The following is a 63,529-nucleotide window of genomic DNA, read 5'->3' on the forward strand; positions in this document are numbered from 1 at the left end:
CAGTTACTCCTCTGAGTAGCTCGGGCACCTCGACCGTAAATCCTCTCAGTGCTCCTGCTGAGTGGGGTTCACTTCTCACTACCCCCATATCCCCAATGCTTCACCCTCCACCTGCCCTGGAGGGAGAGCCCTCGAGGCAGCACCATCGTGTTACTTTTAACCCGGGGGTCCCAGTTAACCTCGTCAGTTCAGGATCCGAATCCGCTTCAGGAGAGGACCCCACAGCACCAGCAGAGAAGTAGATCTTCTGAGTATTCACAGTCGTCCGGATGGTGTACGGATATAGTTCTACGAGTCATGATGTCTTGTTTCCTGTATGAGAGTAGCTGAACCTGTCATGTTGATTATCTTTCATGTATGAGTCTATGTATAATTATGTTGGAACTCTATTTTATTCGCCGTATTTTCTTCGTTATTTCGGGTTCTCTCGGGATTTGTTGTTGGCTTTTCCCCAATTTACTTTTGGATGTTTCTCATCTCAGTTGTGTTGTCTTGGGAAAAATCCACAATAGGATGCCGCGGGGAGGCAGCAGTAGCAACATTCGTGAGGGTACTCATGTTCGTCGTTCCGCACGACAGGCAGGACACTCCCCCGAGCCATACATTCCACCACCGCCTCCACCGCCAAATCCGCCCTCCACCGAGCAAATTCTGCGTATGTTTGAGGAAAGGCAGAATAATGATCTGATTGAAATATTAAGAAGTGTGCAAGCTATGGTTGGACAGAATGGAAATCAGAACGGTCATCACTCCAAGCTGTTAGATTTTCAGAGGACCAAGCCTCCTAGTTTCAGTCAGTTTATTGACCCCTTGGATGCAGACGATTGGTTACGAACCACTGAGAGAAAGCTTGAGATTGCTCGTACTGAAGAAGATGATAAAGTTCCATTTGCAACTCATTATCTTGAAGGCGCTGCTGCCATATGGTGGGAAAATGCAAAAGCCATGTGGCCTACTGCTGAAGAAATCACCTGGTCAAAATTCAAGGATCAGTTCCGGAAATATCATATCCCTACCGGAATTATGAAGACTAAGCAGCATGAATTTCTCGCACTCCTCCAAGGAAATCAGTCTATGGGTGAATATTTGCAAAAATTCAATCATCTGGCCCTTTACTCCCTTCATGACGTGGCCATCGAGGAAAGAAAGATTGACAGATTTCTTGGTGGATTAAACCCGCAACTCCGGTGTATGCTCAGTATGTTTGATTTCCTAGATTTCCAAACTCTCGTAAACAAAGCTTTCATTGTCGAAAGGGAGCACAAGCTTGTGTCGGACAACAGGCCTGCTAACAACGACCACAATCGCAAGTTTGAGCCAAGGAAGGAAGGGCAACCCATGCAAAAGGCTCATACCTGGCAGCAGACTCAGGTGGAATACAAGCCCAATTGGGAACAGAATGTTAACAAGACCATCACCCAAGTCAAGAATGTCGTGACCAACCCAGTGCACGAGGAGCGCCAGCGCAACAATTCTTGCTTCAGTTGTGGGCAAACCGGACATTATGCTAGACAGTGTCCCAAGAACGGCAAGGCAAGTGCACTAATCAGGCCACAAGTCAACTTTATGGAGTCATGCCCGAATGAGCAAAACACTACTGGGCACGTACATCACCTCTCCACAGATGAAGCACAAGAGAACCCTAAAGTCGTCATTGGTATGTTTTTTGTTAATAACATACCTGCCGTAATTTTATTTGACTCTGGGGCTTCCCACTCTTTCATTTCTTGAAGTTTTGTTGCCCAAAACAAATTTCCTTGTTCGCTTTTGGGCAAGAATATGCTGGTACAAACCCCGGGATCCTTAATTAAGAGCAATCTGGTCTGCCGTAATCTGGAAATCAATATCAATGGAGTCTGTTTTCCAACTTCTTTGATAATCGTTGAGTCTGTTAAGTTGTATGTTATCTTGGGTATGAATTGGTTGACCCGATATCAAGTATGCATAAATTGCGCAACCCGAGAAGTCACTTTGACTAGTCAGAAGGGGCAGACTACCAAATTCTATGCTCGTAGAAGCATACCCAAGAAAGAAATGGTCTTCACCGCTGTGGCTGAGTTGGAATTAATTCTTGTGCTCAATGAGTTTCCTGATGTATTTCTAGAAGAACTGCCAGGCATGCCACCAGATCGAGAGCTTGAGTTTGCAATAGATCTTGTGCCCGAAACCGCACTGTTATACAAGAAGTATTACTGGATGCCCTCATCCGAATTAGTGGAGCTAAAGAAATAGCTTGATGAAATGCTCCAGAAAGGATACATCCGTCCCAGCTCTTCGCCATGGAGATCACCTGCTATATTCGTGGACAAGAAGGATGGCAGCCTTCGCATGTGTGTGGATTACCGTCAGCTGAATGATGTCACCATCAAAAATAAATATCCGTTGCTGAGGATTGATGACTTGTTTGATCAGCTCAGTGGGGCCAAGGTATTCTCCAAGATTGATTTACGGACAGGATATTGTCAAATTTTGGGTTCCGGCAGACTCTTAAGGTTCAAACTCTGGGGTGCGCACGGAGATCTTTCCCCTACCGACTCGCGCTTCTATGGCTCGCAAGAAATCTAGGCTAGAAAGAAGAACACACAAAGGACACGAGGTTTATACTGGTTCGGGCCACCGATGTGGTGTAATACCCTACTCCAGTGTGTGGTGTGGTGGATTGCCTCAGGGGCTGATGATGAACAATACAGGGGGAAGAACGGCCTCGCGAGAGGTGTTCTTGAGCTGGTGCAGTGTGTTCCACTTGGTCTGGATCTCTCTCTCTCTCTCTCTCTCTCTCTCTTTCTCTTCTCTCTTTCTCTCTCTTTCTTTCCCTCTTATTTTTTCCCTCTTCTGGGGCTACTCCTATTTATACAGGCCTTGGTCCTCTTCCCAAATAATGAGCAGGAAGAGCGCCAACAATTGGCCATTTTGAAGGGGAACATCTAGTACAAGTTATCCTGACCAAAGGTGGTCTTCAGCTGCCAAAAGCACTGGTGATGATGCCGTCTTGGGATCCACGGTAACCTCCGTCCTGCCACTCTGCTGGTCTTGGTCCCGTTGCACCAAAATGGTAACCTTTGCCTGATGCCTTGGCCTGGGCTTGCTCCCTTTGCACCAAAGGGGAAACAAGGACACTGTGCAGGCCGGCGCCCGCCTAATCTCGATCGTCATGGCTTGCGTCACGGGCTCCTCGCGAGGTGCCCCTGCCTTGATCTCTCCGCCTCCTCGCGAGCCTGCCTGATGAGGCTGCTCCTGAGGAAGCCTCCTGTCGTCCGCCCCACAAGGCTTGGCCCCTTGCGAGGGTCTTGAGCTTGAGCTGATGAAGCTGGGCTGCACTGGGCCCCCACTCGAGCCACGCCGTAGGCCACAGGCAGGAAAGTCTAGGGACCCACGTTCCCAGAACGCCGACAGTAGCCCCCGGGCCCAAGGCGCGCCTGGGCTTGGCTTAGCAGAGAAGCGAAGGGGCAAGCACGAAGCACCGCGGGCCCCAATAGCCTGCGACCTTGGGCGCCGTGTGGCGATTGATTGGACGTGGGTGTCTGCGCTTCCCCACAACGCCTCGGCAACCGTCCATCTGACAAAGAGGTGCCCGGGCCAGGCTTACTTGCTTTCTTCTCGTTCGCCTTGCCCCAGATCCCCTTTCTCGCTTTTCTCCTTCCTGCTCCTGAAATCCTCCAGATCTATCTCAATCCTTCCCATCCGGCATGCCATGGCGCCTCACAAGTCCCCAACCGAGGCCTGGTACTCGCCGACTCTGGATCCCCCGAACTTGTCAAAGAAGAACCTTGCCCTCACGCGCCTGATGACGGTCGCACAGGGCAGGAAGGGGCGACTGTGCTCAAGACGGGCTCCGACCAGCCTAAGGGCAAGGGGAGCACCTTCTATCCATTCTTTGTGAGCGCCATCATCGCCGGTCTGGTGCCTCCTTTCGCCGAGTTCTTCTTTGCTATTCTCCGCCAATACAACTTGCAAGCTCTGCATCTCCACCCCAACTCTGTTCTTCTCCTGGTGATTTTCGCTTACTATTGCGAGGCTCACGTTGGGGTGAAGCCCTCGGTGGCCTTGTTGCGCCACTATTTTTACCTTCGGGTTTCTCGTGCCCATGTCTCCGCATGCGCGAGCTTTATCGCATACTCCAACTCCAATGCTATCTCGAAGCCTGGGAAGAGAATCGAAGGCTTCCGAAGCAAGTGGGTCATGGTGGACGTCGGGCGCCTCCACCCCCGACTGGTGTTGCCTACGGGGCAGCCCAAGGCCATTGACATGTGGTCCCGTGTGGAGCTCGTCGACCCCTGTGCGAAGGCGGTGCTCAAGAGGATGAACGTGGACCTGAGGCCAGGCAACTTGGGGGTGGCGAAGCTGACCGGGGCTACACTCCTGAGGGAGTTCTTGGAGCACCAAGTGGCTCCACTCCAGGAGCACTCGCTCCCATTGTGGAGGCTTGGGGAAGCGGACGCCGCCCTGTGCCTAAGCTCTGAGGCCCTGACCGACGAGGATCTGGTCGTGGCCCTCCACTCCTTGGTTGGGGGAGACGTGGCGAGCCTGGTGGGCGCCCCCGTCCCCCTGTTCCTTCGTGACGACTGGGAGCAGGTGGTGAACTCCATTCCCACCTTCAATGGTGAGGGGCTGGTGCCTGCGGAAGCTCCCGAGGATCTGGCGGCGCTGGCGATGGTGGACGTGTCCTCCGGCAGCTCCAGCTGGAGTGAGAGGGAAGAAGAGGCGGAGGAGGAAGAGTCTGACTCTGAGGCGACTGGCGAGGAGTCGTGGGAGTCCTTCCCTCGGCGCAGGTCCCGGGCCCTCTGCTCCATGCCGGACGACGATGAGGCTGGCGCCAGGCGAGGAGGGGAGGACTCTTCCTTGGTCACAAGGAAGGGTAGGTCGGGGCCGGTTCTCCCAGGGTCTGCTCTGGTCCCCGGGTGATCTGAGGCCAGCTCCAGCCCTCCTGACGTGCCTTCTGCTTCCGGGCCTCCCAAGGCTGACCCCAGCTGCAGGCTCTTGGGCTTCAAGTTTGGCCGGAAGCTGCTTGAGTCCGTGAACGATGACCAGTAAGTGCTCAATCCATGCTTCGCTTGGTTTCTGCCGCCGAGGCTTGACGTCTGCATTCTTTTGCCAGGCCGGCACCTACAGCGAAGATGTTGAGAGGGGCTTCTGTGGCCCTGCTTGGGGCGAGTCCATCTGCCGGGGTGGCGCCTTCATCTGCTGGGGAAGGAGACGGCGAGGCTCGCGCCTCCCCTGCCCGATCGTCTTTGCGAGGCCAACTGGGACACTTCGGCAAGGAGTCATCCCCCGTGGCCCCGCTGACCCTGGAGGCGGCTGCGCTCAATGCTGCAGCCGGGGTAGCCAAGGCCCAAGGGGTTCCTTCCTGCCAAGCTGTGATCACGTTGCCGTCCTCTCGGCCCGCTCCACTGGTTCCAGTCTCTTCTGATCCCTCTGCCACCGTCCTGGACCAGGTCGCCAATGAACTGAGCCAGCTGCGGGAGGATCTTCTGAGCGCGGACCCTCGCCTAGTGGCCGGGCGCCTGGAGCTAGCTTCTGGCTGGGCCCGTTCTGCCGCCTCCGTCCGAGCAGCGCTGAGCCAAGCCATGTCGGCCTCCAATGGGGAGAAGCAGGCCGCCAGCCAAGCCAAGGCCGCTCGCGACGCTGCCCTGGGCGACACCGTAGCTGCCCATGGCCACTTCAAGGCGCTGGAGGTCGAGCTGCAAGGCCTGCACGACAAGCTCGCCAAGGAGGTCCGCGACCGCCAGGAGAAGGAGAAGGAGATGAAGGCTCGGGAGGCTGCCATCAAGGACCGGGGTGCCAAGCTTGATGACCGCTGCGGTCGGTTGGAGACGCTGGAGCGGTTGCTGAAGGCGGAGAGGACCAAGCTAGACGCCAAGGTGAAGGTGCTGGCCGAGGATCGGGTGGCCTTTGCGCAGCTGGAGAAGAAAGCTCACGCCGCGCTGAAGACGCTTTACGAGGGCGGCTTGGAGGAGCCGTTGGCTGGTGCGGAGGACGGCCCCGCCAAGCTGCTTCCCTTCCTGGTCCGTGCGCTTGAAGATGTCGCAGACGGCCTCGGCCCCACGGCCGAGGCCGAGGCGCGTGCCCTGTCTTCTGCAGCGCTGACGCATGTCCTCAACCACATCTACCTGCGCGACCCCAACGTCGACTTCGACAGCCTGCTGGAACCCGTGAGCGGCGACCTTGCCGCCGCTGCCGCTGAGGCCGTGAAAGGCCGAGCTGAGGCTTTGCTGGGGAGATTCCACGCCTTCAGTACCTTGCCCGGGCGCGGTGCCGCCAGCTCCGTGGCCTCAGGAGGCGGAGTCGCCCAGCGTGACTCCACCACAGGCGGCGGCGCCACTGGAGAGTGATCCCTTCATGGCTTCTGTCCTGTTGTTTACTCCTGCAACATGCACCATGCCTCGCGGAGGCGTTTAAACTTGTGTTTGGCATCATGAAACAATCTATGGATTGTAATATTTGCTTTAAATTCCCTGGAATTTGCATTTTTTTCCCTCCAATTTGCTTGCGCTCTACGTCGGCAGGGCCTGGCCCCGCGCATACCTCAACCGCCGTTAGCCCCGACCGGAAACCAGGACGGGACTAAGGAGTGAGGGGCTACGTGGCAAGTTAGGCTCCTGAGTCACCATGCTTAGGAGTCCCCGTTGACGTTCAAACGGGTTTTCATACCTTGGCTCCACTCGGGGAGGGGCACGCGACGACCAGGTCCGAGGGACCTGACTGGGTGGCGTGCGCTCGGGCATGGCCCGGGCGTAGCCCCTGTGTCCAGCCCCCTCGCGTGGCACTCCCGAGGGGAGGCGTTGCGATGGTGCCAGACACTAAGCTCCGGGCTCCCTGAGGTTGGTACGGTCGTGGGCTGCCCTCAGTTGTTTATCACCAGCGCGGAGCATAGCGCTTTCGTATGTGTACGGGCATAGCAGCTCCTCGGAGTGTCGTCAGCCAGCGCGGAGCATGGTGCTTCCACTGGTACGTGGGAGGGGGGCTCCCCTCTGGGAGGAGCCCCGGGGGCGTTTACAGCCCCTCCCTGACATATGGCCGGCACGGTAGGGCTAGGAGAGGTGTATCTGGGCACTCGTGAGCCAGCGCGTGACTCGCGAGGCCCTACCTCAAGGCGGGTTGCGCCTGGCTCTGGGCCTTTATCAAGGGTGTGTTCCCGCGGGGTGGTTAGAATGCAAATCCTCTACGTCCTCAGGTCCCGGCCCTCGAGCGAGCTCAGCCGCCGCTGGTATGACAGGCCGCGATGCCATGGGTCAAGGCCAGGGGGTGAGGGCTGGAGAGCCAGTAGGAGCCCATGAGTCGCGATGCTCAGGTACCCCCCCTTTTAACGTGCAAGCGCTTTGCATGAGAGCGGAGAAGTCCGTGATAAGCAGTAGATGACGATCATGGGAACCAGATTAAGCGCGGAGGAGCAAATTCATTTCAAGTAGATGCGGGAAAAGCAAACGCCGCTGGGCTAGGCCCGAGCAGCTTGGGGATGATGCAGCCCGAGGGGCGCCCCCAATAAGGTAGGTAAAGAGCGTAAGCAAAACGGATACATGCCGCAGGGGCGGACCCACGCGACCTGGGAACGACGCGGCCCTGTCGGCTCTCCCAGCTAAAAATAGAACTTGAAAGATGTCACCTGATGCTGTTGAAGATGAAGTGATGCCGAAGAAGTGGGCGACGCGCGGTGAAGACGTCGACGCTCATGAGCCCCCAGGCCCAGGAGCCTCGGGAGGCTCCGGGGGCACGGGTAGGTCTTCGAGGGCCATCTCCACCTCCGCCAGGACCGCACAATGCCCGACCTCCTGAGCCTCCAGACTGCTCCTCAGCAGGCGCTGATGAGCGGCGACCGCGTTCTGCAGGCCGAAAGGCATGCAAACGTAGCTGTGAGGTGGACCCTCGCAACACGCGAAGGCCAGAGGCGTTCCTGAGACGCGGCTCGGTTGAGCCCTGGCACGTCGATGCAAACGCGCAGCCCACCATCCTCACCTGGATGTGGGGCCATGGTGGGCAAGCGGCGGCTGCCGCACATGACTCTTGCCTCCTGTAGCTCCTGGGTGTTTCCTGCGATGAACTCCTGAGGGTTTGGTGTTCCTTGCCTCGTACCTTCCTGAGGGAAATGTGCCTGGAAACACCCCTCCAAGTGGTGCCCGAGTGCCTTCCTCATGACCTTGGCAAAGTCGGTGGCTCTCCAAGAAAGAGCCCCTGAGCCCTGCCCGAGGAGGGCGTCGGGTGCGCTTTCCTATGCGACAGAGGGTGGCGCTCCCTGAACGGGCGTGAATCCTAAAGCGACGCCTCCGGAGGCGCCTGCCTCCTTATGGCTTGGGCCAGGCGAAGCCTTCTTCTTCTTAAGGGTTGCCTCGGGAAGTCTTCCGCTCCTGTGATCTGGGTCTTCGATTGCTGCGGCTTGGAATGCACGCTCAAGTGAACACATCGCGTCCCTTTTGTCACAGGGTATGGTGATGACTCCACCGCTTCCTAGCATCTTGGGGACATTGTAGCCATGGTGAGTCACTGCCATGAACTTGGCTAGGGCTGGGTACCCGAGGATGGCATTGTATGGCAGGCGAATGTGGTCGACGTCGAAGTCAATGAGCTCGGTGCGGTAGTTGTTGCGCTGCCCGAAGGTGACTGGCAGGTGAACTTGCCCTATCGGAACGATGGAACAATCAGTGACTCCTGAGAAAGGCTTGGTAGGCTGGAGCTGATCATATGGCACTTGGAGATTGTCGAACGTCTCGACGGACAGGACGTTGAGTCCTGCTCCACCATCAACGAGGGTCCTGGTGACCTGCACATTGCTGATGACTGGGGAGCAAAGCATCAGGAGAACTCCGGCTGTTGCCGTGCACTTGAGCTGATCTGCTGAGCTGAACGTGATGGCGCACGAAGACCACCTGAGAGGGCGCGTGGCCTCAAGCTTGGGGAGGACTGCATTCACCTCGCGAGCAAACTGCTTGAAGATGCACTGTGATGCTGGGGCCTGGGCGCCACCCAAGATGCAAGCGATTGCGTGCGGCTCCTGGAAGCCCCAAGCCCCCTCGTCTTGATGTTGGTCTTCGTTCCTTCTTGGTGGTGGTGGTAGAGGAGGGAGGCCTGCGTTGCCGTGCGGGCACGGCGATCCTCACGAGGCTGATCCCTCCAGCCTCCCTCGTGGGGCTGGTCCTGCCAGCGATCCTTGCAAGGTCGGTCACGCCACCCTTGGCAAGGGCCACGGTCTTCCCATCGTCCTCCACCTCTTCCTCTTCCTCATCCATAGCCCTTGTCGTTACGCTCGGGGCGTCGGCCGATACGCCCATCTCGCACGGCCGTGAGCTCTTGGCATTCGTTGGTGTTGTGAGTGTGGAGGTCGTGGTACACGCAGTATCGGCTGCCCTTGGATGACTCAGGCTGATCCCTACCTCACTTGGTGTCTGGTTTCGCTGCGAGTACAGCAACTCCCTTACGCTTCACGTCCTTGGCCTTGGGCTTTTTCTCTTCTGGGTCGGCAGCCGGGAGCTCGAGGAGGGAGAGGCGCCCTTCCTCAGCCCTAGCGCACTTGGTCACCAAGTTGAACAACTCTAGGGATGTGCACAGGTCTTCATGGATTGCCAGCTCCTCCTTCATCTTGATGTCGCGCACGCCGTCGGAGAAGGCTGAGATAATGGATTCTCAGTCACCCTGGGGATCTTGAGGCGAGCTTTTTGAAGCGCTGGATGTATTTCTGCAGGGTTTCCCCTGGCTGTTGCTTGATGCGGCGCATGTCGCTTATGGCCGAGGGCCGGTCGCGAGTGCCCTGGAAGTTGGCGATGAAGCGAGTGCGCATCTCGTCCTAGGAGGAGATCGTGCTGGGAGCCAGGTTCAGGAGCCAGGTGCGGGCGCCGTCCTTGAGCGGCATGGGAAACCAGTTCGCCATGACTTCTCGTCTCCGTTGGCGGCTTCGATGCCTAGCTCGTAGAGCTACAGGAATTCCGCGGGGTCCGCCGTGCCATCGTAGCGAGGGGGCAGATCAGGCTTGAACTTGCCTGGCCATGTGACGCCGCGTAGCTCGGGGGTGAAGGCGCGGCAGCCTACTGTAGCCACCGGCGCCCTTTGCTGGTGCTGGGCCTGCTCCTGGTGATTACCACGCACCGCCGCTTGGAGCAGTGTGGGGTCTCGGCATGGAGGCGCAGGGATGCGATCTTGTCGCGCCGGTGCTGGGAGCGCACGAGCACCTTCTTGGGGACGAGGGATCTCTTGGCAGCTCCCTTCTTGCCGTGCAGGCACCGGACGTGGAGGGTCTCGCCCTGGGGCTGCGGCCTTGGAGCCAGGGCGCCTTCTTGGGGAGGAGGTGGCGGAGGCCCCCTGCACAGAATGGAGGGCGAGGTAGCGAGAGGGACGACAATGGAGAGCCCCCTGCGGCGCTGACGAGCTCGGTGATGCGGGCGAGCCAGTCCTCGTAGAGGTCGTCGACGGGGCGGTAGTGCAGGAGCTCTCTTGCCAGGAGCAGTGCGACGTGCGCGTCCGTGGGGGCGCGACGGGCGTGGGACGACGAACCGGCTGGAGGCAGTGACGGGGTTGCGCTGCGGCCCTCCCACCGCACCGAAGGATGCTGGGACGAGGCCTGCTGCTCGTTCCCCACCGGGCCGATGGCGGCGTTGGTGGCAGGCGATGGGGAACGACGAGGCCGTCCGCCGACGGGCGCCGTCTGGGCAACGCGGGTGGCGAGAGCAGCCCGGCGCTCGGTGCGAGCCCGATGAGCGTCAGCCATGGACACGACGGAAGATCACACGCGAACAGCAGAAGAAAGATTCCCGCGCACCCCTACCTGGCGCGCCAAATGTCGGATTTCGGGTTCCAGCAGACCCTTAAGGTTCGAACTCTGGGGTGCGCACGGAGATCTTTCCCCTACCGACTCGCACTTCTATGGCTCGCAAGAAATCTAGGCTAGAAAGAAGAACACACAAAGGACACGAGGTTTATACTGGTTCGGGCCACCGATGTGGTGTAATACCCTACTACAGGGGGAAGAACGGCCTCGCGAGAGGTGTTCTTGAGCTGGTGCAGTGTGTTCTACTTGGTCCGGATCTCTCTCTCTCTCTTTCTCTTCTCTCTTTCTTTCTCTTTCTTTCCCTCTTCTTTTTTCCCTCTTCTGGGGCTAGTCCTATTTATACAGGCCTTGGTCCTCTTCCCAAATAATGAGCGGGAAGGGCGCCAACAATTGGCCATTTTGAAGGGGAACATCTAGTGCAAGTTATCCTGACCAAAGGTGGTCTTCGGCTGCCAAAAGCACTCGTGATGACGCCGTCTTGGGCTCCATGGTGACCTCCGTCCTGCCGCTCTACTGGTCTTGGCCTTGTTGCACTGGAATGGTAACCTTTGCCCGATGCCTTGGCCTAGGCTTGCTCCCTTTGCACCGAAGGGGAAACAAGGACACTGCATAGGCCGGCGCCCGCCTGGTGCCCACCTAATCTCGATCGTCATGGCTTGCGTCACAGGCTCCTCACGAGGTGCCCCTACCTTGATCTCTCCGCCTCCTCGCAAGCCTGCCTGATGAGGCTGCTCCTGAGGAAGCCTCCTGTCATCCGCCCCACAAGGCTTGGCCCCTTGCGAGGGTCTTGAGCTTCAGCTGATGAAGCTGGGCCACACTGGGCTCCCACTCGAGCCACGCCACAGGCCGCAGGCAGGCAAGTCTGGGGACCCCCGTTCCCAGAACACCGACATATATCATCAACTCAAGATTAAAAAGGAAGATATTCCTAATACCGCATTCACCACTCGATACGGTCTTTATGAATATACAGTTATGTCCTTTGGTCTCCCCAATTCCCCTGCCTTCTTCATGCATATGATGAATAAAGTATTCATGGACTTCCTTGATAAGTTTGTAGTAGTCTTCATCGATGACATACTTATATACTCAAAAAGTGAATACGATCACAAAGAACACCTCCGAGCAGTGCTACAACGACTCCGCGACCATCAGCTATGCGCCAAATTCAGTAAATGCGAGTTTTGGCTCAAGCAAGTTGGATTTCTTGGACATGTGCTATCCGCCGAAGGTATAGCCGTGGACCCAAGCAAGGTAAAGGATGTGCTCGATTGGTTGCCGCCCACAACAGTATCACAGATCCGGAGTTTTCTTAGATTAGCCGGATATTACCGTCGTTTCATTGAAGGGTTTTCCAAGATTTCTAAACCCATGACGGAGCTGCTCAAAAAGGATAAGAAATTTGAATGGACTAAGGATTGTGAGAGAAAGTTTCAAGGAGCTAAAGATACGGCTGACGACCGCACCTGTGTTGACTCTCCAGATATCTACCGCAGTTTTGATGTGTACTGCGACGCCTCCAGACAAGTACTTGGATGCGTACTTATGCAAGACGACAAGGTAGTAGCATATGCATCACGATAGCTACGACCCAACGAGGGAAATTATCCTACTCATGATCTGGAATTGGCCACGGTGGTTCATGCTCTAAAAATTTGGAGACACTACCTCATCGGGAAGAGGTGCCAAATTTTTACCGATCACAAAAGTCTCAAGTATATATTTACTCAGCCAGATTTAAATCTCCGTCAACGAAGATGGCTTGAGTTAGTCAAGGATTATGATATTGGAATAAATTACCACCCGGGTAAGGCCGACATGGTTGCCGATGCACTCATTCGAAAGCCTGTCAACCTAAATGTCATATTGAAATCCTTGTCTCCTGAACTTCAAGGGGAGGTTGCTCAGCTCAACCTGGTCATAGTGGATGCTGACCTTGCTAATATTTTGGAAGTTGCCCCCACACTTGAGGAAGAGACCCGCAAGGCCCAGCCAGCTGATACCATCCTGCAGAAACGCGCCAAGAATATGGTAGCAGGACAGACCTCAGATTTCTCAAAGGACCAATTTGGTACCCTCCGATTCCGTGGAAGGATTTGTGTACCCAAACAGGCGGATTTAAAGCAGAAAATCCTATCAGAAGCACACGAATCTTCGTATTCCATTCACCCTGGAGGTACAAAAATGTATGAAGACCTTCGGCAAATATTCTGGTGGGATAGAATGAAGAAAGACATTGCCTATTTTGTGGCCTGTTGCGACATATGCAACAAGGTGAAGGCGGAGCATCAGAAGCCAACCGGACTTCTACAAGCGCTACCAGTTTCACAATGGAAATGGGATGATGTCTGCATGGATTTCATCACAGGACTACCTAAGACTCAGCGAGGCAATGATGCAATCTGGGTCATAGTGGACACCTTAACCAAGGTACCTCATTTTATCCCGATCAGAACTACATATCGAGCAGATCAACTTGCACAAATGTATGTATGCAGAATAGTCAGTCTGCATGGAGTACCCGGAACCATCACTTCTGACCGAGGTTCACTTTTTACCTCCGCTTTTTGGTCACGCCTCCATCAGGCCTTGGGGACAGCGCTAAAATACAGTATCGCTTATCACCCTTAGACTGATGGACAGACAGAGTGGGTAAACCAAATACTCGAAGATATGTTACAAGCATGTGCTTTGGCCCAAGGACCTAAATGGGAAGACTGCCTGCCGTATGTCGAGTTCTCTTACAACAATAATTTCCAGACCAGTCTAAAGATGTCATCGTATGAGGCTTTGTATGGCCGCAAGTGCTGCACTCCTTTAAATTGGTATCAAACTGGAGATAGCCGTATCTTCGAAACGGATCTCATGATGGAAGCCGGGAAGCAAGTCAAGGAAATCAGAGATAGATTACAGTTGTCCAAATCTCGACGGAAGAGTTATTATGATGCAAAGCACCAACAGATCAGTTTTGAACCCGGAGAACACGTATATCTCCGAGTCACTCCTATGAAAGGAGTCAAGAGATTCCAGACTCTTGGAAAGTTGGCACCCGGATTTATTGGTCCATTTTCAGTTATGTCCCGAGTGGGTACTGTTGCATATCAGTTGGAGCTACCCCCTGAATTGCCGGAAGCACACAATGTATTTCACGTCTCACGGTTGAGGCGCTGCATATCGCCGCCTGAGAAAAAGACTGCTATGACTGAAATAGAGTTGGCAAAGGATTTAACATATGAAGAGAGGCCGGTTAGAATTTTGGATCGGATGGAAAGGGTCACTCGTATTAAAGCAAGGAAATTCTACAAAGTTCAGTGGGAGCATCATACAGAGTCAGAATCAACTTGGGAACGGGAAGGATTTCTAAGGGCACATTATCCAGAATGGTTTTCCCAAGCAACCGAATCTCGAGGACGAGATTCATTCTAAGTGGGGGAGGTTTGTGACAGCCTGGTTTTGCCCTCTGCTCTTTGCCAGATTTTCAGTTGAATTGATTTTGAAATTTGGAGTTTTGAATCTTTTCATATGGACTTAAACACTTGGGTACCCCTTGGCTTTCACCCAAGTGCCTCATTTCCCTCTCTAACTATCATTTCCTCTCTGGTTCAACTAACAATAATATTTTGAATATTTTTGTTAAATGAAAAATATTCATTTCCTTCTCTTAAACCCTAGCCAGCTCAATGTGCTCCAAAGCAACCCCAATTTTTCTTGCCCACAAAAATCTGAGAAAATTCACAAATATTCTTTGAACCCTAGGGCACCTTCCTGAGCAAAAATATTTCACCACTTTTTGGAATATATTTGCTACAGAAAATATTTTCTGTTCTGGACAGAAATGGTAGTTTCTACAACAACTACCATTTTACTTGCTCCATTGTGGCTGATTTTTCTTGTGCATCATCGCCTTAGTAGATGATTGCTAACCTCCAAAGCCTAGCTCCGACCTCCCAGTAGTTTGACCACAGTAAGCTCTCAAGGTTATTGATCAGAAACTTACTAGGCGGTTGAAATCTATTCTACTGCGCCTGTGATCAAAACCAAGTGTGGTAAACTCTAAAACTACCACGAACAACATGCCAGACATGAAGTTTGGACTTAGGTCTGCTTGAGGGCAGAGTTCACGCGGTGACCACGCGTGTGCACGATGCCAACCTGCATGTCGATGCGCTCTGCGTCGCGCCCGAGCTTCTGTTACTGGCGTGCTCTCTTCCCCGTCTGCCTAGCCTTGCCAAAACGTGCCACAATCATCGTCCTGAACCTCTTAACTCCCTCCTGGCGCTCGCCGACGCCGTAGCTCGCTGCAGCGAGCACGTGCGCGGTCCAGCCAACGCAACAGTGTGCGGCGCATTGTGCTAATCGCCTTCCCCTCACCCCTGTGCTCGTCCCCGCTCGCCCACAGTTCCCGCGTGAGCTGCGTCGCCTTCTCCTCCTCTCACTAACATCGTTCATCACCGGGCGTCATGTCCAAGTGTCCACCGACGGAGCCCGAACCCCCCTCAACGCTCGGCTATAAATAGAGCCCTCCCTAGTCTCCTCGAGCATCACCCACTCCTCCCACACCCCACGATCTTGTAGAAGCCATAGCCCAGCCGGGCAGGCCGCAGGCCGCCGTCCCCGAGCTCGAGCTCGTCGGCGATCCCCTCGGGTCGTCTCCGTAGCTCCAGCCCCTCCCAGGCCTGGGCAAGCCTTCCAGGGCCTCCGCCGCTCTTCAGTGGTGTGGTTCCACCTGGTTGGAGCCCCTGGAGTCGCCTCTGTTTGCCATCGTCTTCGTCTCCGGTGACCTCCGCTCTCTGCCTCCGCTAGAGAGGCTGATTCCGATGCCGTCTGACCACCCCTAGCTACTCTAAAGGTATGGGCAGGTGCGTCTCCCTCTCCTCTCTCGATCCATCCCTCTCGTTTTGGCCAAGAAGCCCTCGTCCCCCGTGTGTGCTCTAGCGAAGCCGCGCCGTCCTCTGTTTCCTTCTCCACCTCCCCCTCCCCTGACTAGCGGGGCCCGCTAGTCAGCCACTCAGTACGCGCGTGAAGCGGTACGAGTGGTGGCGCCCATGAGGCTTTACGCCTTCGACGTCACCCCTCCCCCCAGTCTGTTTATGTAAATTCAAATTTCATATTTTTCTAGACCTTCAAACAGCCAAAACTCTTTAACCATAAGTCCAAATCAATTGATTCTTTTTGCATTGTGTTCTTTGCAAAGAAATCTAGCAGCTCACCAACAATCGGAGTGAAGATTTTCTTGAGGATCACCAGGAGGCTTGTGAACCTCATCTGCACTAAGGCAAGCCACAACAACATTTTCATGGTACCATTACAATATTTTTGATTTTCTTACTTGAATGAATGATTTAATCCATGCATTTAAATCACTATTATGCTATTTATATCCTGTTAGTTGCTTGTTTAAGTTGTCATGCTTAGTTTACAAAAAGGTTGAAGCTAACTAAGTTGGTTAAGTAACAAGAAATAAATTTTGTTATGAAGAAGTAATATAGTTATGAATATAAGTAATTATTTGGAGTTATTCTTCTTGCATGAGAAACATGATAAATTTTGATAGAAAAGATTCTGTTTAAAGTGATGTTTACTCCTAACCAGAGGAGTGCCATGAGTTGTTGATGTTTATAGTTAGTGTGGATATAGTTGACTCAGTCATTTCCGTTGATATGTGATGCATATGTTAGTGTTGCATTTCATGGCATACTATGACACCGGTTATTTTCATTTTAAGTTGAACCTGATAACAACTCAACTTGAATATATCGTTGACCGGGTCATGGTGCCACTGAATCGAGTTTTTCCCAGTGCAACCACATTTGCCTTTATGGGAAGGCCTTTATTCGGTCCGTTGACAAGCCTCTGGTTGGTACCTCCAACGAGGGAAGGTTATGGGCATGCGGTACCCTGGCCCGGTATGCAGAGATAACCTTGTGTGCTCGTTGTTGAGATTATGGTACTGTGTCCCCGTGTGGGACGTTTATGTTTTGGCCACGACGGTGGTCGTTGGTGTCTTTGGTAGACACGGGGCCACCCAGGAATAGCCTGATGGGGAATGAGTCGGAGTGGCCGGGAGAGTGTCATAGCAATGGAGGGATTTCGCCATACTGCCGTTGGTCCACCCCGAATAGGAGTGCGAGGCCATGGGTTCCGTGGTGTGGGTACAGTGCGCTACCTCTGCAGAGTGTATTAATCTATCGATAGCCGAGTCAACGATTACGGACACGCTCGAAAGTAGGCACACCATGGGTCAACGTTTAATAAATATTCCACACTAAGTTATGAACTTTGCACTGTTGATGATGGTGGGAAGGTCATCTTGTTGTTTGAGACCAAGTGTTGGTCGTGGTTGTGATCGCCGGAAGGATCACCGTTTGAGACCAAATGTTGGTCGTGGTTGTGGTCGCCGGAAAGCTCACGAGGTATCCGTAGTTAAGACCATGAGGTTGGTACGTTTGTGATCCAAGAGCGATCACCGTTGGTAAGCCAGTCCGAGGGACTTTTCTCACAAAAGCATGATCACAGCATGTTGGATGCATTGTTGTATTATTAATAATTGGTTAATTATCATGATATTGTTTATCATTATGTTTATGCTTGTTGTGAGCTTGCAAGTAAATTCAATGTACTGACCTGGCGTGTCATGCCAAATTTCAGGAAAGTCTCGTCGGAAAGGAGTGTTGTCTGAGTCTAGATCGTGTCCACATCGGTGTCCCTGTGCTATGGAGTTCCGCTACGACGTTGTTCCGCTGTCGTGTAGTTGTTATGATCGAGGCCCCTTTATGTTCACTAAATAATGTACATATTGTTCAGCTACACCGTGTGTGCCGCTTGGCCTCACCATCTGTTGTAATATAAATTTTGATCCGCTAGCGTCAATAAAGCGATTGTTTTCTGTACCAAGATGTTGTGTGTTGCCAGAAGACATGGTCTCTGGGCTGGCAATGCATGGTGAACCGGTTGCTCTGAGCCGGGGTGCCACAGTGGTGTGATCCTCGATACGGAGGGAGCGCTTCGTGTTTCCATTGACTGTTATGACACCGCGTGGTCCGGGCATCTTGAGCTTGAGATAAGCATAGTGTGGCACCGCATTGAATCGAGCAAACGCGGTTTGTCCGAGCAGTGCATGATAGCCACTTCGGAAGGGGACGATATCAAAGATTAACTCTTTGCTTCGTAAGTTGTCCGGAGATCCTAAGACGACCTCCAATGTGATTGAGCCCGTGCAACGGGCCTCTACAGCTGGTATAACTCCTTTAAAGGTAGTTTTGGTGGGCTTGATCCTTGATGGATCGATGCCCATTTTGCGCACTGTATCCTGATAGAGCAGGTTGAGGATGCTGCCACTATCCATGAGGACTCATGTGAGGTGGAATCCACCAATTATTGGGTCGAGAACTAGTGCGGCCGAACCGCCATGATGGATACTGGTCGGATGGTCCCTGCGATCAAAGGTGATCGAGCAGGACGACCATGGGTTGAATTTTGGGGCGACTGGCTCTATCGCGTAGACGTCCCTGAGCGCGCGCTTGCACTCCCCCTTGGGGATATGGGTAGCGTATATCATGTTCACCATTTTGACCCGAGGGGGAAACTTCTTCTGTCCCCCTGTGTTCAGTGGATGAGGCTCCTCGTCATCGTCCTTGCTTTGCAACCCCTTTTCCTTGTTCTCGTCATTTAACTTGCCGGCCTGCTTAAAGACCCAATAGCTTTTGTTGGTATGATTGGTTGGCTTATCGGGGGTGCCGTGTATCTGACACGGACGATCGAGCATGCGGTCCAAGCTGGATGAGCCCGGATTGTTCCTTTTAAATGGCTTCTTCCGCTGGCCGCACTTGGAGCCACTGAATTAGGCATTGACCGCAGTGTCATCGGTATTGTTATCGTTGCTTCGACGCTTGTGTCTGTTGCGTCGGGGCTTGCCGTTGCTATTTCTGGCTTCAGAGGTGCCATGTTCGCTTGCATTGTTATTGCTACGGTCTAGCCAGCTATCTTCGCCCGCGCAAAAGCGGGTCATGAGTGTCGTGAGGGCTGCCATGGACTTCGACTTTTCCTAGACGAGGTGTCGGGCGAGTCATTCATCGCGGGTGCTGTGTTTAAAGGCCGCTAGGGCTTCAACATCCTGACAATCAATGATCTGGTTCTTTTTAGTTAAGAACCTAGTCCAGAATTTCCTAGCTGACTCTCCAGGCTGTTGGACTATGTGACTTAGGTCATCGGCATCCGGAGGTCGGACGTATGTGCCTTGGAAGTTGTCGCGGAAGGCATCTTCCAGGTCCTCCCAGCTGCCAATGGAATTTTCGGGCAGGCTATTCAACCAGTGCCGAGCTGGCCCCTTGAGTTTTAGTGGGAGGTATTTGATGGCATGAAGATCATCACCGCGGGCCATATGAATATGGGGAAGAAAATCTTCAATCCATACCGGCGGGTTTGTTGTCCCATCAAATGATTCGATGTTCACGATTTTAAACCCTTCTGGGAATTCGTGCTCCATTACTTCATCAGTGAAGCAAAGGGGGTGTGCGGCACCTCTATATCAGGCCACATCGCGACATAGCTCGGATGGAGTTCGTCTACGGTTATCGGCCCGGGTGTGATTATGCTTGTCACATTCGGCTAGATGGTCGTCGTCATGTGTCGGGGCGTGCCCCCATGATCCGTAGATCGATCTGGTCTGTCTTGCTCTACTGTCCAGGTCCTGTCACATGTCATATGTATATTCCCGAGGTGTTTTATCTCTGCCTTTACGGTGAGGTGGGACAGGTTGGTGTTCGGCTTGAGTTGTCGCTTCATCCCGGCCACGTGGTGGTCAATCAGCCGCATTACGCGCTGATGGTACGGGCTCAAGTGCCTCGTCATTGAATTGAGGTAGCAATTTGTGCTTCGCGTAACTTTTGGTTGGGCGCTCGAGGCCATATTCCTCGGCTGCCAGGACATTAGTCCATCTATCGTTTAGCAGATCTTGATGAGCTTGAAGCTGCTGCTGCTTCTTTTTCAGGCTCCTTGCAGTGGCTATTAGCCGGCGCTTAAAGTGCTCCTACTCGAGAGGTTCCTCGGGCACGATAAAATCCTTGTTGCCGAGGCTCACCTCATCCTCGAAGAGCGAAAGATAGTTACTGTCCTTCGAGCTTCCTTTACAACCTGTTCATCGGGGCTGACTCTCTCATCTTCCCATTCGTCCTGTTCGGAGGTTGGCTCAACGGGTCTTCATTGTCCTCGGCATCGTCTAGAGTATTGTTTTCTCATGTGCCGGTATTGCTGTCTTTTCCGCAGCGTGATTTAGAGCGGCGCCGCAGTCGTCGGTGCTTTGGCTATATCTCAGGAGGTTTATCCTCGACAGGGTATTCTTTGTCATCGCCGTTAGCTTCTTTGGGTGTATCCACCATGTACACGTCATACGAAGAGGTGGTCGTCCAGCGTCTGGTAAACGGCGGGTTTTGGGCTTCCTCTTCTCCGGCATCGTCGTCCATACCATCGATGTTTTCAGAGTCGTAATCAAGCATGTCCGTTAAGTCCTCGATAGTGGCTATAAAGTGGTGGTGGGTGGGATGTTAAATTCCCTGCTCTCAGCCCCTAGTCCGGGCTGGGCATAGTTCGGACGTTGCTCCTCTATAATGACAAGGGATCGCATTAAATCCAAAGCCTCGCTTAAAGGAGAGGTTTGGCCCGAGAGAAGATAGACCGTGGAGTACGATGAGAGGGAGACTCCTTGGCCGAACTTACACAATGCTGACTCTGAGGATTCGGAGCCCGCGTCCGGAGAAGGGTCTGGCTCCATGATGGCTGCCAGCGACACTACTTCCTCCGGCTCTCCCACAATGGGCTTAGTGGCTGCAGATAGTCCGGCGAGCTCAGGGAGCCTGTCTTCGGGCCTGTCCATATGCTCCGGATCTAAGGCCAGAGCGGAGATTGAGGGCGCGAATCCTTGGAATATCAAGTCTCCTCGGATATCAGCGACATAGTCCAGATTTCCAAAACTAATCTGGTGACCTGGGGCGTAGCTGTCGATCTGCTCTAGATGACCAAGCGAGTTGGCCCGCAGTGCGAAGCCATCGAACACAAAGATCTGGCCGGGGAGGAAAACCTCCCCCAGGGCAGCTTTGTTGTAGATGATTGATGGAGCCATCGAACCTTCTAGTAACGACGCAGCGGAACTCTCAATGAAAGCACCAATGTCAGTGTCAAAACCGGCGGATCTCGGGTAGGGGGTCCCGAACTATGCGTCTAAGGTTGATGGTAACAGGAGGAAGGGGACATGATGTTTTACCCAGGTTTGGGCCCTCTTGATGGAGGTAATACACTACGTCCTGCTTGATTGATATTGATGAGTATGAGGATTACAACAGTTGATCTACCACGAGATCATAATGGCTAAAACCCTAGAAGTCTAGCCTGTATGATTATGATTGCCTCTATGGACTAAACCCTCTGGTTTATATAGACACCGGAGGGGCCTAGGGTTGTAAAAAATCGGTTACAGAGAAAGGAATCTTCATATCCGAACGCCAGGCTTGCCATCCACGCCAAGGAGAGTTCCATCCGGACACGAGAGAGAGTCTTCTATCTTGTATCTTCATAGCCCATTAGTCCGGCCCATGTCACACAGGCCGGACGCCCAAGGACCCCTTAATCCAGGACTCCCTCAATCCCCTCTTTCTTCTAATGACCATCGGTATTTTACTCGAAACTATATTTTTATTCGTCACATACTATGAGTTTTGCTTGGAGCATCTTGTATGATATGAGTCTTTTCTTTTTTGCTTTTTGTTTTAAGTCATGAATCCTTTGTGGACACACCTATTTTAGAGAGCCAAAATTATGCTATGACTTACTAGAATTGCTCTCTTTGCTTCACTTCAATCTTTATGAGCTGTGGAATTGCTCTAGTGCTTCACTTATATCTTTTTGAGCACAGTGTGCTTTAGTATTTTTAAGAAAGTCTCTCTTGCTTCACTTAAATTATTTTGAGAGAAAGAAATATGATGCTCATGATCTTCACTTATATTTGTTTGAGCTTATCAAAAGCAACATATGAAAACTAGTCCCAAAGTGGTAGGTATCCAAAGAGGATATAATAAAAACTTTCATGAAGATCATTGGACAAAATAAACTTGATTCTTTACAGTAGTTTTGAGATATGATGATGTGATATGTGAGTCATGTTGATGAGTAATTATGCTTTAGTAAGAATATTGGTGTTAAGGTTTGTGATTCTCTATGCAAGCACGAAAGTCAATAGTTGTGCAATGAAATTACATCCTACTTGTGGTGCATTATTCGGTGTTAATTATTCTTAATGCTCGCTTATGAGATTTTTCGTTTCTTGGTTGGTCGCTTCTCAATCTTTTGCTAGCCTTCATTTTGCACTAAGTATGATCACTACTTGTGCATCCAAAATCCTTTAAACCAGTTTTGCCACATGAGTCCACTATGCCTACCTATATGCAGTATTCTTTTGTCCTTCTAAGCAAATTTGTATGTGCCATCTCTAATTTTCAAAATAAATTTCTCTTTTGTGTGCTCGTACCGCTCATGAAACGGTAGGGGGTGGCTGATATATTTCCACGCTAGATATGTTATTCTCAAGATGAGTGTTTATTCACTTGTCATTGCACGAGAGTATGACAAAGGTATTAGGAATGCCCAGTCCTGAAATGAAAAATGAATTTACTTTATGTTGTCAAATAATAAATTCCTTGGAAAGTGTTGGTATGGAAGGCTCCCGTGGATACAGCTAGCCATGGAAAGTGAAAGTATGGTTGAAAAAGGAATAAGCTTCAATTTATGTTTGGGAACCACCTATGATATATCTAGCATGGAAAGTATTGGGAACTACTCGATCGATTTCGTTGACAGAAAAGCATGCCTCCCAAAATGTTTTTATCTCTATCTTTTTTGCTTTGAGCTCTAGCACCTCTACAAATCCCTACTTCCCTCTGCGAAGGGCGTTTCTTTTACTTTATGCAATCTTTATTTTTATTTGAGTCTCCATCTTCTCTTATAAAGCACCAACTAAGGGGCACTATGATCGTACTTGAGCATTGGATGTAGCTAATATGCGAGTGTGTTTCATGAATGGATCAATGATTCAGCATAATGGGCTAGGGATAACTTATTTTAGCGTTGATATTCTGAAAGACATGGTTGCTTGTTGATATGCTTGAGTATTGAAATTCTCATGTCAAAACTAGACTATTGCTTTGAACCATATAAAAGTCCAAATGTCCATGCTACAAAGAAAAGAATATGTGATGAAGATGTTAGGCAGCATTCCACATCAAAAGTTCTGCTTTTATCATTTACCTACTCGAGGACGAGTAGGAATTAAGCCTGGGGATGCTGATACGTCTCCAACGTATATACAATTTTTTATTGTTCCATGTTGTATTATTATCATTCTTGGATGTTCTACAATTATTTTATAGTCATTTTGTATCATTTTTTGGTACTAACCTATTGACATAGTGTCGAGTGCCAGTTGTTGTTTTCTGCTTGTTTTTTACATCGCTGGAAATCAATATCAAACAGAGTCCAAATGCAGTGAAACTTTTTGTGGAATGTTTACGGACCAAAAGACACCCAATGGGCTGGAGAAGCACCTAGGGGGTGCACCGAGGGGGGCACAACCTACCAGGGCGTGCCTGGGCCCCCAGGCGCGCCCAGGTGGGTTGTGCCCACCTCGGTGTCCTCCCGCACCACCTCTTTGCTCTATAAATACCCCAATATTCCAGAAACCCTAGGGGAGTCGACGAAAATCAATTCCAGCCGATGCAAGTTCCAGAACCACCAGATCCAATCTAGACACCATCATAGAGGGGTTCATCATGTCCATTGGTGCCTCTCCGATGATGCGTGAGTAGTTCATTGTAGACCTACGGGTCTGTAGTTAGTAGCTATATGGCTTCATCTCTCTCTTTTGATTCTCAATACAATGGTCTCTTGGAGATCCATATGATGTAACTCTTTTGCGGTGTGTTTATTGGGATCCAATGAACTTTGAGTTTATGATTAGATCTATCTTTTTATCCATGAAAGTTATTTGAGTCTTCTTTGATCTCTTATATGCATGATTGCTTATAGCATCGTATTTCTTCTCCGATATTTGGGTTATATTTGGCCAACTTGATCTATTTATCTTGCAATGGGAAGAGGTGCTTTGTGATGGGTTCAATCTTACAGTGCTTGATCCCAGTGACAGAAGGGGAAACGACATGTATGTATCGTTGCTATTAAGGATAACAAGATGGGGTCTACTTATACATAAATAGATCGTGTCTACACCATGTTATCATTCTTATTGCATTACTCTATTTCTCCATGAACTTTATACACTAGATGCATGCTGGATAGCGGTCGATGTGTGGAGTAATAGTAGTAGATACAGGCAGGAATCGGTCTACTAATCTTGGACGTGATGCCTATATAATGATCATTGCCTGGATATCGTCAAGATTATTTTAATTTTTATCAATTGGCCAACAGTAATTCATTTACCCACCGTTTGCTATTTTTCTCGAGAGAATCCACTAGTGAAATATACGGCCACCGGGTCTCTTCTTTATTATATTTGCCTTCGCGATCTATTTTTATTTGCTTTTATTTTCAGATCTATTAAACCAAAAATACAAAAATACCATGCTGCAATTTATTCTTATTTATTTTATCCCGTGTTCCCGTGAGATCTATTTATCCAATCTATTATAATTTTATCTATTTTTTTACCCGTGAGGGATTCACAACCCCTCTCTTACGTCAGGTCGCAAGTATTTGTTCATTGTGTGCAGGAGTTGTTTACGTGGTGTTGCGTGGTTCTCCTACTGGTTCGATAACCTTGGTCTCATCACTGAGGGAAATACTTACCATTGTTGTGCTGCATCATCCCATCCTCTTTCGGGAAATACAGACGTAGTTCTACCAAACATCAAAGACTCAAATAACTTTCATGGATAAAAACATAGATCTTATCATAAAAACAATGTTCATCGGATCCCAACAAACACACCGCAAAAAGAGTTACATCAAATAGATCTCCAAGAGACCATTGTATTGAGAATCAAAAGAGAGAGAGAGGAAGCGATCTGAGAAAGAATAAGATATCATTATTCTCTTTAATAAACTTTTGTCTCGTAGCTACTAACTACGGACCCGTAGGTCTACAATGAACTACTCACGCATCATCGGAAAGGCACCAATGAGGATGATGAACCCCTCCGTGATGGGGTCTAGATTGGATCTGTGGTTTCTAGAACTTGCGGCGGCTGGAATTGTTTTCCGTCGACTTCCCTAGGGTTTCTGGAATATTGGGGTTTTTATAGAGCAAAGAGGCGGTGCGGGAGGCCACCGAGGTGGGCACAACCCACCAGGGCGCGCATGGGCGCCCAGGCGCACCCAGGTGGGTTGTGCCCCCCTCGGGGCACCCCCTCTGGTACTTCTTTGGCCCATCGTGTGTCTTCTGGCCCAGAAAAATACTCCAAAAAGTTTCATTGCATTTGTACTCCGTTTGGTATTGATTTTCTACGAAGTAAAAAACAAGCAAAAAATAACAACTGGCACTGGGCACTAAGTCAATAGGTTAGTCCCAAAAAATTATATAAAGTTGCTATAAAATGATTGTAGAACATCCAAGAATGATAATATAACAGCATGGAACAACCAAAAATTATAGATATGTTGGAGACGTATCAATCATCACTTGGTTACAATCTTTCGAAAACCCCATCGGGTGCCCCTAATGAATGTGGGTGATGTTGAACTAGGTCATCGCTTGATGAAGAAGTGGTGTACTGAAGCAAGTTTTGTGTGTGTATAAAAGATGGATCAGATTTGAGGTGTGTCAACCGTCCCAAGCAAACATGTACATCCACACTACCTCTTATGGGACGGGGCATTATTGATTACCTAGTCTGATACTAGCATGGTGCCCACACACTAGTGATGGGGGTGACGTGAGTTCACTCTCGGGACGGGGTCGTGCTTGGATAGGCATCCATGACTGTTTTTAAAGGGCACCGGACACACCGTTGGTCTCTTCGTGTAGATGCGACATTGAATAGGGCAGAGTCCCAATATCTTTTATGATTATAACACGAAGGTTGTGTACCAACGAGTGGAATCTATGTTAGTGTCGCCTAGGGAAAGATAGTGGTCGGGTGCTTACCCCGAGTACTTGAGGTACTACGGGTCATGGATGACACGGAAGTTCCCTAGATCTTGTGGGTAAAGTGTAAAACCTCTACAGAGTGTCAAACTATTCGAATGGTCGTGTCCACGGTCAAGGAAAGTTGGGTTGTGCTACTTAAACTATTTCCGGAATTCTCTTACACACTCGGTTAAGTACTTTGTTGATGCAATTCGTGAGAAGTAGTGACAAGCTTGAGACTGAGTTGTGTATATCTCTTTCTCGATGTTGATGTCGGTAACCTCTTCATACATGTTCTAGACGCATTCCTGACACCATTAAGTATTGATCATACTTGCATAAGAATAACTATCTTACCACAGACATGCCAACATAGTGATATTACCATGCATACTTTACTATGTTTCCATTCATGGGTTGCTTATGAGCACATTCAAACGTACTCACTGGCTTGTCCCTGGCTATTTGCTTGGCAGGCATGGAAGAGTAGGAATATGAGGAATAATTCTTCGGTGACGATCATGCGAACTAGGACTCTTTCCCAGTCAGAATGCATATTGGGTTAAGGCAGATGGCATGGGTTCTACTTATCGACGAAGATTTCCGCTGCTTGTGTTTTATTGAAATTCAGCCCTTGAGGCTTTATCTATGTAAGACTTGACCATAATGGTCATAATTCATGTAAGATGGTATGTATGGATGTAAGACTATTGATATTCATTATGTGTGTTCAGTGAGCATTGATCCTTGGGATCACTGTGCACGTGTAATAGGTGGCTTCGACTGTGTAAGTTAGGGTCCCCATAGTCCTCTAATCGGTTTTAGCAAAATTTTAGTTACGTAGTTTACCAGTTTAACAAATAATACTAGCTACCTACGTCCACAACATAGGCGATGATTCTTGATGCTAGATTAAGATTCGGGGTGTGTGAGAGAAGAGACTTAATAAAAATCTCTAGCCCCACAGTAAACTTCATCAAATACGTGTGACCCCCTAGAAGATCATCCATCTTCAGCACCCTCTTGTGTGCGCAATGGTTCACTATTCTTGACTATGATGAGGCCCAAAGAACTGTTAGAAGATTGTCGAGAGCAAAAGCCAATTGTTAGAACTTTGTGCAAAGCCTCATCATGTCGTCAATGAATTGAAACGAAGCAACACTCGAGGGAAGCGTAGGATGAACATCAAACCCTCACACCCACATGTGATCTAGATCGCAAACTGCACCTACTCATATAACTGCTCATGATGCAACTATTGGGGAATGTAGTAGAAAACAAAAAAATCGCACCTAAGCACACCCAAGATCAATAAGAAGATGCATAATGGGTTGGGATCACAATCGTTACCGTCATCAAGTTCCTTCAGAATAAAAACGATCCCGCGAACTACCCACGAGTAGTCCCTCGAACGAAAGACCGAAAGCAAGTCCTATCTACTTGGTTGCAAGCGTGCAGCCTTCACGATCCGACGGTGCTTCATTGTCTAGAATTAATCGTCATCGAAGAATTAGAGGGAGGAGATTAGAAATGCACTGGGCTTCTAATTTTGAGGATTAGAGGAACTAGACTAAGCTCTGATTAGTCAAATAGGACCAACTAGAACTAGGGCTAGATGAACTAGAGGAGGCTCTAAAACTTGTGTATAGAAAAGGTGCAAAACCTCTAGTATATATAGGTTAGGAGGAGAGGGAGGGGCGCCACACAAGGGGGAAAGTCCCCCCCCCCTTACGCCAGCCATTGGAAGGGGGAATCCCTTCCCGATTTGGCATGCCTCCCCTCCTTCCAATAGGAAAGGGAGCACCACCCATATTGGACCCTTGTGGCCCAATATACCTTCCACTGTTTGGCCTTTTAAGGCCCATTGATATTAAATTAAATATAAATGCCTTCTAACATTTACTAGAGCATATTATATATAATTTAACATCCCTAGGAACATTTTCCACCTATATATTAATTGTCGCTAATACCCGGTATTACCCGATACTCTACGAAACCCTTGTAGTGACCCCGAAACGCCTTTGGATCCTATCAAACCTATTTCAAGTATTTATGAAATAATTACACAAATATATTATCATCACTCTTGCATTACTAACACTTAGCAGATCTTGATTGCCTTAAGCTTGTGACCCGTAGGTTCGGTGACTCATAGACATGAACGAAACCCCTTCATTCAATGATCGACATCGGGACCATGGACATCCATATCGATCCCTATGATCACAAGAATGATATTCGACTTAACCTTTGGTTATCATGTGATGTTCCTTTTGCTTTTCAATACTTCAAAAAGACATTGTCCTCCTGAGTCATCAAATACTTACTATACAGTTATCCTCGTTATCGGTTTTGTTCTTTATTGTTGTTGTGTTTCGGCATCTCGGTGACGTAGTCACCTGTTTTTGGCTAGATGATGATAGATGTCGAGAGGGCCCTAAGAATATCTCTCCATCATCGGAGGATAAAATCCCACTCTTGAGCTATCTAGTCCCTTGCCAAACTTTCCGATGAGCCCGTAAGCTATTACAATTGATTACAGACAATATAAACTCAATTCATAACAGACAAGTATGGGTCGATTAAATATGATCATTCTTGTAATGTCATAATCTCAATGTTTTTTAGGACTTGTTACACTTAACGATATCTTAAGATCCATAAAACATGATCATTAACAACACTTGAGCTAATCCTAGAGGCAAGACTAGCACCCTTTTATTTTACTATTTATCATTCCACACGTGCATGAGTTTTTCACTGAATCGCATATTCCAGGATCATACCAGTTATAGCATAGAATATAAACTCTATAATATGAATATGAAAATATAATGATACAAATATTATTGCCTCTAGGGCATATTTTCAACAATGTACACATCTGAAATTTAACTATAATTGTCGTGTCCCATCTACAATTGTTTATAGGGAGCAAAACCCTATAGTTGCTATCTGTTAAAGGAACATTTTTCCTAGTATTTCTTGCCATGTGCAAATGAAATTGTTGGCCAATTCATATGGTACCATGAAAGTATTTTGGCCAAGGAAAAAATATTCGTGGTAAAAAATTTAGTATTTTGACCATGGAAAACTTAGTAATTGAGCCTGGCTAATTTTAGTAATTGACCATGGCAATTTTTGTTATTTGGACCATGGCAAAAAAATTATTTTTTTACCATGGCAAATTTAGTAATTAACCATGGAAAATTTTAGTAATTGTCCATGGTTTTTTAGTTGGTCATGTTAAATTTATTAATTGACCATGGTAAATTTAGCTTATTAATCATGTCCATTTTCATAATTGACCATGGAAAATTTATTTTATACACCACGTCAATTTTAGTTTTATGTACCATGGCAAATTTAGTTTATTACTCATGGCAGAAAAATTCTTCTCATGACAATACTCACTTTTTTTGAACCAGGTCAATTTTAGTTGATGATTTTCTTACTTTTGAGCATCATGGAAATTGATTCATATGTAACTTAGTGATCTTACATCATTTTTGACATCAAGGTGGCAAAAATGACATTAAATTTTTCCATCATCATACACTTTCACACATTTTTGTATTTAATGTTCTTTTTTCAACCATCATGGTAAGCATCATGTGTGCATCATGGCTAATTTACACCACTTTTGGCAAACACTTTTTGCCATGAGTAAAATACAGTGAAGATCCTAAAAGTATTGCAAGTGTGTCAAGTGAGTCCTAAAATTTTAAAATCGTTCATCGTGGGTCCTTTATGTGTATTTTACCAATGACTTTAGCACCTACTTGTCACACTTGAAATACTTTAAAAACCCATGGTGAATGACTTACACACATTTAGGACACGTGGTGAACGATTTCAAACTTTTAGGACCTACTTGACACACTTGGAATAAATTTAGGAGCTCCAGTGTATTTACTCTTTTGCCATTAATGCGTATTTTTAGGAGCATCACAAATTTCTTTCCTTTTGCTACTTGGCAAAATTACCATTCTTGTGATCACGACAAATTTAGTTTATGGTCATGGCAGATTTATTTTCATGCATCATGTCATTTTAAGTGTATGGAAAGTGGTTGTTACCGTGACAACTTGTTTTTGGACCACTTCCAAAAATAATTTAAACGGCAATTTTTTTTTAACATGTCATTTTTACTTTTCTTGTTGGACCATGGCAAATGTTTATCCATTTCAATGCATTTTTATCTAGATCCATATGAACATGATGGTTGTTTTGTTATTTTGTCTTATGAAAATTTTGATTTATTTTTGTTTTGATATTTAAATTCACGTTCAAATACCAGTCTTAGGATTGCTACTTGTAGGAAGAAACTTAACATTGTTCAAATTCATGTTCAAAGAACCATAAAGCTGGGCCTCCTTTTTTGGCTCAATTGTATCCACCAAGTTCCGTTTTCAACAACCTGAATGAGCGTAAAAATGACATGAAGGCCTGAAGGGGTGTTCGCGTTGGGGTAGTTCCCCATCGTTTCTCGTTCAATCCCTCCTCATAGTCAAAAATTCGCATGGCACTTAAGTGCGAGGGCACACACACACTTACATGGGCAAGCAGGTGTGTTGGTTCACGCCGTGATTTGTGCACTTGTGTGTACTGGAAATTATGAAAAAGCAATTGTAATTCATATGCTACGAATACATCTGAATACTGTCCAGTATACAAGTCGTTCTTCTACATATATGTCGTATGTACTGTTGTCTATTATTCTTCTTTTACTATGAGAGGACCTTATATGTTTACTTCCTTATTTCCTTCTCATCGCCTTCCTCCTGTCTCTGCATTCTTAATCTGGATGAACTCTTCTTTTTGTACATAACCACTATTCTTTCATTTTATCTCATCAAATGCTTTCTATTCCGTTCGGATTCACCTAATTTATTTGCTTTGTTTCTTCATCTATTCTTGGTATAGGCTCTTTCAGACCGGAGTTTGATGGATTAAGGTTGCAATTCAATAGGTAATTTATTCTGTTACTCCTTTTTTGCTACTATTCTTGCTTACTCACATAGGTCGTTCATATCCTTCATCTACTATTTTTGCTACTATTCTTGCTCGGTCCTGGAGAGGTTGGTTCCGACGATGGAGCATCGTGTGGGCCGGGAGATGTTGCTTACTCCTTCATTTTGCTGCTATACTTGCTCGGGCATGGAGAGGTTGGTTCCAGCGATGGAGCATCATGTGGACCACATCCACTAAGGTGACCCCCCCCCCTCGCGCACTTCGTTGGATTGGGGCCGTTGTTGTGTGGCTTGATACAAAACAGCTTCAGCCAAAGCCCAAAGTGGGGTTCTATGTGGAGGAAGGCCTCGCAGAAGGTTATGTAGGTGGCCATGTGGAGGATGGAGTTGGGCACAAGATGATGGAATTGGAGCCCATAAAAGAATAATAGGCCCCAAAGAAAGGGGTGGATTGGGAATCTAAGACCTCAGATGAGGTGAGAGACAAAGATGACTCGTTCACCCTCCTTAGGACTTGTGATCCTCGAAGCCGAGTAGATCTCATCCCCTACCAGGGCGAACGACATTTGACCATGCTTCGGGACGGAAGGTAGCCGCTCCCCTGGAGCTTGGTGATGTTTCCCATGGTGATGATGGAAGGCATCCACACACCTCTCTTGCTGGCGGCCTTCTCCTCAGTAGCCTGAGCAGCAGAACTCTTCCCCTTTTTAGCCATATTCTTAAGGTTGCGGGATTGGGTTGAGAGGATCAAAGGTGGAGATGTGTCGTAAGGCTCTGGGTGTTGGAACTCGAGAAGTCTTGGGCGCATTCCTTCCCTTTCTATAGTCTGGGTGAGGGCGAGGAAGCATGAGGTGAATTGGATGCATTCCTCCCTTTTCTATAGCCTAGTAAAAATGTCAAGAGATGCCATGCCGCATAGCTAATCTGCTAGTTCCCAATACGACATGCAGTATATGCGCGCGGATCAACGGATTTTGTTTATGATGTTGCCAAAAATTCATAGCATGATCCCTTTATCAATAAGACGTGCCAATGGAAATGGCCTCGAGCCGCAATAAATTCGGCTTAATGACTATTGATGGGACCTTTCGGTTCCACAATAAGTGGTGGCGCTTTAGTTCTCGGGCTAAAGCTGGCAGAGCCTGACCCAGTCAGACCACTGCTTTCACATAGAAATTCTTTGTCGTTAAGCTAGAAGGGTCGTTGGAGTCAATACAGATATATCGTTCTTATAGGGAGCCTTGCTAAAAGATGCCCTGTTACCTACAGTAAATCATTGCTTGGGTTTACACATGGATGCAGTAAAAGAAGGAGACGAAAATGAAAGGTTAACAAGGACTTTGGATCCTGGGAGTCCTCGGATATGGTGTCAAATTGGAAGAGAACTCACCTACGAAGCCAAAGACCCAAAGAAGTTGTCGCAAGGAGTCATTCATGGTCCTCAGCTTGAAGACTAGTTCAGGGGCTACTAATGGTGTCTTGGATTAGGGGTTACTCACCACGTCAGCCTACCATTGATGGGTTGGGCCGAGGACCACCGTCAACCGAAGAGTGGACCACGCAAGCTATATCCCTCAGCGTACTCAAGATGGAATCCTCTGAAGACTTGGCGCATACTTCAAGTCATATTCAAATATTCAGCATGTTTTATCTCTAGATGAACTAACCATGTGTAACCCTAGGTACCCCTCGGTCCCTATATAAGCTGAGGGTTTTAGTCCGTGGCGGCAGGTTAGATTCATTCATATGATCTCGAGGTAGATCATCATGTACTTTGTACCCCATCAACAATCAATACAATACAAGCAGGACGTAGGGTTTTACCTCTTTGAGAGGGCCCGAACATGGGTAAATATTGTGTCTCTCTACTCCCTGTTACCATCAAGCCAAGATGACCATCTCAGGACCCCCTACCCGAGATCTGCCTGATTTAGCTCCAACTATTGGCCCGGGTGACGATGCCCTGCCACGAGGCCCGAATAAAATCTCCCCAAGTAGGATTCGAACCTACGACCAGTCAGTTAACAGCCGACCGCTCTACCACTGAGCTACTGAGGAACAAGAGGGGAGGTGGGGGAGATAAAAACTTTTGGATATATTGATTCGGATTGAATTGCAAATACCATTGAATGAAAAAATGAAATTCTATTTTCAGGGAAATTTTTGAATAAGAGATAAATAAACAATTGAATTTGAAAAAAAAAACTTCTTTCTATTTTGGGTGGAGTCTTGGAGTATTTCAATAGATCGGTCATATAGGCCTGAGTCAGACATCAAATAGCTTCGATTTGCATTATCCGTTTCCCTTACTTTGTCTGTGTCAACAAACAATTCGAAATACCTCGACTTTTAGAGGCTGGGGATGATGGTGCTTATGTGGAGGGGAGGCGGGGGTGGGATGCACCGAACACTATGTGCGGGGATCCCTCTCGTAGCTCCGGAGGATGCAATGAGGGTGTTGTGGCTTCTCGCGGCGACGACGCTCATCGATGCCATCATCACAGTCTCGATTGTGTTGGGTGGCTTATTTTTTTCGATGACAACAAGCATTATGCATCCCACTCATCTTTGCCATGTTTTCCCGTCATTCTTCTATGTTCCCATGCCACTCTATTTTGTAGCACCATTTTTTTGTTTGGTAATCACCATTGAGAACACATGACAATTTGTTTTCAGATAAAATGCATACATCATATTAGGGACACAATTTCGTTTGGAGAACATTTTTAAGTTGCCATCATTTTTTTGCCATGGCAAAAATTTGATGCTCAACATATATGCATGGTATTGAGTTTTTGCATTGGGAAAAATACCCTTTGTACAATTTTGTTCCCCTAATTATGCATGGTACCGAAAGTTGCCATGGCAACAAAATGGTGTTGTAAGGCTGATCGCAATTTTAGAAAAATGAAGTATAATATACACGGGAATATTTTAATACCTTTGTTCTATGGTTCATGGCAAATAGGGATAAAAACATGTACAAATTTGGTTTGACGACCCATGGAAATTTTAGGACATTTCCACATCCCAAATGTAACTAAAATTGCCATGTCCCATCTACATTGTTTCTATGGAACAAGACCCTATAGTTGCAATCTTTTAAAAAGAAAAAAATCCTCTCATTTTTTTCCATGTGCAAATGAAATTGTTGGAAAATTCATATCGTACCATGAAAGAATTTTTGCCATGGCAAAATGTTCATGGTAAAAATGGTATTTTGACCATAAAAATTAGTAATTGATCCTAGAAAATTTTAATAATTGACCATGGCAGTGATAGTTTATGGATCATGACGATATTAGTTTACAGACCATTGCAACTTTTTAGTATTATTTTTACCATGGCATATTTTAGTAATTGACCGTTGTTAATTTAGTTTATGGATCATGGCCTTTTCGTAATTGACCATGGCAAATTTAGTTTACATACCATGGCAAATTTAGTTTATTTCTCATGGCAAAATTATTCTTCTCATGGCAATACTCACTTTTTTTAACCATGTCAATTTTAGTTGATGCTTTTCTTACTTTTAAGAATCATGGAAATTGGTTTGTATGTAACTTGGCGAGTTTACATCATTTTTGCCATCAAGGCGTAAAAAATGACACTAAATTTTGCCATCATCGTACACTTTCACACATTTTGGTATTCAATGTTCTTTTTTCCAACCATGACGACAAGCATCACATGTCCATCATTTTACACTGGCCACTATTGCAAACTTATACATGTTTTGGCCATTAATGTGTGTTTTTAAGAGCATGGAAAATTTATTTCCTTTTGCAACATGGCAAAATTACTATTGTTGTGACCATGACAAATTTAGTTTATGGTCATGGCAGGTTTATTTTCATGTGTCATGTCATTTTTGGTTTATGGACAGTGGCAAATTTTTGTTACCTCGAAAATTTGTGTTTGAACCACTTTCAAAAATTAATTTAAACCATGGCAAAAAAAATTGTAACATGACAATTTTAATTTTCTTGTTGGACCATGGCAAATGTTTATCCATTTTGAATGCATTTTTATCTGAATCCATTTGAACATGATGTCAGTTTTGTTCTTTCATCTTATGGCAATTTTGATTTATTTTTGCTTTGATATTTAAATTCACGTTCAAATACCAGTTTTAGGCTTGCTACCTGTAGCAAGAAACTCGACATGGTTCAAATTTACGTTGAAAGAACAATAAAGCTGGGCCTCCTTTTTGGCCCAATTGTATCCACCTGCTTGATGTTCGTTCCCTCTCATGCATGGGAGGGGGGCTGCTCTAATGATGAATCTAATGACATATGTTCGGTATTCTAGATGTAAATATTTTTCTTCATAAACTTCGTCAAAGTTTGTGATATTTGATTTAAAAAAAACTATATGCACTATGTTATGTAACGCAGGAAGTATTATATTCCATATCTGCCGCTCTATCAGTATTGGGGTCCTTGAAATATTGTTGAGACATCTGGGAAAATGTGATGTTTGAAATATTGTCTGACCTTGTCCACGGACTGGGCCTGTGTCTAGATTTTGAGCCCAAAGGCCGGGCACAAGCCGACCATATTAGCGATTTAACGAAGAGGCCCGATCCGAGGCCCAACGGGCTTTTTTTTAAGGTCACCGGGGGGAGGCGAAGCCTCCCACCTGAATTGTATTCATTTTGCCTATAAGACTTTACGGCCTTGTTGCAAGATAGGGTTCAAGTGAACCAGAGGTACATAGGGCACAAGGGAGAAGAGATAAAGCAAAACAACACATACTGACAACACACAAGGGAGAGAACAAAGAGGGAAACACAACACAAAACAAACAAAGAGCACCGCCTGTGCAATCGAACGGCATCGGCCAGCCAAAACCAAACCACGACACTGCAGCATCGATGCAGTCGTAAGGCTTCGCGCATCCGAGATTGCACAACGCCGCGACACCACATGTGTCGTGGGGCACATTCGAAGGGTCACACGAGACCGAGACGGACGTCACGGTGCCTGTGTGCCACCGGCGTAGTCGAAGAGCATAGCCTAGCGGACCAAACCATGGCACTGTACCTTCGACGCAATCGAAAGGCACCTGCGCAACTAAGACTGCACAACGCCGCGACACCAGCTGTGTCGGGGGTACATTCGAACGGTGATGCGAGGCCGAGACTGCGCCACGACACCTGTGTGCCACCGGCGTAGCCGCAGGGCACCGCCTAGCAGAGACACACCAAGGAGCACTCGAGCACGAACACAGCCAAAGAAGAGAACAAAACCACCGCCGACCCCAAGCCGGCCGCACCACCAACAACAACAACCACACACCACCCCCAACCAACCACATGGGCCGTCGGTAACCACCCACAGTCAAGGTCTCCAAGACGATGCCTCCATGGAGGTAGCGACGTACACAACGTCGTCATCGCCCGATCCAGCAAAACCAAATCATGGACCTTCGCCCGGAGACCTAGACTTGAGGTATTTTAGTGATTTGGACTCTTCAGCAACGCGCCTACAGGGAGGAGGACGACACCAAAAGGCGTCGCGCGTCACCGGCATCAACCGAGGACTCTACAAGGTTTTCATCCGGAGCCAAACACAACGCCTCGCCTCAAAATCCGAAGATCGGGTCACCTTCGGCCGCCGCAGCAGCCCCGGGGAGGGGAGAGGAGCACCCCCACTGCGCCATGAGAAGAGGGCCGCAATAGCCGTCGCCATGAAGCCTGGGACCGCCCCCCACCCTCACATAAGCTGGACCGGCCCGGAGCCGGCAGCAGGCACCAGCTGCGCCAAAGCGCAGGGTGGCAGGAGGGAGGCCGGAGAACGCGGGCGCCTGCCCAGATCTAGAGCCACGCAACGGCGGCGGCACCAGCCAGATCCGGGCAGATGCACGCGCGCCTGCACCAGCATAGGTCGTGCCCGGCTCCACCGCACGCGCCGCACAGCAGCCAACCCCGGGAAACCCCGAGCCGCCGGAACTCGAGAGTTTGCCAAGCCGGATTGCCGCCGCGCACCACCACGACATCCACCAGCCGCAGCCAGCCGCCTGGAGCTCCCAAACGGAAAAAGGCAGGTCCCACCGCCGCCAGCCGCCAGCGGGCTTTGCCCAGCGACGTGTCTTTTTATATCAATTGAACTTTTAAATGAGTTGACTAAAGTATAAATTCAATAATACATGCATGGCCACGCATCGCCCGTCGGTCGATCGGCCGCCGCCGCAGCTGTGGCATGTACCAGCGTCTTCTCTGCAGTGGCAAACAGGCGGCGCTGCTGTTCGTTTGCAGCCTTGCAGTAATTGTACGTCCTATCATCGCTGAATCAGTAACAGAAGAGAGTAGTGGTAGAAATTAAGATGCTGAGGTGTGACACATAATACTACTAGTTATTACTTTGCTAATATATAAACATGCAATAAATACCACACTATAGCATATAAGCTTCGAGTTATATACTGTATACATGATGTAGATGTTCGTTTAATTCTTATAGTTCATTTCATTTAAAATTAATTAGTTTTTATAAAAAAATTAATTTATTTTAAGATTCATGAAATTGTGCGTTGTAAAGCATAAAGTAAAAATAAATAATGGCAATTCATCTAGAAAAAGAAAGTTTGGGCAATGATGATACAGAAGATTCTATAACAAAGAAGAAGTGCTTGTGTTTTGAGGTTTGTGCATTACTTAAGTTCAACCATGGAGTCTTCTAGATTGTACATATGGCAGAATCTGATAAAATGTACTCCCTCCGTTCCAAAATAGATGACTCAACTTTGTACTAAATTTAGTACAAAGTTGAGTCATCTATTTTGGAACGGAGGGAGTAGATGATATCCAACAGCCACTAGTGCTCGGATTTGCTATCCCTGCACCGTCGGATTGGCTTCATCCAATGATAATTTTTTTAAAATTATTTGCACATTATATAAATATAAGGGTGTGGCTTTCGATCGCCCAGCTCAGCTGACTGTACGTACGTACAGCGACACCTGAAGACGAGGGAAACGTGCTCGGCTCTGGGCTGTAGGTGCAACCAGACCGGCGACCTACACGAGCATGGCACACGTACTAGCCGGGGCCTCGCTGACAGTTCGGGCGGATGGTTCCAGGTCCACGCACGGGCGTGCTGGCAGCTCACCCGCCGTGCCTCCAACCAAACCCGGACCGGACGGACCCAAGACGAAAACCTCGAGTTATCCAGCAATGTCAAGAGCGATCTGTACGTACGACCATGCATGTCCTACTGCGATCCATGAAATCTATGATTAAACCTGCATGCATGCGTCTCCATCAGCTCACCTGTCTATCTATCTGTCTGTCTGTCTGTGTGATCGACCAAAGGAGAGACAGAGAGCTCGTGCATGGGACAGAGAAGAAGAGAGGAGAAGGGAAGAGAAGAGGAACAGCGCAAGTTGCCTCTTATTGCGTCGCCTGGCCGATCAGCTGCTGCTGGCTGGTGTGACGGTGTCTGTCCCTCTGTCTGGCCCGGCCGATTGACTGACCGGCTCCATGCCATGGCATGGCATGCAAAAGCTGGAGCCGGACACCTCAACGTGGGCTCGATATGCAGCCGCGATTGATCGATTGATCGCCCGCCGATAAACAAAAGGTCCAGACAGCTCCAACCGGGTCGCAACAGCAGCACCGCAAGCAGACCAAAGGTTGTAAAAGATCTCAAAGCCTCAATCACTGCCGTGCATATTACGATCTAGTACGTGTTTCTTTTCAAAGATGTTAACTATTCAAGTATCTCTGCCCTCTGCAACGACTCAACGTCAAACGACTAGTCGAGACATGGACGATGCACACAGTCACACCAACTCTGAGCTCTGAACGCAAAACATGCGTGATTACGAGGAGAGGAGACACCGGATATTCGCCTCGAGGTCCGTCCTAATGCGAGGTCTTTGTTGGAACATTGGACAACTGTGGCGATGGAGACCATGAGGCTGGTTGTAATGGTAGTATCATAGTTAGTATTATGCATTGGCAACTAGGCAATTTTGATGAGATGTCATAACATTAAATGAAGAAAAAGAGGGTGTAGTATCATATCATGATACCATATCATAATAAATGTTATACTACTTTGCGTCATGCATGCCAATAAATAGAGTAGTACATAATACTAATATATGATACTATTCATTAGGAAGGTAGTATCATATACTGATATCATATACATTATACTAGTATATGATACTTCCCGTTACAATCAGCCTGATGTAGCCAAGCAGCTGTTCTCGCATTGAATCTTATGATACCTATTACCTAGATAGATTAATTATTGGTATATTATACAAGAAGCAGAGCAGGTGGCAATGCTTTTCGCCGTTCAGCAGTTGACTATCGTATGTGTGCATTCAAGTCAAGTGATGCGTGACATCCAAACCGCCTCCGTATAGATGGTTGGCGTTGATAAACATAATATTCAGATCGGCACGAGCTCCTACGGCACCTTGTAACCAACGTTGACGGGAGAGATAGACTACTGCACGGATGTTCTTATAGCAGAAGCCTTACCTCTCAAATTTAGCCTAAATTTAGCGCAAAGGGTGGGATGTCATCGCCTAATCATCAACTCTGACAATTTTGAGGTGATTGAGACCATGCAGGACGGAGGACATTCAGCGGGAGCGGCGGCGGCAATCTTCGATGACTGCTATCACTATGCTTGTGACTTTATCATGACTAAATTCGAACATTATAATAGAGAGGCAAATAAAGTAGCACATGAACTTGCTAGATTAGCTAGATTTTTTTCGACTTCGGATTGGTTTAAGGAGCCTATTAATGAAATTGTGACGCTTCTCACAAACGATGTATTGGTTATTGCTAATGAATAAAATTTCGTTTTATTTCAAAAAAAAAACGTTGACGGGAGAGAGACGGAGCCACGTAGCTGAGGCCCTGTTTGGCTTCAATAAATCACCTGACTTATAAGTCAGGTGACTTAAAACCAGTGACTTATAAGTCACGCCTGTTTGGTTGTCATCTGACTTATAAGTCATCTGAACATACCTTCTCACCTTGTTATTTAATGTAAAGGTGATGGTGATGGGACCCATGCAAAAAAGGTGACTTATAAGTTTTAAGTTGGGGTGGGGCAACTTATGACTTATAAGTTGGGGTGACTTATAAGTTGGGTCCGTTTGGTAAAATAAGTTACTTTTTTCACTTTTTGACTTATAAGTTGGTGACTTATTTGGAACCAAACAGGGCCTGAACCAGGTCCATACATACGTCAACAAAATGTTACTATTAGGACTCCTTTGACCTTTCATAGCACTAGATGACCCGTTGCGCCGAAGGCGCAAGGGGCAAGAGTAAGGCATGTATTGTGAGAGTAAACATAAAAATATTTAGGGGCAGATTGGTACACGGAATATTTATAATGCTATTAGAAAGAAAGGAATAAGCATTATGCTTGGCGAAAGATCAGTAGATGGATGTAGTGCACATGAGTAATAGCATCTGGGGTTACATAGATTATAATATAGGCGGCAGTTCTACAAAAGCAATGCATGGCATCATTGGAGACCACAGGTAAGGTTCATCCTATCATAGAGCCAAATTAGATGTTTTTAAAGCCACAAGCTATGCGTGCAGAAGGCTTGTGTTGCTGTTGATGGTCCATTTAGAGCACATGGATGATGAGAGTCAGGCGGTGCTCTGCGGTAAGGTTGAAATGGAAGGTGCATATATCTCCTTCATGGATGCTTGCACAGCGGCGGAACTCTGACTAGTTTCTGGTTATTGTTGCTCTCTTGTCTGTTCCCAGCATGATACGACAATTGGTGTGCAGACTGCTGTTTGCGAGCTTGACCTTGAGCATGTCATCATCTGGCTTAATGTACTTTTTGAGGTTTTCTTTGGTGTAGTGGACTGGAAAATACTGATACACGAAAGGAACTAATTAAGTGGATTGCAGAGCGTTGTTTGACTTTGAATAAAAAGCTTCGAATGAACACAGTTTAAATATAGTCAGTGAGAACAATTGTAAGTAAATAATGGCAAGAAAGAAAAGAAGGGTGCAGAGCTACATTCTCTCGTATGTAGAATATAAGTTGTAAATTGGTTGTTTATGGATGTATGGAACTGTAGTGAAACAGAACAAATATAGTAAGGATGGAAACATGTATATTAGACAATATGAATATTCGTGCTAATAGCGGTGTACAAAGTTTTTTCAATATTTCGCAATAAAGTTTAGTTGTCGGGCATAGTAAAGATAATCATTTTTTTCAATTAAGTGGAAGGAAGGAGCGTACCATCCGTTGGCCTTGCTGTGTGAATGTTTTGTTGACGGTGCAGACATAGTATTTGATATCTGGTATTTTGCGGGGGAACATTGCATACAACTTGTCCACATGGTGCCGATAGAGCTTCACTTCATTTCCCCAGTGACAGTACTTTTCAAGCTCTCCGCAGTATTGGATATTAGGGGGTGGTCCTGAATTTAGTTTTGTTTTGGTAAGATCGAAATGAAGCGGTACAAGTACGGAGGTCGAATAATATCTATTGTTAGGAGACTAAGATTTCATCAAGAGAGTAGTAGAGTTAAACTTTAAACCTATGGTGGGAAGAACATAGTAAGCAAGTTAGTTTAGTTGAGTATTATTGATTGGCCTTATATATGTTTTTCTATGATCGGTACTGAATTTAAATGGAAAATAATTGCCCTTGATTTCGCGTAGCATCAGAAACATAAGTCAAGGTACTACAACCTCTCAAGCCCCAATTCAAATTCACCAATCTAACCACCATATATACATATCTTAAGTTGTGAAGAATAGGTAAACTATGGAGAATAATAGAACATGTTGGTAAGCACTGTAGCCTGGCATTGGCTCACCTCGAATGATGTACTCCAGATGTTCGTATTCTTCACCCTGTATAAATACCATGAGAATTGTTAGTGTGAGACATTAGATACTTGGTTGATGGAATAGCAATTGTGGGTGTACAATTAAATCATGCACTGTAAAAGAGCAGTCAAATTGAAATTTTGTCTTATGAATGAGCAGTTTGATGCTCTCACACGTAGTACCGCATGCACCCGTGATTGGATTACTTCTTGTTGGGGGGAAAAGCAAGCGCAACGAAGTTTCAGAAATACCACTATAGGGAGTGGGGTAGGCGAAGGATCAAGCCTGATAAGCTCCAACAAGGGTTTTAAACCAGTTCGTCAGTAACACACGAACTGAAGGAGTAGATGGATAAAATAATTAGCTTTGACTATCTTAGGCAATACTCCGACAACGAGGACATTTTTTTGAATTAAAGGTATTCCTCCCTTGATTTCATATGGAGAACCCAAGTGTTGTGACAGCCAAAACACCCCCACCTCAAGCATACCAAACCGCACACCAACAAAGATTAGAATACTTAGATGGTATGTAGCATAGCAGGGAGCAGAACTAAGCAGCAGGACAAAGATGAAAATTATACCTGAAATAGTAAAGAACCATGTTTCTAATTATTTGCCTCTCAGGAAAGATAAGGCTTGCATATAATGACCTTCGGATATGATCAATCCATACCATCACCATACTCTTCTAGGCAGGCAAGCAAACGAAAAAATATAGGGGAAACATTTATGTGTGCCCGTCTCTTGGCGAGGTTGCCCAATATTTAGAGACATACAGAAACAAAAGAGGAACAGATGATGTTTTTTTTTGGGTACAACAAAAAAAACTGAAGATTTTTCACCACACATGTTTACTCGATAGTAAAGTATTCTGCTAGAGTAACAGAACAATATCCCTTCTTTGACCACCTATAGTTTAAATTGTCAGCTCCACGCCCAGAGTATGGATCGTGTGATGCATAGCAGGTATATAAACCATTGAAGTAAATAACGACAGAGGTTGTATGTAATTATGTCAGAAAAGTCTGAAAATTTGTGAAAATGTGAAGTATTTGCCAAAGGATGGAGAGGCAGGTCAAAGATGAGGTGGTGGATTCATGGATAAAATAAGATTGAGTGATTCTAAAACTCAGTGTGAGTCGCACCTGTTGGGATTCGGAATCGGTGGCCGTCGTTGAGGAAGAAGAAAACGGCGCTTGTCGACGGGGTGCGTCCCGCGCGTGAGATTGGGTCATTGCCGTAGAAGAAGACGAGGGCCGGCGATGATGACTGGGTGCGCTACGGCGGCTTGGATCTGCGTAGCCGTGGTGCTTGGCAAGGTGTCTCCAGTACTGGCGGCAGATCCTGCACTTCGCCATTGTATCGGAGGAAACCCTAGAGGCAGAGGGTGAGTGAAATGGAGAGAAGGGCGTCTTTGAGCAGCCGGGTAGGTTATTTATGTGCTATAATCAGGGTGATATTTACGACTGAAAGCAGAGGAGTCTTTTTTGTAGGGGTCGGAAGTGTAGGCGTCTGCTCCTATTTTACTTGCGTTGGGATGGTGTACATGGGCCTGGGGTGACTCGCGGTGCAGTAGTGGGTGGCACTACCGTGTTTCGAATGGATGAGGTTTTTTCCCTCTGCGAGGAATGGAGGAGGTATTTTTCTTCCTGTGAGGAATGGATGAGTTGTTCTTAGTTTAGTTAGTATTTTTTATAAAATTTATGAAATCTTTTAAAAATATTTGTGAATTTTGTATGGAATTAACGTTTTTTGGGGGACTTATGTTTTTTTGTAAGCCATGTTTTTCTTTTAAGCTTCTTAGATTGTCTTTGGCATAGATTTTTTTGGGAAGCATTCTTAGTACATGGCGTTGATATAGAAAAGGCATTTTGTTTGCTAGCTCGTGGGCCACTCAAAAGCGTACACAGTATGTGAGTAAATACGGTCATGGACTTCAATACATGGACAGTAAAGAGGTGGTTTAACTATGTAGTCTTCTGAAAATAGTAGGAGAAAGACAGTTATTTACATAGAGAACAAGCGATGACAAAGTGAGTTTAACCATAGAGATAACAACACAATTTAAAGTTGATACACTGCTTTTAGTCAAAGATGTAGCAATGGAAGGCTACAATACATATCTTACTTAGAGGGCTCCAAAAGGACCCATAGACCATGTTGCTTGATATGAAACAAAAGGAAGCTGTTCTAGTAAGCTTAGAAGCGTCCTCGTGAGCGCATATTGACCGAAGTTCACCAAAAGCTATCTTTTGTAGTCTCCAGGCGTTGTTCAGACTTCGTACCAATATAGCGCAGCCTCTGTGTCAGTTTTTCAATGCTTGCAAGTGATGATTTCACGGCCCCTTTGGTGTTATCTTGCCCTTTCAAGTGTCGAGCAGTTGTTGTGTTTTGCATTTGAATAGAATATGAACTCATATATCTGACAGCGTATTACCGGCCTTTGCGTAGCTTCTTGATTGTCTTGTTCGCTGCTACTAACCATCTGACCAGATGCTTGACTTCATTTTCTAGCCTCTTGACATGGGTGTAGTGATAGTCTCTCATTTATCTGCCGTATGCATTTTCCATGTACCTAATAGCTGCGATAGCAGCACTGTCTTCCGCATCTTCATATGCATGTAAAATTGCACCCGATATTCAGGTCGGAACAAGCAAACCATCAATCAATTGCAACGAAGAATTGAAAGTAACCTTCACACGATTCTTGCCGCCTGGACATATCTTGTGATAGTAACTTGCAGGGGGCAACTTCAAAGCTTTTAGCATAAGGTCAAATATGTGGGCATAAGGAATTACTATCAGGTAGGCATCTTCCTGTGGAGGAAAAGTAATGGTATGTCAAATATCATGATTAGGAACCAGTGAGAATGATTGTTAAAATAATAACGATGTATTCTAAATGCATATATAACGCAAAATATAGTGCACTATATTTTCTATGATGAACTATCTATATGAATTCAAAAGCGTGTCCCTGACTATATGTATTGCATCTCAATATGGAAGAAGTATTTCAAACATTTCCTAAAGGATTAGTGCAAGAGAGGTCAAAGAGAATTATGTTTTTTCGAGTCTTCTGAGTTTGAAGCACAACATGGATTTGAAACAATTCACCCTTTCAAGTTTCTTTAGTTGAGATGACACTATTATGTCCTGATGACATAAATATGCTATGTGCCTCACATGGAATAAGTGCTACAAAGTGAAAAATTAGTCTAAACATTCTCACTAAGGATTTAGCTACAGAGAAAGGGAAAAAAGAGTGGCATGACCAGTACATTCAAAATGTAGAACAATAATGCTTTCAGCACTAATAACCTGCGAAATTTGACATCTCTAGGACCAAATTATGTGTAACAGAGGCCGCATAACATATATTAAAGTGGCACATTCTAAAATCTGAAATCTTTGTGGATTAAGTGTGATCAAGTGGCCTCCCACTTCCGAAAGATATAGAACATGCAGATTTGTGATGTACGTATGCAAATGTAGTTTGTTTTCTTGGAGGCTGGTTGTTTCACGGAAAACGGTTGCACTGTTCATATGAAACTCTTCCTCTGAGAAATGAGTCACAATAGGGATTCAGAATGTTACCCTGGGTTCAGGTGTTCTTGTCCTGGATAATGCCGAGGCTGAAGATCCCTCGTCACATACAGCTCCAATGTCCATTTCGTCCATGCGTGATTTGTTGGATCTCAGCTGGAAGAAAGAAATTGAGGTGAGGGGAAAGTGGAGAATGAGGGATCAATGAACTTGGGTGGTGAATTACCTTTGTTGTCACAGGCGTGGATGACTCTTGCTGACATCGCTGAGTAGGGGGGAGGCTAGGTGAGGACCGAGGAGGCGGGGGCATCTTATCCTCTCGTCGGCGACGTGGCGGCGCCGGGTGCCGCACCTGGTCCAGGGGGGACGAGCGGTGAGGAAGGGGTCACGGTCGGAGGAACAGTGTGCGGGGTGGGAGATGATAGAGGGGGAGGCCGGGCCAACTTGGCCTGTTGGGCTGGCGTGGCCCAGGGTGCAGGGGAAGTTCCCTTTTTCTTTTCCCCTTTTCCATTTTTTTTACTTCCTGTTTTCTTTTTTAGTGTACACACCCTAGCTTTTCTTTGATCTGCTTTCTATACGGAGGTTGGCTATTGATTTCATGGTTGCAAGGAGGGCAATACCTAGCTAAATTTCATGATAATAGTGCGTGAGTTTGCCACAATTTGCTTGTCGACTGGAATTAGTATTAGGTTAATGAGAGCCTAAACCTTAGGATTAAATATTAAGTTTGTAACGTTTACCATACAAGCATGGACTCTAAAGCAGGAAACATTACACTGGTAATTATAGATACGGTAAGTAAATATTTTATAACAGATTTCAATGCCTAACAATGATATCCATAGAATATGAAAATAGCTTAGTTTGAATTTTAAATAAGGGAATGTATGACTGGGGTTGACCATGGCTTTATGAGTGCCAAACACTGGTTTTTCAAATATGCGACAAACATAGTATTTGGCTATTGTGGGTACCTGGACAATCGTGTGAAAACAACAATTTGTAGGCAGCCCTCTCTTGAGAGTTGGATTTTTTTCTATTCCCAGAAGTAAATGAGGCAAAAGTGTTGACCAGGCCCTGGAACTTTAATCTACCTTGTTAACAGCAATATGTTACTATAGTTTATAAAAGCATACAAATGCTAAATAGATTGTAGAATCATTTTTAGTAGATGAAATCATGAAAGTATAATACATTGATATTGAAGAGGTGTTTTGTTTGTTACCTCATATAGGCTACTCAAAAGCGTACAACCAAGAGTTCCAGCATATACTACACGAGCTAATAGAACTTGTGCTATTGCTAATTGATCCCTTGGCATCTAAGCATTGGTGGATTCTTTCTTGGTGGCAAACAAAGTCCTTATTGCGCCAACGCCATCCTTTCATGTTAGAGTTCTGGCACTGACAAGATAATTTGTGAGTTTTTGAGTGATAAGATATTGGAAATGTGTGCATGTACTCGCTTACCTAGAAGAAGGTAATTTATGAGCTGATGTTGTAGCTGACAGGAAGGGGCCATCGCCTTTGTTGTTCTCTTTGGGCTGCACATGGTCAGGACATGTTATTACACAGGTATTGAAAGCGTACTTGCAGCATGCATATAGATTAGCTGAAAAGGGGAAATAACTGACCTTCTTGGCAACAGTGAAAAGTTCAGTCCAATGATGTTCATGTGGTGGTGTTGACACCCGTAATTCATTTGAGGTTTTTAAATACAGAGTTAAAAGAGGTGATACGTCTCCAACATATCTATAATTTTTGATTGCTCCATGCTATATTATCTACTGTTTTGGACATTATTGGGCTTTATTATCCACTTTTATATTATTTTTGGGACTAACCTATTAACCGGAGGCCCAACCCAGAATTGTTGTTTTTTTGCCTGTTTTTAGGGTTTCGAAGAAAAGGAATATCAAACGGAGTCCGAACGGAATGAAACCTTCGGGAACGTGATTTTCTCACCGAATAGAACTCAGGAGACTTGGACCCTACGTCAAGGCACATAACAAGAGGCCATGAGGTAGGGGGCGCGCCCTACCCTACCAGGCGCGCCCCCACCCTCGTGGGCCCTCTGTTGCTCCACCAACGTACTTCTTCCTCCTATATATACCCACGTACCCCCAAACGATCAGATACAGAGCCAAACCCTAATTCCACCGCCGTAACTTTCTGTGTCCACGAGATCCCATCTTGGGGCCTGTTCCGGAGCTCCGCCGGAGGGGGCATCGATCACGGAGGGCTTCTACATCAACACCATAGCCTCTCCGATGAAGTGTGAGTAGTTTACTTTAGACCTACGGGTCCATAGTTAGTAGCTAGATGGCTTCTTCTCTCTTTTTGGATCTCAATACAATGTTCTCCCCCTCTCTTGTGGAGATCTATTCGATGTAATCTTCTTTTTGCGGTGTGTTTGTTGAGACCGATGAATTGTGGGTTTATGATCAAGTCTATCCATGAACAATATTTGAATCTTCTCTGAATTCTTTTATGTATGATTGGTTATCTTTGCAAGTCTCTTCGAATTATCAGTTTGGTTTGGCCTACTAGATTGATCTTTCTTGCAACGGGAGAAGTGCTTAGCTTTCGTTTCAATCCTACGGTGTCATTTCCCGGTGACAGTAAGGGCAGCAAGGCACATATTGTATTGTTGCCATCGAGGATAACAAGATGGGGTTTTCATCATATTGCATGAGTCTATCCCTCTACATCATGTCATCTTGCTTAAGGCGTTACTCTGTTTTTAACTTAATACTCTACATGCATGCTGGATAGCGGTCGATGAGTGGAGTAATAGTAGTAGATGCCAGGAGTCGGTCTACTTGTCTCGGACGTGATGCCTATATACATGATCATACATAGATATTCTCATAACTATGCTCAATTTTGTCAATTGCTCAACAGTAATTTGTTCACCCACCGTAGAATACTTATGCTCTCGAGAGAAGCAACTAGTGAAACCTATGGCCCCCGGGTCTATCTTTATCATATCAATCTCCTACTACTTAGTTGTTTACTTTGCTATTTACTTTGCCTTTATTTTAATTTGCATCTTTATCATAAAAATACCAAAAATATTATCTTATCATATCTATCAGATCTCACTCTTGTAAGTGGCCCTATAGGGATTGACAACCCCTATTTGCGTTGGTTGCGAGGATTTATTTGTTTCATGCAGGTACGAGGGACTTGCGTGTAGCCTCCTATTGGATTGATACCTTGGTTCTCAAAAACTGAGGGAAATACTTACGCTACTTTGCTGCATCATCCCTTTATCTTCGGGGAAAACCAACGCAGTGCTAAAAGAGGTAGCAAGAAGGATTTCTGGCGCCGTTGCCGGGGAAGTCTACGCAAAAGTCAACATACCAAGTACCCATCACATACCCTTATCTCCCGCATTACATTATTTGCCATTTGCCTCTCGTTTTCCTCTCCCCCCAAGTCATGCTTGCCATTTTATTCGCCCTTTCTCTCTCTCTCTCTCTCTCTCTATCCTCCCTCTCTATTTTCCCTTTTTGTCTGCTTGCTTTTTGTTTGCTTGTGTGTTAGTTTGCTTGCTTGTCGTTATGGCTAGTTATTTACCCTCTGCCTCTATGTCTGAAATTGGGGATACTATTGTCGATAATAATTTTGATGCTCCTACTAAAGAACCCACTATCTCACATATAAAAAGATTCCGTGTTGGTAGTGGTAATATTATTGGAAAAGGAGTTATTCAAGATTTTTTTGCTTGTGCCAGTGCTTTACCTTCTGTGGGTAGTTCTATTCTTCATAGAAGTAGTAGTCTTGCGGACGCTATTGCCATGCTCGTAGTTGAACTTGAGAGACAATTCATGCACATGCATCCTTCTATACAAAGTATTTTCCTAGAATTTTCTAATATTGAGCATTCTTCTGTTAAGCGTGTCGTTACTATCTTTTTGGCTCATGAGTTTTGATTCATAATAAAAGAGGCCAAAGAAATCTTTGCGCATTATAGGGTGGACGCTTGTCGTCCTCCCATAGAGACTATCCTCTTTGATCAAGAAGAAATAATGTGTTTTCAATCTTTAGACTATGTTGCTTTCAATGAAAATCTTAGAAAAAGGGTTCCTACCAATATTTTAGTTGATAGAATTTCTGAACTTAATGATGATTTGGCTACTCGAGATAATGAATTGGGATATTCTCTTGAATATAGGCTCAGAAAGTTCTGTCAAAAGAATGCTTATAATGATGAATTGGTTCTGCAATATGAAGGACCAAAGGAGGAACCTATACCTCCCATGGTTGATCTTGGAGACTTTTGTCCCTACAAATTTAGCCATTTTGATTACTTTTGCTTGCCTCAAAGAAAACTTGCTGCTGAACATAGAGAATATGAAATGAGTTTTAACAATCTATCTTATTATTATGGCAATACCTAGATCTATTCTTGCTTGTTATGCCTATCTAGGGGCGTTAAACGATAGCGCTTGTTGGGAGGCAACCCAATTTTATTTTTATTCCTTGCTTTTTTCTCCTATTTAGTAATAAATAAATTATTTAGCCTCTGTTTTGGTTGTGTTTTTTGTGTTTAATTAGTGTTTGTGCCAAGTAGAACCGTTGGGAAGACTTGGGGAAAGTCTTGTTGAACTTGCTGTAAAAAACAGAAACTTTAGCGCTCACGAGAACTGCTGTAATTTTTATTTGGAAAGTGATATTTAGTTAATTCTTTTTTAAGATGATTAATAGATAAATTCCTCACGTCCAGCAATTTATTTTAGAATTTCTGGGGTTCCAGATCTTGCGCTAGCTACAGATTACTACAGACTGTTCTGTTTTTGACAGATTCTGTTTTGCGTGTGTTGTTTGCCTATTTTGATGAATCTATGGATAGTAAAATAGTTTATGAACTATAGAGAAGTTGGAATACAGTAGGTATAACACCCATATAAATAAAGAATGAGTTCATTACAGTACCTTGAAGTGGTCTTTTGTTTTCTTTCGCTAACGAAGCTCACGAGTTTTCTACTTTAAGTTTTGTGTTGTGAAGTTTTCAAGTTTTAGGTAAAGATTTGATGGATTATGGAACAAGGAGTGGCAAGATCCTAAGCTTGGGGATTCCCATGGCACCCCCAAGATAATCTAAGGACACCTAAAAGCCAAAGCTTGGGGATGCCCCGGAAGGCATCCCCTCTTTCGTCTACTTCTATCGGTAACTTTATTTGGAGCTATATTTTTATTCACCACATGATATGTGTTTTGATTGGAGCGTCTTGTATGATTTGAGTGTTTGCTTATTAGTTTACCATAATCATACTTGATGTACACACCTTTTGAGAGAGCCATATATGATTTGGAATTTGTTAGAATACTCTATGTGCTTCGCTTATATCTTTTGAGTTATATAATTTTGCTCTAGTGCTTCACTTATATCTTTTAGAGAACGGTGGTGGATTTGTTTTATAGAAACTATTGACCTCTCATGCTTCACTTAGATTATTTTGAGAGTCTTAAATAGCATGGTAATTTGCTTAAAATCCTAATATGCTTGGTATGCAAGATTAATAATAAAAATTCTCTTATGAGTGTGTTGAATACTATGATAAGTTTGATACTTCATAATTGTTTTGAGACGTGGAGATGGTGATATTAAAGTCATGCTAGTTGAGTAGTTGTGAATTTGAGTAATATTTGTGTTGAAGCTTGTGATTCCCGTAGCATGCATGTATGGTGAACCGTTATGTGTTGAAGTCAGAGCATGATTTATTTATTGATTGTCTTCCTTATGAGTCGCGGTCGGGGACGAGCGATGGTCTTTTCCTACCAATCTATCCCCCTAGGAGCATGCGCGTAATACTTTGCTTCGATAACTTGTAGATTTTTGCAACAAGTATATGAGTTCTTTATGACTAATGTTGAGTCCATGGATTATACACACTCTCACCCTTCCACCTTTGCTAGCCTCTCTAATACCGCGCACCTTTCGCCGGTATCATACATCCACCATATACCTTCCTCAAAACAGCCACCATACCTACGTATTATGGCATTTCCATAGCCATTCCGAGATATATTGCCATGCAACTTTCCACCATTCCGATTATGACACACTCCATCATTGTCATATTGCCTAGCATGATCATGTAGTTGACATAGTATTTGTGGCAAAGCCACCATTCATAATTTTTTCATACTTGTCACTCATGCATCATTGCATATCCCGGTACACCGCCGGAGGCATTCATATAGAGTCATATTTTGTTCTAAGTATCGATTTGTAATTGTTGAGTTGTAAGAAAAATAAAAGTGTGATGATCATCATTACTAGAGCATTGTCCCAAGTGAGGAAAGGATGATGGAGACTATGATTCCCCCACAAGTCGGGATGAGACTCCGGACAAAAAATAAAAAAAGAGAAAGAAAAGAGGTCATAAAAAAAGAGAAAAGGCCCAAATAAAAAAAGGAAAAGAAAAAAATGAGAGAAAAAGAGAGAAGGGACAATGTTACTATCCTTTTACCACACTTGTGCTTCAAAGTAGCACCATGATCTTCATAGTAGAGAGTCTCTCATGTTATCACTTTCATATACTAGTGGGAATTTTTCATTATAGAACTTGGCTTGTATATTCCAATGATGGGCTTCCTCAAAATTGCCCTAGGTCTTCATGAGCAAGCAAGTTGGACGCACACCCACTTAGTTTCTTTTTGACCTTTCATATACTTATAGCTCTAGTGCATCCGTTGCATGGCAATCCCTACTCACTCACATTGATATCTATCGATGGGAATCTCAATAGCCCGTTGATACGCCTAGTTAATGTGAGACTATCTTCCCCTTTTTGTCTTCTCCACAACCACCACTCTATTCCACCTATAGTGCTATATCCATGGCTCACGCTCATGTATTGCGTGAAGATTGAAAAGGTTTTGAGAATGTCAAAAGTATGAAACAATTTCTTGACTTGTCATCGGGGTTGTGCATGATTTAAATATTTTGTGTGGTGAAGATAGAGCATAGCCAGACTATATGATTTTGTAGGGATAACTTTCTTTAGCCATGTTATTTTGAGAAGACATAATTGCTTTGTTAGTATGCTTGAAGTATTATTATTTTCTATGTCAATATGAACTTTTGTCTTGAATCTTTCAGATCTGAATATTCATACCACAATTAAGAAGAATTACATTAAAATTATGCCAAGTAGCACTCCGCATCAAAAATTCTATCTTTATCATTAAAATTATGCTTAGCTTTGGGTTCAATCTTGCGATGTCCTTTCCCGGTGACAGTAAGGGCAGCAAAGCACGTATTATATTGTTGCCATCGAGGATAACAAGATGGGGTTTTCATCATATTGCATGAGTATATCCCTCTACATCATGTCATCTTGCTTAAGGCGTTACTCTGTTTTTAACTTAATACTTTAGATGCATGCTGGATAGTGGTCGATGAGTGGAGTAATAGTAGTAGATGCAGGCAGGAGTCGGTCTACTTGTCTCGGACATGATGCCTATATACATGATCATACCTAGATATTCTCATAACTATGCTCAATTCTGTCAATTGCTCAACAGTAATTTGTTCACCCACCGTAGAATACTTATGCTCTCGAGAGAAGCCACTAGTGAAACATATGGCCCCCGGGTCTATCTTTATCATATCAATCTCCTACTACTTAGTTGTTTACTTTGCTATTTACTTTGCCTTTATTTTACTTTGCATTTTTATCATAAAAATACCCAAAATATTATCTTATCATATCTATCAGATCTCACTCTCATAAATGGCCCTATAGGGATTGCCAACCCCTATTTGCGTTGGTTGCGAGGATTTATTTGTTTTGTGAAGGTACGAGGGACTTGCGCGTAGTGTCCTACTGGATTGATACCTTGGTTCTCAAAAACTGAGGGAAATACTTACGGTACTTTGCTGCATCATCCCTTCCTCTTCGGGGAAAATCAACGCAGTGCTAAAAGAGGTAGCAAGAGGCTGAAGTGAGAAGTTAGAAAATATATTCATTGGTTCATTGGTATTGTTCAACCTCTGTTTGTATCAGAAATGGAATTACATGTGGTTGTAGTGGTATACGAAGTGTAGTTGAAAGATATATATCACGTTAAAACACAGGATATGACTGACCATGTCTGCAACTGGAATAGGCTGTATAAACTGTTGTTCAGTAGGCAACGTTGACATTTGCAATGCAGCTGAGGGCTTTAAACACAGAGTTAAAGGAACATCAGGCAGGAAGACAGTTGAAAACATAAAATGCTTAGTAAAGCTAAGATTCAAGCCGTTGAATGGAATCAGCTTGTGCGTAGAAGTTCTTAGATGAAAATGGTGGCGCGTGTTTTCAATACACAAACAAAAAACTTGTTCAATTTTCTCAGCAGCATAACAAAAATTTAAGCTAAATCATATGAGGTACATATCTGTACCATTTATATTTTTTAGAGGTTATACATACACATTTGTATCGAGCAATCAATAATCCTAGATAAACAGCAATGGATGTTTGATTATTCTGCAGCATTTTCTTTGTGTTCTATTCCAACACAACACAATGAGCCATCCCCTGTTTGTACACAACACAATGAGGCATCCCCTGTTTTTTAATTCTAGTCTAATATGAATTTAGGATATGTGTTAAGATAGATAAATATATTCACTAATTAGGAAGAACTAAGCAAAGAATAATTAAATTGCATGATGTAGAAGGTTCAGCCTGTACCTGTTGGTCGGGCTCTTCTATTGCCTGGGGTTGCTGGATTGGCTTACGAACATCACTGTTCTCTTTAAGAGATGCTAATTCCCTCTCTAACGAACCTAATTTTCTCTTTAGCTTGACTGTTTCATGCTCAAATATGTCTGACCATGACTTGGCTCTGACCACCTCTTTTTTGCACTTTTGAAGCTCAAGGAAATTCAGGTCATTGATAATTAGAATGCCTGCTTGCTGTATGTAATGTAGAGCAGCAACGCTCGCTGATTCATGAGCCGCGTTTGTTGTTTGGCAGTTGTGTCCAGCAAATATGGTTGTTTTAAACTGAGGAATATTTTCATGTGCTGGAACATGTATTTCAACAGTGGCAAAGAAACTGTCATCATCTTTGTCATAGTGTACTGATTGGCTTGCCATAACTCTAAGGGCATTTACGGATAACTGCAGCATGTGCTGCCTGCTGACGGTGACCAGTGTTGCAACAAGCTGTGGAATGAGTAGTTAACAATGAACATGATTCCTCGGAGATGCTGCAGAGACGAGTAGGTGGCAACAACAGGTTATGTCAGGCGATCTTACCTTTGGGAGCAGATGCACAAATAAGTTGTCATCCATGGCGAGAAGGATTTGACCCTGCAGCGATAAGTGTTTAGCGAGGTTGGAAGGCAGTTGCTCACATACATTGGGCCATCAGGCTATAAGCAGGAGCAGGTAATTTTAGCCAATTGGCATAAGGTGAGACGGTATGAGCATCTAATAGTAAAGCGCACAACAGTAAACATCTATAATGGAAACTCTGTGTGAAAGAAAGATGATCTATAATAATAGCTAAGGATATGTTCTTTATGTATTTATCGTAGTGACAAAATATTCTAGTTACTTTATCTTTAGCCTAAATCACATAGTCTATAAGGTATAGGTGCATTTAGGATGTATAATTGCCAACAATTTATAACATTTCTTCTGACAGAGGTGGTGGGCTCTGGTGTGATTTTCGCAGATCTGTGTTATTTTTTCTTTGTGGGATGATGTCATTAGGTGGCAGCGTGTGTTATTATAAACCACAGATGAGACTGCTCAAAGGAAAGAGTTGGTAGAAGAGGCATGCACAGACTTCGTTTGAAGCCGCCGCTTGCTCCTTGGATTCTGAAGGCATAACGTGGCATAATTATTCAGTTAGCACACACAACTATGTAACTAAATCTAAAAAAACGTGGCATAACGCTGAGATAAACTTGGAAGCATAAGAATGCTATTAGAGATCCAAGAATGCTATTAGACATATGATTTAAACACAGCAGAGCGTAGCGAAACAAATAAATAAAGCATGAACATCCAGCAGTAGATTTGGCATAATGGAGAGTGGCATGGTTCGATAGGACATATTACATCATTAGGTTCACATACACACATAGATCATTAAGGCTCAGCAGATAGCTTCGGAAGAACCGACTGTGCCATGGTGCGATAGGATATATATTACATATGGCTATAGATAACTATATTAGTAGGGAGCAACAGCTGGCTCTAATGATGATAGCAGTGATCTGAAGATTCTTGCAAGGCTGTTAGAAGTTATCTTCAGGTACGACACATAAATCATTAGAGCATTCCTTCATTGTCGAAGATCTGCTCATCATCAAGTGAGGTTGGCGGGTCCTCATCGTCGTCTGTTAACTGCTCCTGGCCATAAGGATATACACACCAGTTTCTTGAAGGTTGACCATGGCCTCATCAGTGTACTGCTGAAGGTATTCACAGCTGGCCTATACATTGAGAAGAACATTATTGAGCTCCAGGTCATCTGGAGTAGACCCTGGGCTTAGCCTGCTGTTGACCAGATGGTTAAGGTTGTTGATGATGGTCTGTTCCGTGCTCAAGGATCCATCCCATCCTTTGCTGAGGAGCTTGTTTATGCCAAGGCTCTCTTTCAGCTTTTGTTTCAGAGATGCATTGTCCCTCTTCATTGCCTTAAGCTGCTGACCCAATAGTATATTTGCCTTTTCCACAGTCCGTAGTTGATCATAATGGTAATCTTTTGGAACCGCACCCTCGTAAGCATCCATGTACTTAATTGCTGCAGCAGCCACATAATCCTGAGCTTCTGCTAGATCCTGGTGCTGTGAGGTAGACATTGAAACTTTGACAGGTGACCTCCCGAGCTTGATCTTGATTGGGTAAAAGGTAACGGTGACCTCCATATGCGTGCCCTCTGTTGGGAACGCCGAGTAGGTGGCCGCTGGAAGGCCAACCTTCTCTAACATAGCATCAAGCAGAAGAACAGAAGCCATTGCTGGGACCTGGCGCAAGCAAGACAAAACGTCACTGCAGAAAAATCTGGCTCTAAGTATAGTATCACCTGCAGGTCTATATGGGTAGGAAGAAGAAGGGAAAACGGTGGGCGAGGAGTTGTTTCTTCGGGTTGGATTTTGCGATGAGAAGAGTGATTCTAAGTAGATACAGATGCCCAGGGTCAATTTTCTATAGGTGCATCATGCATTGGTGCCTCAAAAGCAGTCACACGCTGAAGAAAAGTGGGACGGAATAGGACTTTACCTGCCGAGAAAGACGACGTTCAGCAGTGGGAGAAGGGGCGCTGGTCAGGTCGGCAAAGAAATCGTGGATCTAGAACAAGCACGAGGGAAAAGGCATGAGAAGGGATCAAAGGGAAGTAAAACACAACGGTGCGGAAGGAACACCGTCGGGAAGAGTCAATTGGCAGCAGCCTTCGTGGCTTCCATGTTGAGCTTGGCGTCGATGCTGCCGCAGGCTAGATCTGAGTAGGCGATGAGGAAGAGTGTGAGGAGATGGATGGATAAGACGAGAGGAGAAGGAGAGGATAAGGGCGTCTCGCCTGGTCGGGGGCTCGGGGGTGAGAGTTACCGCCATCGGGCCATAGGTAGGCTGCGGCTGGGCCGCATAGTTTTTTGATGGCCCATGTATCATTTAGTCAGCCCACGAGTAGCGACGCTTGTGGCCCATGAGGAGCCGAATATGAAGCGGTAGCGAACGGCTCCACCGAATCTTTTTCCTTTGTCCCTTTCTTCATTTATTATTATTTTCCTTGTTTTTAATTTTCTTCTATTGTTTTCTTCTACTTAAGCCTGCGTAAGATATATAGTTAGGTTGAGCATGTAGGATTTATGAGTGTGATAGGAACGAGACTACCATTGTAATTGCACATACCTGGGCCTAGAGATGCAACGGCCGAGGAAAAGCCGGGTGTGTGTAGGGTCGGTACAATTTATTTGGGCATTGTCAACAGTAGTAGGCTCATGAGCGCCTAAACCGTAGGATTAAATATCAAGTATGTTTACCATGCGAGGATGGACTTCAAAACAGGACACGCTACAGTGAACTTGTACGTACGTTACGTAGCCTGGCTAAATAAATATTTGTAGTAAATTAAAATAGCCATGAGGTACAGAGGGCACACCAACAAAGGGTTAATAACGATATCCATAGAGCATGAAAATAGCCTAGTTCAGATCATAAATAAGGAAATGTATGATTGAGGGTTGCCAAACACTTGGTTTGGAAACATGCGACAAACATAGTAACAGGCTATTCTGGGCACTTGGCCAATCGTGTGAAAACAGCAATGGCAAAGCAATTTTCACTTGTCTTTGTGGACAGGGCTTTAGTTGTTAGATCCAAAGCAGCGAAGTGCAGCCTCCATGGCATTATCATGTGCAATCGCAAGAGCATCATCGTCAACATTAATGGACGCAGATCCCTGTGACATGGGCAGCTTAATTATTAGGAATTCCGAAAGAAGAAACCATGGAAAAGAAAGAAGAATCTAAATTTGGTAGAAATACTAATAGCAGATGAAAGAGAGGATTTAGTGAAGTTGGTGTTATGACCTGCCCATAATCTTTTTCAGCCAAACAAGGATATGTGCATGGGGCAGAGTCCTCTTCTGGAAGTCCACGCAGTGGAGGACTGGAAAACAAGACGACAAGTGAAGAACAGGGAAATTAAGATGCATGGAGAAGAAAAAGTTAAGGAAACCAAGGGAAGACACTGGCTACATTACCAGTAACTACAGGCCCAAACACCTGTCCGGTCTTAATTTTTTCCACGTATTCAAGGAGTTTCAGTTGATACACTTGAGCAGTAAAATCAGCCTCATCGACTGCTTGTTGTCCATGCTCAAGACCCTGAACTATCTCAGGCCAGTTTGGATCATACGTGAAGTCTGTGAATATATCAAGTAAGCCATGGACACGTGAAACAGCGACAGCATCATGGAAGTTTTCAGTCATGTAGCGAAGTTTGCCCGCATAAGATACTGGCATTATATTTTTCTTATTGACCTCAGACTTGGTAACTCTATCAAATCCATTAGCATCAGCAACATATTGGTGATTTTCAGTGTTCATGTTGTCCTGAAGATTTTTACAGGATGTTAGTTGAGAAGTGAGAATATCATGCAGTGGTGTAATGGTGTTTCATCGAAGGCAGGAAAGCACATACACGAGGTAAATAGCAAGCAGAGACGACATGATAGCAAGCAATCTATGGTTAATATAAGCAGATGAATCTTCTATATGTATAGATGGATGAAGCAAAATGTGCGGTGCTTGGTGAGTAACAGTCGATTCAGTAGCTGGTATATGTAATTTTATGAGCAAGAACAAGGCAGGAAAATAAAGAATTTGTTGCAGTATAGGAAAACCATGAACTCGAGCGGAGTGCTTTGTTCACCTAGACAAAGTCAAGGGTAAATATCAGACTATTTGACTGAGCCAGTGAATAAATAGGGATTTCTCTCATTTTCATATGACGTTCATAATCTTCAATGTAACGAGGGCAAGCACAGGCGCATTAAACGGTGGAGCGAGATAAGTTGAATCTGAGATCTACAAAAATACCTCTGCAGGCAGAACGGACGGGGCAGCAAGCGGTAGAAATCGTCGTCAAGGAAGACAGAAGGGCGGACGAAAGTCTGCAGATTGAAACAAACTGTAAATTTCCAGGGAAGTAAGGAGGCCTAGAAATCTGGTGCTACAATGGTAAGAGAGCATTGAAGAAGGGATGAACTCACCCGAAGCAGAGAGGATTAGGTTTCGGTTGGTCTGAAGGAGAGGATAAGGCAGAAGGAGTGGACCTGGCAAAAAAGGATGTATTTGTCATGAGGTTCTTAGCCCATGAAATAATGGGCCTGCATATGGGCTGGCGGGTGGAACCTTTATATATGCTGAAGTTTATGTACGTGCCATTTTTTTTGTGGGTGTGAGCGAAGGTGTGCTTGCAGAGTGTGAAAATAGACGTGATTTATTATAGGGTTAATAATTAGTTTTATAGGACACGTATTATATCGCGAGGCTAAACTAATAGAAGTATACGTTGTATACAGAACATACTATGTGTGTGGAAATAGTGGACATAAAAATATAAGTTTTCAAAAATGTTAATCATGGATTTAAAAAAAATTAAACATGTATATAAAAAATGTCCCAGATGTAGAAAAAAATTCAATGTGTATGGAAAAAGCAGCATAAAAAATATATGTGTTAGAAATTAGTAGTCATGTATATGAAAAAAATAAGTGTATATATTAAAAATTCCTATTGCAAAAAAGTGTATAATTTTCATGAAAAGTTATACATCAAAAAATATAAGTTCAAAAGTATGTTAATCATGTACTTGCCAAAAATTAACGTGTATACAGAAATATTCCTGATGAATACAAAATATGTACAATGTGTATGAAAAACGTAGACATGAAAAAAAATTCAGACTTTTTAATCATTTGTTTGAAATAAAATAAAATGTGTATATATATAAATGTTCCTGGTATATAAAAAAATGTACAAGGAAAACCAACGAAAAACAAAAGGCACAACAAAGAAACAAAGATAAATTGAACAAAACCGAAGAAAGAAAGAAAGGGAATCAAAAACCAAGTAATAATTAAATAAATACAAAGAACTGAACTGCCTATTTTTTATTTGGGCGGCCTCTTTTGAATCATAAATTGTATGAAGGCAGTAAGAACGTTAATAAAGACTGTGAAGATAACATGTGAAAAACAAAACATTTCCTCAGTAATGAATAATCAGGTGGATCACCATTCTGTAATTTCTACTGCAGTAGGCATATATCAGTTATATATTAGGAAAAAATACTTAGATTGGAAGGGTTCAAAGAAGTGTAATTAAAATCCAGTATCGCGCATGTGAATTTTAAACAACACAACATCTGTTTTGCGAAATGGGCTGGTTAATTAAAAAGAAAGATTGATAAGGAAGAGTTATCCTTAGGAGGACAGCTCTGGAGTGGCATAGCCAGAACATAAAAAGAAAAGGTACGCAAGGGAGAAGTAGTTGGCAGCAAGCGACAGATTGCATGGCGCAAAAGCGTAGACATAGTAGTCTGACTTATACTTATTTACAGAAACACCTAAATAATGAAGGTTGCCCAGTTCAGGTAGATATGTCAGCACTGTGATCTCAGCTCCTGAAGCATGGTGTTATTAGTTGATAATAATTCTTTCATGGTACAACTGCAGAGGAACCTGAAGATCTTGAACAGGTGACTGCTCCACTGTTAATCCATTTGGAGCAGCCCAAATAGATATGACCTCTAGAATATCTTTGTTTTCATTTGTCCACATGGCACAATCATAGAACCAAACATCAGGAGAATCATCAACTTGATGGCTGCTGTTTTCTAACATGTAGTGAGGGCTCATGATGTCTGCAATTATAGCCGGTCTGTAAAACTCAGTTGTCAGCCCTGTAATTCTTATTTGTTCTTTTTGAGAGAGGCTAGAAGATACTGCTCCAGCAGACGTGGACCATTTCTGAACTAAGAATGCACCACAAGGTAGCTGGATTCCAGCAGCATCAGTACACAACATGTGAAACAAAGTTGTAGTTACTGACCCTTGGAAATATATAAGGTATTTGAACCTACCAACTTGCTTGACTATGACTTTTCCAGGACATTCAATCTGCATTTGCTGCAAACAACGTGTTAACTTATCCTCTGTGATAATTTTTCCCTCGTCGCAAGACGTCAGGAGGAATGATGATTCCAATATCCGCATTTGGTCAGCTGGTATGTCAACATCATTTAAATATGAATGGGAAACCATTCCTTTCTTTAGTGCCTGCAAGAAAGAAGGAATCCTCCTGTGTGTTCTTTGAAGAGACTTGTTATGATGAGCTCCAATATTAATTCTGTCAACACCAATACAAAATGTCTCTCTGTTCTTGTGGCCACTACTTTGGTTTCTTCCTTTGTCATACTTGCTAGAGACATGAACGAGTATGTACCATGGGAATGGCACAACAATTCTAACAGCCCATGCCGTGCAATTTACTGATCGAAGCTTGTGAAAGTTGAGATTGGCTTGACTAACATTCTCAACAATGCAATGTGGCTGCAGGGCACACTCAATTGCTCTTCTAGTCCAAAGATGTAACGGCAAACCATAGATCTTTACCTTTAGATGTTCAGTTGCCGTCTCCATCATTTCCTCAATCTGAAAATCGTATAGTATTGCTTCCATTGGCACACCAACATTTTTCACAGGGTAACATAGAATTTCAGTCCCATCTAGTGCCATGGTCACTCCACTGGACAGAACCGCACATGCATAAGCTGTGGTTGCCTCATTCATTAAATCTAGCACCAACCAGGATTTGTTTTCATATGGAGCATACATATATGGTTGATATGGCAGATGAATATGTTTAGAAATGAGTGGCGTGACGTGGTGCTCATCCATAGGCAATCCATCCCACCGTGCTATTATGTAGTGGGAACACAGCTCCAGAACCTCTCTGGTCTTGTGTTCTACTGCGCTTATAAAACCTTGTGAAGAAGAAATACCATCAATCATGCATCTCTTTGTTAACATCCACTCTCTTAATTGATCGGCCGTGGTAGCAATAAGTGTGTTAGGAAGTTAGAAAGATAAAAAGATATGTATGCCTGCTCAAATGGCACTTGGTGTAGCATTAGTAAATTCATACACCTGTGGGTAGGTCGAAAGGCCAGGATTTGTTCTTCTTCATGAGATGCCCTCTGGTAACACCGAATCGATGGGTGAAGAGGGTTGTTTTTGATCTGTTGATGAACAAGGAGAATTGAGTAAAAAGGGCAAATAGTTATCTGTATATTACGCTAGCAAATGTTCATTGATTTGATCTTGGAAGATTAAAGAAAATGAATGTATGTTCGTAGCGAAGATATTGAAAGGAAGAATCACAGCGGATGAAACCAAAGACGTAGCACATATAAATAACACTGCCTTAACATGAGGACATAGACTTTATACTTATACATGTCCAGATTGAAGTTCAGAAAGGATAAAGATTTCTAGGCCGAAGCTATGAGTAGACAGCTTCGCATCTTATTTAAGCAATCTAGGAGACTAAATACAACAAACACAGAGCCGCTTCCTAGCGATGAAGCCATACATATACAGCTTCACATGGCAACGAGACAGTTCAGCAGGCTCAATATGACGCTCATGGCGATGGGACATAGTCATCATCCATGTGTTGATGAATATCATCGGCTGAATCTTCATCTAAGTGACCACTGTAGCTTTGTTCAGGCACTTCATCATCTGAGTACATGCCTTTTTCCTCTAGGAACCGAGATGTCGTAGTTGTAGAGCTTTGAAGCACGACAATTGAACTGTGAATCTCCATGATAGCTTGCTTCATATTAGAAACACACATTGAGGTAGCAGGGTCCAAGAAAACGGCAGCAAGGTCTTGGATTCTGTTTGATGCATTGCACACTTGTTCCACATAGTTGCATGCTTCTTTAGTTATCTGCTTGATGGTTTTGATGTGCTGGTTGATTTCATCTGACTGTTCTGGCAACCTGGTTGATAATCTTGTATGTGCCATTTTCATTTGCTCTAGCTGATAATAGTTATAGTCCACAAGCACCTTACCCTCTCTGTTCTGCATGTATTCGATGGCCTTATCGAGTGCATGATTCATTGATGCTACCCCATTCTGACATGTACGGCTTGATACTTTAGTCCGGCGCGCTGAAGCATCGTACCGTGCTTTTGTGCGGTGAAATTGAATCTCTGTTCTAAATCGATCTTGTGAAAGATGATGCACAAAATACACTGGTTTAGGAAGACCAAGTTTCTCGAACATTGCTTCAGCCAGTGATGTGCTGGATAGCTCAACCAACTCCATGAGAATAGATCCACAAGATAAACCCAGAGGGCTGGCAGAAGGTATAAACACAGCGTCCATTAAGAACAGTAAGCACTGAGCTTTAGATTATATATATGCACTAACAATTAAAGAACTTTGTACCGAACCTATGGAAAAATGAAACTTTAATATCATGAGGACATCGGGAGAGCCAAGCATGTACCAGGACAGGAAACGAAACCTATCAGACCATTCCTCCAACCGATTTTATGTGGATAAGAAAATAATAATAAAGCATTTATACGGGCAGTGTATTGTAAAGCAGGAGTATGGCTGGAGCTAAAATATAAGGATATACCTTGGTAATTAGATTTGTCCTGGGTGGAGGATCTTGTTGCCCTTGGTGAGCATCAGAACGGATGAGCGGATCTAAGATGCAAGAAATCAAAACGAGTCA

General features: G+C 45.1%; 2 protein-coding genes, 1 long non-coding RNA gene and 1 other non-coding gene across 5 annotated transcripts in view; all 4 read right to left on the reverse strand.

Moving 5' to 3' along the window:
* Positions 1–32,842: 32,842 nt before the first annotated feature.
* On the reverse strand, positions 32,843–32,914 carry TRNAN-GUU. Its single transcript has one exon. It is a non-coding gene; the product is annotated as a tRNA-Asn (tRNA).
* Positions 32,915–40,268: 7,354 nt separating this feature from the next.
* Positions 40,269–43,086, reverse strand: LOC119271306. The gene is made up of 4 exons (XM_037553188.1): positions 42,846–43,086; positions 41,686–41,722; positions 41,102–41,283; positions 40,269–40,725 (listed from the first exon to the last, which is right to left on the reverse strand). The coding sequence occupies exons 1-4, from the start codon at positions 43,056–43,058 to the stop codon at positions 40,573–40,575; spliced, it is 585 nt and encodes a 194-aa protein (XP_037409085.1). The 5' UTR covers positions 43,059–43,086; the 3' UTR covers positions 40,269–40,572.
* A 14,287-nt stretch (positions 43,087–57,373) lies between these two features.
* On the reverse strand, positions 57,374–59,089 carry LOC119267340. 2 transcript variants are annotated; one of them, XM_037548709.1, is made up of 5 exons: positions 58,983–59,089; positions 58,810–58,883; positions 57,972–58,323; positions 57,799–57,877; positions 57,374–57,668 (listed from the first exon to the last, which is right to left on the reverse strand). In XM_037548709.1, exons 3-5 carry the CDS (start codon positions 58,315–58,317, stop codon positions 57,497–57,499), a joined length of 597 nt encoding a protein of 198 aa, XP_037404606.1. In that variant the 5' UTR covers positions 58,318–58,323; positions 58,810–58,883; positions 58,983–59,089; the 3' UTR covers positions 57,374–57,496. The 2 variants fall into 2 exon arrangements, with proteins under 2 accessions (XP_037404606.1, XP_037404608.1); XM_037548711.1 differs by having other exon boundaries at positions 57,972–58,133; positions 58,983–59,083.
* Positions 59,090–62,148: 3,059 nt separating this feature from the next.
* LOC119271307 overlaps positions 62,149–63,529 on the reverse strand; it is a 2,370-nt gene continuing 989 nt past the window's right edge. Inside the window, exons 2-3 of the long non-coding RNA XR_005134481.1 lie at positions 63,431–63,501; positions 62,149–63,142 (exon numbers count right to left, since the gene is read on the reverse strand). This is a non-coding gene — a long non-coding RNA (uncharacterized LOC119271307). The remainder of the gene's footprint in view (positions 63,143–63,430; positions 63,502–63,529) is intronic.

This window comes from Triticum dicoccoides, chromosome 3A (assembly GCF_002162155.2).
Source record: "Triticum dicoccoides isolate Atlit2015 ecotype Zavitan chromosome 3A, WEW_v2.0, whole genome shotgun sequence".
Taxonomy (NCBI): Eukaryota; Viridiplantae; Streptophyta; class Magnoliopsida; order Poales; family Poaceae; genus Triticum; species Triticum dicoccoides.

What these genes read in the sequence shown, in the direction of transcription:
- LOC119271306 (XM_037553188.1), bottom strand. Translation starts at nt 43,058, where the DNA reads ATGGCGAAGTGCAGGATCTGCCGCCAGTACTGGAGACACCTTGCCAAG. An exon ending in CCGATTCCGAATCCCAACAG is followed by an intron (nt 41,723 to 42,845) that starts GTGCGACTCACA and finishes GTATTTATACAG; the next exon opens with GGTGAAGAATACGAACATCT. An exon ending in TCTGGAGTACATCATTCGAG is followed by an intron (nt 41,284 to 41,685) that starts GTGAGCCAATGC and finishes AACTAAATTCAG; the next exon opens with GACCACCCCCTAATATCCAA.
- LOC119267340 (XM_037548709.1), bottom strand. Translation starts at nt 58,317, where the DNA reads ATGAACACTGAAAATCACCAATATGTTGCTGATGCTAATGGATTTGAT. An exon ending in GTTTGGGCCTGTAGTTACTG is followed by an intron (nt 57,878 to 57,971) that starts GTAATGTAGCCA and finishes CTTGTTTTCCAG; the next exon opens with TCCTCCACTGCGTGGACTTC. An exon ending in CTGAAAAAGATTATGGGCAG is followed by an intron (nt 57,669 to 57,798) that starts GTCATAACACCA and finishes CCCATGTCACAG; the next exon opens with GGATCTGCGTCCATTAATGT.